The 60,948-nt window shown below is 45.3% G+C and overlaps 1 long non-coding RNA gene across 2 annotated transcripts; it reads left to right on the forward strand.

Annotated features, from left to right (window-relative positions):
• Positions 1–56,634: 56,634 nt before the first annotated feature.
• On the forward strand, positions 56,635–60,047 carry LOC129629966 (uncharacterized). 2 transcript variants are annotated; one of them, XR_008703438.1, is made up of 3 exons: positions 56,635–56,788; positions 58,994–59,522; positions 59,831–60,047. It is a non-coding gene; the product is annotated as an uncharacterized LOC129629966 (long non-coding RNA). The 2 variants fall into 2 exon arrangements; XR_008703437.1 differs by having other exon boundaries at positions 58,994–60,047.
• Positions 60,048–60,948: the final 901 nt, after the last annotated feature.

Raw genomic sequence — 60,948 nt, forward strand, 5'->3', positions numbered from 1 at the left:
CAGGATGTCCGAGTCCACTGTAAAACTGCCAGTGCTAAGTCACTGCTGTTTCTGGGTCCTCCCAGAGCCGCCAGCTCCCCCAAGGGCCAAGTGGTGCTGCCTCAGCTTTAGACCCTTTGCATCAGAGCTCTTCTGGGCAACCATGCCCTGACTCACTCTGATGCCTGATGTCAGCCCTTCCCTCCAAGTCCTTATGCAACCCCTTCCCTCATCCTCCCCTCCCCTCCCCTCTTCTCTCTCTCTCCTTCCTTCTCCCTCTTTCTCACTCTCTCTGTCTCAATCCCCCCACTTCCTCTCTCACCTCCCCTTTACACTTGACCTAGAGCACAGACACCCCTCTTCTGCCTGCCGCACACCCCTCTCCTCTCCATTTCTTTCTCTCAGAAGCCTGCGCACCACCCCCCGACCCCCGCCAAGGACAGCGCCACTTTCTAAGAGGAAGTTTTGATGGGGGACAGGAAAGAGCATAAAGTATGGGGGAAGGGGTACCCTGCCACCCAATAGAAATAACACCCCAGCTTGGAGCCAGACAGACCTGGAGTTGAATCCTGAACCTGCCACTTACTGGCTCTGAGAAACATCCTAGCTGCGCCACTACATACAGGGGGGACACAGCAGACAAGATGCCCATCCCAGTTACCTCCCCAGCCTTGACGGTGTGGCCAGAGAGCCCTGTCTGGGATCCTAGGAGACCCCTTCCCATCTGTTTGTACCTCCCCAACTCCACCCTGAAGCCCAGGGAGAGAATGGATGGACAGGCTCAGTGAAATGAAAGTCTGTCGCTGATCCGTGTCTGATTCTTTGCGACCCCATGGACTATAGACCACAAGGATCCTCTCGCTATCCATGGGATTCTCCAGGCAAGAATACTGGAGTGGGCTGCCATTTCCTTCTCCAGGGGATCTTCCTGACCCAGAGATAGAACACAGGTCTCCTGCACTGGCAGACGGATTCTTTACCATTGAGCCACCAGAGAAGCCTGGACGGGCTTAACAGAGAGGAACAGGACATCCAGTTGGGAGTGATAACCCGGGTCAGCTGATCCTTCCACCAGCACACACAGGCAACACAAAAAAATGTGTCAAGACTATTACTTGGGTGACCTTTATGGGAAAAAGCTATAGAACTCCTCTAAACACCTTCCTACATCTGGGAGCCTACGGATATGGTAGTTATGGCTTTGGAAAGCAGACCCAAAATGACCTTGCATTCTGGTTCTAGAACTTTCTATGCACGTCCCTTCAACCTCTCTGAACTTTCACTGCCCCTGGCTGGAAAATGGGTGTTGTTAGAATGTCTCTTGTCCAGGATGTCATCAGGGATTCTGCTCAGCACAGACTAGGCTCCGCTGTCCTTTTGATGGCATTGCTATCATTCTGATGAGCTCAAAGAAGGAGCGAAATGGTCTCCAAGGATGAGAGAGCGCAAGACAGGGGGGTGGGTGTTGTTCTAAGGACACACTGCATCTCCATCTCGGTTTTGCAGAGCGCTGGTCTTCACTCTGTGCCTGGGCTAATTTCCCCCATTCCCTCCCACCCCTCCTTCCTCCCCATCCTCCAAGGGTGAAGTTAGCATACCACTGGGGTTAGCAGAAGGTACAAACTGAATTAGATGTTAAATCAATTTGGCCTTCCTCCCCAGGGGCGGCGTGGGCAGGTTCCACATGAATAATGATTTGTCTGAGGCAGCAAAGTGGATTATTTGATCAAAAAGGGGAAAAAACAACTCATGTTCATTTTTTAATAATGGCTTTTGCATCCAGTCTCTGAGCTTGGCTAAGAGGGGTGGGGGAGGGATGGGGTGGCTGGCAGGGAGGATGAGCTGGAAGACAGACAATAACCCCAAAAGCTCTTTCTTCTGGGAGCTCCCGTCCCAACCTCAGACTGCAGCGGGGGCCTCCCCATTTCCTGCTCAGAAGGGTTTTAGGTTTTTCAATCTTTGACTAAACATCGGAATAATAAGAATATTTGTCTCAAGCGCTTGACAGTCTGGCATGCCCTTCTGTCTATCGTTGCGTGTATTACAGCTCATTTAGTCTTACTGTAGAGTAGCTAACACAGCTCAATTTCTAGGTGAGAAAACCGAAACTTCTAGAAGAGGGTTTCTGAAACCTGGTCCTGATGACATCTGGGGCTGTAGTCCTTGGTTGTGTGCGGGGGTGGGGGGTGGGGGTTCCTGTGTACTATAGGACACTGAGCACCATCCCTGGCCTTCACCCCCTGGATATACTGGTCATGTAACCAAGCAGAACCCTTCTGGGTCTTCCAGGCACAGGCCTCCCCCCATATCCTCTGCTGTAGCTCCTCTCTGAAGTACCTAGATAATAGTATTTGATGCAAATTTTCTGAGTTGTTTTGCAGATGTGAAACCCCACCCTCCACCCCCCAACCCCCCCACCAAATGGAAGATATTAACTACCTGATGACCATGAGCTCATAGCCCCAGGCCTCCTGGAGCCTAAGGACAGATGTCAACTCCTGTGACACCACCCTGTTACCTCACCATCAGCCAATCAGAGAACTGTGCTCTAGCTGATCACAAACCTCATGAGCCACCTCCCCCAACCCCCAACCTGGCTTTTAAACATGTTTTGAGGTAGAGAACAGACTTGTAGACACAGCAGGGGAAGAAGAAGGTGGGATTAATTGGGAAAATAGCATCGATGTATATATATATATATATATATATACACACACACACACATACACTGTACACGTGTGCATGCCCAGTTGCTAAGTCATGTCCAACTCTTTGTGACCCCATGGGCTGCAGCCCGCCAGGCTCCTCAGACCATGGGATTTCCTAGCCAAGAATACTTGAATGGGTGGCCATTTCCTTCTCCAGGGGATCTTTCTGACTCAGGGATTGAACCCCTGTCTCGTGTCTTCTGCATTGGCAGGCAGATTCTTTACCGACTGAGCCATCTGGGAAGCTATATATATATATATATATATATATATATATATATATATATATGTATATACTACCACGTGTAAAATAAATAGCTAGTGGGAAGCTACAGGGAGCTCAGCTCAGTGCTCTGTGATCCAAGAGGGAGGGGATATATGTCTACATATGACTGATGCACATTGTTGTACAGCAGAAACCAACACAACATTAGAGAGCACATATCCTCCAATTAAAACAAAAATATCCTGTGATAAATCCTAATGGAAAAAGTGTTACAGAAGAATGTGTGTAGATGTAAACTATAATATATATATATAGACTCTATGGGAGAAGGCAATGGCACCCCACTCCAATACTGTTGCCTGGAAAATCCCATGGATGGAGGAGCCTGGTGGGCTGCAGTCCATGGGGTCACTAAGAGTCAGACACAACTGAGCGACTTCGCTTTCACTTTCCACTTTCATGCATTGGAGAAGGAAATGGCAACCCACTCCAGTGTTCTTGCCTGGAGAATCCCATGGACAGAGAAGCCTGGTAGGCTGCAGTCCATGGGGTCGCACAGAGTTGGACACGACTGAAGCGATTTAGCAGCAGCAGCAGCATGGACTCTATGGACTCTAGCCCTTGCCAGGTTCCTCTGTTTATGGAATTTTCCAGGCAAGAATACTGGAGTGGGTTGTCATTCCCTACTCCATTTGATCTTCCCAACCCAGGGATCGAACCTACGTCTCTTGCATTGGCAGGCGGATTCTTTACCCCTGTGCCATTTCGGAAGCCTGAGTCAACTGGTTCAAGCTGCTTGTGTGAGCTCTGCTTGTGGTCCAGTTGTAATTTTCTCCAGCTTTGTGAAATTAGCCACTTTTCACTTTTTTTTTTTTCTCCAGCTTATGGTTTGGGGCTTTCTCCCTTCTGCAATTTTTATCACTGACCTCCTCAAGGCCTTTCTAGGTGGTCAGATCTAGGAGTGAGAAATGATAGATATATATATTTTTAGAAGGTTTCTTTCAGCTGCAGTTGGGTCTTCATTGCTGTACACAGGCTTTCTCTAGTTGCAGCAAGCAGGGACTACTCTCTAGTTTCAGCGCCCGGGTGTCTCATTGCAGTTGCTTCTCTTGTTGCAGAGCACAGGCTCTAGGCACACAGGCTTCAGTAGTTGCAGCATGTGGGTTCAGTAGTTGAGGCTCTTGGGCTCTAGAGCACTGACTCAGTAGTTGTGATGCCTGGGTTTAGCTGCTCTGTGGCATGTGAGGTCTTCCTGGACCAGGGATCAAACCCATGCCCCCTGCATTGGCAGGCAGATTCTCAGTCACTGGACCACCAGGGAAGTCACAGAAAAGTGGTAAATATTTGTATTTGGGAAACGAATGCCACTGAATTGGACCTTCTCTTAGCTCTCAATGCATGCATGAAGTCTCAGTTTATTTTTTAAATTATTTTATTTATATTAATTGGAAGCTTATTACTTTACAATAATGTGGTTTTTGCCATACATCGACATGAATCAGCCACAGGTCTGTTTAGAAGTTCGATGGCTCCTTGCAGCCATCAGAGAGTTGTGGAGATGCCCCCCGAAGCAAAGCGTTTTCCTAGGAAAAGTCTTGAGCTGATAACTCAGAGTAGATGGTTGTTTCTCTGAAATATCAGGAAAATAATACAAGCGACACACTTAATCATGTTTCTCATCCTCATCCGCATTTATTGAGCTGTTACCAGGCTGTTCTGAATGTCATGCTAACTTCTTGGTATGTATTTTCTATTTCAATTCTTGCTGCCCAATGGACAGGCTCATGATTAGCACAATCTTACCGAAGAGGAAATTGAAGATCAGAGGAGTTTAGGTGACATGCCCAGGAATACATAGCTGGAAACAGGCAGAAAGAAGCTTCCTGGTTTTAATATCTATAGATACATGAATGTACATTGAATTGATCTATGACATGTCATGGGTGAATCTGACCCAGTAAAGGGTACACAGAACTCTTTGTACTGGGTTGGTAACTTCTGTAATTGTTTCAATACATAACATTTTTTAAATTAATGAAAAAGCTATCAACTGAACACTTGCTGGGTGCCCAGCACCCTGTGCTACATCCTCAGGAATAGAATGAAAATAAAGTGAATATTGGGCTTTCAGGTGGCTCAATGGTAAAGAATCTGCCTGCAATGCAGGAGACGTGGCTTCAGTCCCTGGGTCAGGAAGATGCCCTGGAGAAGGAAATGGCAATCCTCTCCAGTATTCTTGCCTGGGAAATCCTGTGGACAGAGGAGCCTGCTGGACTACAGTCCATGGGGTCGCAGAAGAGTCAGACATAACTTAGTGACCAAACAACAACAAAAGCGAACATTAACCCTGGTCTGGGGACTTTCATCTCACACAAGGGTCAGCAAGCAGCTGCCTGGGGGCCAGAGTCAACCAACTGCCTGTTTTGTAAGAGGCTTCATTGGGATCCAGCCATGCCCACTGTGACTGTCTGGTCTCTGGCTGCCTTCACACGACAATGGCAGAGTTGAAGAGTAGAGCCGATACCCTGTGGCTGGCAAAGCTGAAAATATTTACCATCTGGACCTTGACAAAAAGAAGTTTGCTGAACCCCTTGAATCAGTATGTTCTCAGGCTGCCGAAGCACAGAAGTTTACTCTCTCATGATTCTGGAGTCTGGAAGGCCGAGATCCATGTGTCAGCAGGATTGGTTTCTTCTGAAGCCTCTCTCCTTGGCTTGTAGATGGCCGCCTTCTTTCCAAGCCTTCCCTCTGTGTGTGCATCTTCATTTCCTCTTCCTGTGAGGACACCAGTCAAACTGGAGTACAGTGAAAGTCACTCAGTCATGTCCGACTCTTTGCAGTCCCATGGACTGTGTAGTCCATGGAACTCTCCAGGCCAGAATACTGGAGGATGTAGCCTTTTCCTTCTCCAGTGGATCTTCCCAACCCAGGAATCAAACCCAGGTCTCCTGCATTGCAGGTGGATTTTTGACCAGATGAGCCACAAGGGAAGCCCAAGAACACTGGAGTGGGCAGCCTATCCCTTCTCCAGCGGATCTTCCTGACCCAGGAATTGAACCAGGGTCTCCTGCATTGCAGGTGGATTCTTTACCAACTGAGCTATCAGGGAAGCCCCAAATTGGGGGAAGGCCAACCCTAATGACCTCATTTCAACATAATTACCTCTTTAAAAAGCTATCTCCAAATATCATCATGTTCTGAAGGACTCGTGAGGATGTCAACATACGAATTTTGGGGGCAGACACAATTCAGCCCATAACACCCTGGTTTAGTGGGAATGGGGGCAACAGAAATGGGCTGTGTACAACTAAAGTATAAAGTGCTCTGGGGGTGGGGAAGGTAGAGATGTACCCAGCTTCTCGGGGGAGGTGACATTTAAACTGGTTCTTAGGATGCACTTACGTTTACCAAGCAGGAGATGTTCAGACATCCTAACAACAGCATAAGTCAAGCTTGGAAGCCTTGGAACATGTTGGAAACCAGCATAGCTAGACCTACTATGTCCCAGTGCTCAGAACTCTGGTGCAGCAGAAAAATTCAGTCTAGATGCTGAGAAGACATCACCATCTGTCCTGGGTCTAGACTCTACCTTGCCATCCTGACTTCTGTTAAAGAAGTGCCCACAGAAGACCAAGGGGAGGACTTCAAGGAATTATTTCTCTAGAGGTAAAGGTTTGCAGAAAAGCTGGTTTAAGGGTAGGGGATAAATAGAGGCAGGTCTGAAAGTCAGAATTTTTCCCCCACCCACTGCTCCATCAGACCAAGCCTTGAATCTCAGCCACCTCTCGCTTATGGGAATCCCATTATCCCTTCCTGGATGTTGAAGAGTCGGAATAGAGTCGGTTCTGCCAACAGAGCGGTTTCCATCATCACCAGGAGCCATTAGGTGGCTCAGCCACCACCCTCACATAAGACAAGAGGCAAATCGCAATTTCTCTCCCATTCTCCCAGCCTGATCTTGCAGAATCCTGGTCTCTAGCAAGCTGAGCACTTCAGAGCTCTGTCTGAGCCCCCTTTCACCAACCCCAATAGATGGGGAATTTTTTTTCTGAGGGGGGTTCTTCCTTCCCTTCCCCTTTCCCCTGGCCTCTTACCTGTCTGTGCTGGCGTTGATTCAATGACAGGACTGTAATATCCTGAGTCCAGACTCTTTTTTTTTTTTTTTTTTTGAGCAAAACCAGCCAAAGATTTTGTTGGCCAAGTGGGGAAATATTTCATCCCTACTTCAGAAAGGCCATCAGTGGCCTGAGAGCTGAGTGGATTCCTTGTGGGAAAATCATGCCCCACCTGATGTATTTGATCAAATACATCCCGGACCTCAGAGTATCTCTTTCTGCCATTTGGGGATTAAGGTTTTCTACAGCTCTTTCATTCACAGCGTCTACATCTCATCCAGGAGACGGCACTGCCCCATAAATCAGGCTGCGGAGGACAGTCAAGGTCAGGAGTCTCCTTAAACTTCACCCGGTACCTGCCCCCTTCCCAACCACCACCAGCTGGGGCTGAGTTTGCAGGGCTCACAGGCAGTGACCCTGGAGGAAGCATCCGGAGGCAGTGAACTTGTCCCTCCAGCTTGGTTAGCCCTGGCAGCTTTCTTCCTTCAAAAAAAAAAAAAATTATTTTTGGCTGCACTGGGTCTTCATGGCTCTGCTTGGGCTTTCTGTAGTCGGGGAGAGCTGAGGCTACCCTTCAGTTGCGGTGCTCGGGCTTCTCACTGTGGTGGCTTCTCTTGCTGCAGAGTGAGGCCCTGGGACACACGGGCTTCAGTAGCTGCGGCTCCCAGACTCTAGAGCGCAGGCGCAATAGCCGTAGCGCACGCTGTTAGTTGCTCCGCGGCATGTGGGATCTTCCCGGACCAGGGATGAAACCTGTGTCTCTTTCACTGGCAGGCAGCTTCTTTACCACTGAGCCACCAGGGAAGCCTCCCTGGCAGCTTTCTTAAGCAGCGCTAGAGAAGAATGGGGGACTGGTATTCATGGAGGACCTACTCTGTGCCAGGCCCAGAGTCAGGCATTTTGCTGATGTCATTCCCCTTTTACACATGAGGAGTCTCAATTCAGAAGGCTAGACTAAGAATGCTGTACCTGCCCTGGCATCCCAAAGGCCAGGATCGTGCAAATTCATTCAACCCTCCCTTCCTTCCCTGACTCCATCCCTTCATCCTATAGAGAGCCTTGATTGCTGAGTGTCTGCCAGGAGCCACACTCAGACAGGCAGCTACTTACTGAGAATGAGTCAGGCTGGACTTGCCCTTGCATGGAGCTGGCATCTTGGAGACACCTGTCCTTCCTGAGGTGGAAGGGGGTGCGGTTCTATGAGACTGTGATGCACGGTCTGGGTGTAAGAATAATACCGATGAGGGTTATAATACAGATGACTATACTAAAATTAATGAGGAACAGGAGGAAGCAACTCCTCATTAGCAAGATGGAAACAATACCTATTTTATTGGCTGTTTAAGCGCTCATTTAAAAATCTTTGGATGCAGGATGTTATAATCAACCTTGCCTTCTACTTGAAGTGATTAAATTCTTTGCAGGATTCTTCTGAAGATCTGACTAGTTCATGTCTGTACAATGCCCAGTATCCATTCTACACACATGAGCTGTGTGATATTTTGTGTGTTGACTTTTGGGAAACCGAGGTCTTCTCGGGTCCTGAACACTTGAATTTCTCATTCTTCTCTTCTGAGTTGGCTCAAAGTGAATACCGTGTCATCCTGGCATGACCCGTGAGATTCTCTCATTTCTCTCTCTAGTCTGGCTGATGTCAGAGACCCCCAACCTCCTTCCCCAGGAAAGAGAGGCAGTATCCGCTGGGGCTGGACAAAAGAGCCACTTGCCTATGATAGCAGAGGGATCAGAATTCTAGCTGGAGGTCTTCCTGTCAGCTTGGGCAAGTCACAAGACATCCGGCAGGGTCTTGGTAAAATGCAAAGAGCACACTCAAGTCAGGATAGTTTGGGAGAATCTAACGAAGAGCTTGTTTGTACAGATGTGGGCAGAATGTAGGGGACACAGCAGAGGACAGGGTGGACAGGCCCCCGGGGGGACAACCCCATGCTCAGGCCTGAAGGGTTAAAATAAGAGAGCAGGCACTCAACTGGGAGTCAGAGGGCTGTGCCAAGTCAAAGCCACACTGCTGGATCTGTAACCTTTGCTGGAGGGATCAGAGGTCTGCAGTGACCCCTCGAGAAAGGAACGGGGGACCAAATATACCCACTGTTCTCTCCTTTCTCCATCCAACTCTCTCTGACCTGCTAGAGCTCCCACTGGCCAAGTCCAGAGAGGAACTGACACAGACAGTCACTGATGTGGTTTCCAAAAAATTTTCCTCAGGACAGAAAGCTGAATAAAGAAGGGTGGACTGTGCGTCTCAAGGGAGAGACAGATGTCTTACACATCTCTCCTCTCTGACCCTCAGTCACAACCTCTTATCAATAAAGACGTGGTTTCAAACCCTTTATCCTAGCAGCGGAATTTGTCCTCTGTAAAGGATGCTATGAAAATCATCAACACAGAAGGCATATCAAAGTGGTCTGCTCTGCTTCAAATGAGGGTGTCAGAACAAGGTTCCCACATCCCAGCAGCTCCCTCATCTCTTGGGATTCAAAAATCCTACAAAAAAGGTTTACATGGACACAAACCAAATATTCTCAGGTCATTTTAGGATTCACAGTAGCCCCCCCTCCCAACCCCATAAGATTTCCTCCACTGAACTCGCTTCTGAAGTTCCCACATCACTCCCTGACTTTCAAGTCAAGTTCATAATACCCGAGAATCAGTCTGATCTTATTCTATTAGCCTCGATAAAGTTTAGGTCCAGAAATCAATGCCCAGGTTAGGCTGTATTCTACATAATTGACACCAAAGGAACGTCTGAAATGTCACACTGAGCTGGAAACACTCAGTTCTTCTTGCCTTTCGAGTCTCCCACGTGTATGTCTTTTCTTTCTTTAGCTTTGGCATTTAAACTTCCTCCCCACCTTCCCCCTCTCCCCTTCTTGCTCTGTCTCTCTCTGTATTTAGAAATGAGTGTAGAAATGCAGATATTAAAACTCACATCCTCTCTCTCTCTGGCTGCCACCGCATAACTTATTCTGATCTGACAGTCTTAGGGATTTTAGCTCCACAGTTAAGAGTATGGACTTTGACATCAGAATAGCTTTGTTGTAAGAATCGAATAAGATAATGCATGTAAAATACTCGACACAGTTCCTGGCAAGTAGTAAGGACTCCAAGCAATTTTATTATTATTACCTTCTAAAGGATAATGTACAGTCTATCCCCAAAGTCTCCTGTCCCAGTCACTATGGAATTCTAAAATCAAGTCATTTCCAATTCAATCTGAGCCTTTGCACTAAAATAAATAAATGCATTTGGTTAAAAAAAATCATCAAAAACTATATGCGAGATACCAGAATACAAAGATAAAAAAAAAAAACATTGCAAGGATGGTGTAAGTTGCAAGAGTAGCATTGACACATATACATTATCATGTGTAAAGTAGATAGTAGTTGTAAGCTGCTGTATGGCACAAGGAGCTCAGCTTGGTGCTCTGTGATGACATAGAGGGGTGGGGTGGTGATGGAAGGGAAGGGAGGCTCAAGAGGGAGGGATATATGTATACATATAGCTGATTCACTTCACTGTACAGCAGAAACTAACACAACATTGTCAAGCAGTTATCCTCATGTTAAAAGTTTTTAAATAAAAAAAGATGTTGCAATCTTCTTGGGGTGCTCTAGAGAAGACTGACACAGTTCAAGAATACAAAAAGTACTATAAGAAAGCAGGGAAGAGAGTCACTCTCATTCTTCCTTGGAGAATCGGAAAACTTCACAGAAGGGACATCAAAATGTCAGGTGTTAAGAAAGATGGAGGGTGAAAAATTTATGGGACAGGCAAGAGAATATTCCAGATGGGGAGCAGCATGCACACAATATGTACAAGATCAGCCTTTCAGAACCCATGCACGGGCAGAGAAAGGTGATGAATGATCAGGAAGCACTTGTGTGCATGCGTTCATTCAAAAAAGCAAGTATCTTTTGAGTGATCGCTATGTGTCGGCACCGTTGAGATGCTTGGGGTGGTGGGGGGAGTGTAAAGTGATGAACCAGTGGGACACAAATGCCCTGCCCTCCCATAGCTTACATTCTAGTTGGCAGAGACAGAAGGTCATTGCAATAAATAATCCATTTTGACAGTAAGATGGTATAGTAAGCCAAAGTCTGTCTGTTTAGTCACTTAGTCGTGTCCAACTCTTGCAACCCCATCCATGGGATTGCCCAGGCAAGAAAACTGGAGTGGGTTGCCATTTCCTCCTCCAGGGGGGCAAGAAAACTGGAGTGGGTTGCCATTTCCTCCTCCAGGGGATCTTCCCGACCCAGGGATCAAACCCAAGTCTCCCATGTCTTTTGCACTGCAGGTGGGTTCTTTACCCATTGAGCCATTGGGGAAGGCCCTAGTCAGCCAAGGAACAGCCCCCAAAGACATGCACATCCTAGCCCTTAGCATCTGTGAATATGTTAGAGTTCATGGTAAAGATGAGTTAAGTTTATAGGTGGAGTTACTTTTGTTCAGCAGTTGATCTTCAAACAGGGAGATGATTCTGTCTGGATTCTCTGGAATGGGTCCAATGTAGCCATAAAGGTGCTTAAAAGTCAAAGAGGCATACAGGGAAAGGGAATTTGAGGGGGAAATGTGACTACAGGAGAACGGTCAGAGATGCAGGATGGTTTTGAAGATGGAGGAAGGGGCCACAAGCCAAGGAAAATAAGCAGCATCTAGAACCTGGAAAAGGCAAGGGAATAGGTGTGAGCTTACAGCCTGCAGAAGGAAAGCAGCCTCACTAACACCTTGGCTTCACCCCCCAGAGGCCTGAGTCAGACTTTGGAATGACAGAACTGTAAGATAACACATTTGTGTTGATGGAGCTGCTAAGCTTATGGTAATTAGTTACATGACAACAGCAACAGAAAATAAATACAGATGGTGATAAGTGCTGATGGAAAAACAGTATCAGAAAGGGAGTAGACATAGAGAAGGGACTTGTGGACTCAGCCAGGGGAAAGAGGGTGAGACAAATCGAGAGAATAGGGTTGACATATATTCACTACCATGTGTGAAATAGCTAGCTAGTGGGAAGCTATGGTATAGCCCAGAGAACTCAGCTTGGCACTCTGTGATGACCTAGAGGGGTGGACTCGGGGGGATGGAGGGAGGCTCAAGAGGAGGGGAATAAACGTATACCTATGGCTGATTCACTTCGTTGTACAGCATAAACTAACATAACATTATAAAGCAATTATACTCAAATAATTAATTAATCAATTAATTAATTAAAAAGAAAGGGAACTGCCTAGGTCCTGCATGTCTGCGGGCAGATACGAATACAGTGGCCAGAAAAGTTCCCTTGGAAAAGGTGATATTGAAACAAAGAAAACACAAGTGATGTAGAAAGCCACATCGATATCTGGAGGAAGAGCCTTTCAGGAAGAAGGAACAGTAAGCACAGTGGCTCAGAGGCACGTGTCTGGTTTTGGCAAGGAACTGCAGGGAGACTGGCATGGTGGGAACAGAGCAGGTGATGGAGAGGGTATCAGGATTTGAGGTCAGAGCGCTAATAGGGCACCTGGATGAGGAAGGTCTTTGACTTTGACTCTGATGAAAACCATTGGAGGGCTTTGTGCAGACAAGAAATAGGGTGTGACTGACACATGAACAGACCTTCTCTGACTATTCTATTAAAATTGCACTATTCTATTAAAACAGGGCGTGAGCACTGTTTGAAGCTATTGAAATAAAACAGAGATGATGGTGGCTTGCTCCAGATCAGAGCAGCAGAGATTTTAAGAAGTGGTGGGAACCATATTGGCCGAACAGACTCATGGGGGCCAAGGAGGAAGAGATGGGATTGAGGCTTGATGACAAAAATGTAGCTTGAGTTCTTCATGATCTGGGCAATCGAATGAATCTCAAAATGTCCCTCAGTTCCTTTTCATGGATGACTCCATCCCTCTCTTCTCTCCCTAAACTCAATGGGGTTTTCAACCTGCAGCCTGTCTCAGCATCTCACAGGCTGGCTGCCTTTTGGGGATGACTGTGCATCACCCCACAGCAAGTGGGGTCCAAGTGGGTTGAACAGGGACAGCCCCACATCTGTGCTGAACTGCTGCCTGTTGTTACCCCGTTGTAAAAGTGGAGAGGCCCATATATTTATAACTCGCCGAGCTATGGGTCAGCATCTTCGGAAGGGCACGTTGCTGTCTGCACCCTATACTGCAGGGAGTTGCCTCAAGGAAATGCATTAAGGAGAATCAGCAAGAGGCAAGGGTACCATTGGTCAGACTCCCTCCCTCTCAATTATTCATCGCTCATAATTTCCAGCAAATCACTGGCTGTTCATTGGTGATCATCCATTATTGAAGCACTTCCTAGGGCCTGGGCCAGGTTTTCGGGAGCTTAGAGCTGGGGCGTACTTTTGAAAGCTGTTAGACAACCCCCAGGGAGACAGGGGTCTCTGGAGTGGCTGGTCATCCGCTGAGGATACACCTTTTAATTGTTGGCTTTTGTGGGAGCCTGGGATTGGTCAAGATCCAGAGTGTGGTTTACCATCAGTAATTGACAAAGCCCTGCTGTTTTAGGCATATGTGTGTGTGTTAAGTTGCTTTGTCTATGGGGACGACTGTGGACCCTGATGGTTGTCAGCCTTCTTGCTGTTCCCAAGAGCTCGGTGTACCATTATTGGCTTGTGTTCTTAAAGATTCAGCTATTACAAATATATAAATGCTGCTCCTCTCAACACTCTCTGGGCCAACAATTTGGCAATCGAGTCAAAAGGACTGGCAGTTATAGACCATTATAGACCCCAGAGAGTTTTCTTATACCCTAGTGAACAATACCCTCATCCAGCCAGAAGCCTGGAAGCTACCCTCTATCTCTTGCTTTTTTCCCTCCCCACAATCTATTCCAGATTCCCCCAGTCCATCACCAAGTCCTCTTGGATCTACATCCAGTATATAATAAACATATATGTCACTTAATTCCACATCTTTATCTTTCTTTGCTCTATGTCCCATTTGGGTGACAGCTACATCCTCCTTCCTGATCGTCTTGCCTCCTTCTAATAATCCATTCTCCATTCAGCATCCACAGATCTATTCTAAAAACCTAAATCAGATAACACTTCTCTCATTCTCGAAACCCTTCAAATGGTTCCCCACTGCAATTGGCATCAACTATTTTGTCTGGTGTACAAACTAGCTCTTTACTACCTCTTTGCCATTCCTCTTTCTTGATTCCGACCTCGCTGATCTTTGGTCAGCTGCTTGAGCAAGTTTTCCTGCACCAGTGTTCTTGCATAAGCTATTCCTCTTGGGATGTTTGCACATCCTTTAGGGATGGTCTTCTGGCAGATTTTTCTGTGTCAGTCCCCTTTGCATAACTCAGGCCTTAAATGCCACTTCTTTGAAGTATCTTACCCTGACCACCCTATCTCCAGTAGGTTGCCTTCCTCCTCACCCTGCTAGTCTCCATTACTGGATTCTGGTTTCTTCCTTTGTAGCTTGCATGCCATTTGCCAATGGCTGTTTATTTGTTTTGTTTTAAAATTTAGATTTCAGGAAGCTCTCCAGTGGTCCAGTGATTAGGATTCGATGCTTTCACTGCCATGGCCAAGGTTCAATCCCTGATGGGGGAACTGAGATCCTGCAAGCCATGTGAAATGGTCAAAATAAAATACAGATTCCATCACAGACTGTAAACTCTATAAGATCTTCAACAGTGCTTAGCACAAGGCTTGACACACAGTAGGCGCCCAGTAAACATTAGTTCTTACATGCATACATGAGTAAATAAATGAGGTAAACATTTTATGATTCCAAAATAGTGCCCGTGAATCTAAAAAATGTGTGCCATCTCTTACTATACCCCCAACCTTTGGTGACTGGAAACCTTAACATTCTTCATGCTCACAAAAATGCACCCACAGTTGTAGCATCTTCAGTTCAGTTCAGTTCAGTCACTCAGTCATGTCTGACTCTTTGCAACCCCATGGACTGTAGCACGCCAGGCTTCCTTGTCCATCACCAACTCCCAGAGCTTGCTCAAACTCATGTCCATTGAGTCGGTGATGCCATCCAACCACCTCATCCTCTGTCGTTCCCTTTTCCTCCTGCCTTCAATCTTTCGCAGCATCAGGGTCTTTTCCAATGAGTCAGTTCTTTGCATCAGGTAGCCAAAGTATTGGAGTTTCAGCTTCAGCATCAGTCCTTCCAATGAATATTTAGGACTGATTTCCTTTAGGATTGACTGGTTTGATCTCCTTGAAGTCCAAGGGACTCTCAAGAATCTTCTCCAACAACACAGTTCAAAAACATCAATTCTTTGGCACTCAGCTTTCTTTATAGTCCAACTCTCACATCCATACATGACTACTGGAAAAATCATGGCTTTGACTAGACTGGCCTTTGTTGGCAAAGTAATGTCTCTGCTTTTTAATATGCTGTTTAGATTGGTCACAGCTTTTCTTCCAAGGAGCAAGCATCTTTTAATTTCATGGCTGCAGTCACCATCTGCATTGATTTTGGAGCCCAAGAAAATAAAGTCTCTCACTGTTTCCATTGTTTCCCCATCTATTTGCCATGAAGTGACGGAACCAGATGTCATGATCTTCATTTTTTGAATGTTGAGCTTTAAGCCAGCTTTTTCACTCTCCTCTTTCACTTTCATCAAGAGGCTCTTCAGTTCCTCTTCGCTTTCTGCCATAAGGGTTGGTGTCATCTGCATATTTGAGGTTATTGATTTTTCTCCTGGCAATCTTGATTCCAGCTTGTGCTTCATCCAGCTGGGAATCCATGTGTTTTTCCCTCCAGTTCAACAAGCCTGGCAGACAATTGCCCCTCCTCTGCCTGAACACTGCCAAGCCATGGACAGCTCTCACCAGCATATAGCCTTCTGTGGCTGGAAAACTGTGACTATTTGAAAAGTCTTTCTTATAATGACTCAGGACCTGCTTTCCTGAAGATGTCCATCATTTTATTTTATTTACATAGTTCAGTGAAGAATGTGGACTCCAGAGTTTTCTAGACTTCAAGTTTTTCCTTTGTTGTTTTTTTTAAATTCATTTATTTATTTGGGTGCACCAGGTCTTAGCTGAGGCATGTGGGATCTTAGTTCCTTGACCAGGGATTGAACCTGGGCCCCCTGTGTTGGGAGCACAGAGTCTTAACCAGTGGACCAACAGGGAAATCCCTGCTACACTTGAGTTTGAATACTGGCTCCTCTGCTACGTAACTTTGGACAAGTGACTAAACCTCGCCCAAATTCAATGCCATTCTCTGTAAAATAGGGATAATGATATTATTATTACAGAGGCAAAATGGGAAGGAATTAAGAGTGGGGCCAGAGCCTCTGGTTTTGACTCCAGGCTTTCTGCTTACTTACTGAGGGACCTGAACAAGTAGCTTTCATTTCTTTGTGACTCAGTTTTCCCATCTCTAAAGCCGAGGTAATAATAATACCCATTCAGCTCATCAGTGTTTTTTTTGTTTGTTTTTTTTTTCCCAAGAATAAGAGGTTCAATACATGGGAAATATCTAGTGCCTGGCATGTAGTAAGTACTCACTAAATGCTATCGGTCATCACCCCCATGATGATGGATCTTCTCCTGTTACTTATCTTGGATTTTATTGTCCTAGATTTTTGCCCTTCTCTTCAAAAGAATCCAAAAGAATTAAGCGTAAGCTAGACAAAAGCCAACCATCCCATCCAGGGAGCAACATTCATGATGTTCCATAGCCAAGTCTTTGCTAAATTTTGAAGGCAAACACCCCACGGAGCATCAGTTGATGCAACAGAATCTGTATTTGGAAATTCCTGAATTGCTGTGTTTTTTGTTTAATCAGTTCACTGATTGCTGGTTTATTCAGCTGAGTCTCATACCTAACTGCATTCTCTGGCAGGAAAACAGGAAAAAACAAAAAAGGATTGCGTATGCAGTGTGGGGTGTGTATGTGCGTATCCACATACATTTGAGAGCTCTTAGGGGCTTTCATCTGGAGGAGGGCATGGCAACCCACTCCTGCATTCTTGCCTGGAGAATCCCTGTAGACGGAGGAGGCTGGTGGGCTACAGTCCATGGGGTCACAAAGAGTCGGTCACAACTGAATGACTAAGCGCAGCACACGGCACAGGCGCTTTCATTACCTAATGTTCCTTGAGCACGTCCAGAAAGGAGACACAGTGTAGAGGAATTCCAGACTGATTTGGCTGTAGGACATTTGTGTTTGGGGAACATCTCTTAAACTTCTATTAATGACTCATCAGATTAGATTTGTAGATCAAACCAACTGCTTAAAAACACGCAGGTGCTGGAAACACTTACAGAGTTATAGCCTGATTCAATTCAAGAATGCCTCACAGCTCATCTGAAGTTTTCCTGGTAAACAGGCTGCGTTCCTCCAGAACCCCAAACTATTTTGGTATCAGATGGCCCTGGTTTCATAGGCATGACAGCCCTCTCTCACTTCTGGGGGAAGCTCTGACTTGCAGGGTCCATGGAGCTCAGTGGGATCTCAAAGTATACCTTTAGAAGAAAGGAATGAAGAAATGATGGATGTCCACTGACACCTCCCTGATGTTTTCTTTCTGCCTGTATCATGTGGGCTCCTTCTTGTTGATAATAACATCTAATGACTTCGACATGTTGGTGTTTCAGACATATCTCTGAAATAAGGGTGTGAAGCAAGATAGTTCTCTTGAGAACCTTCTGAATAGAATGTTCCAAGAAGGTTTCAAAGGACCGCTCCCATAGTGATCAAAATGTTCATTTTTCTTATTTTTTCAAATATATATTTATTTGGCTGTGGTGGGTCTTATTTGCATCATGCGAGGTCATGCATTATTGTGTCACAAGATCTCTCTACTTGTGTCTAGACGTTCCGAACCATGTGGGTTTAGTTGCCCCAAGGCATATGGGATCTTAGTTCCGCAACCAGGGATTGAACCTGCCACGCCTGCACTGTAAGGCAGATTCTGAACCACTGGACCACCAGGGTAGTCCCTTCATTTGTCTTCTTCATCCCAGAGAGAATATACAGTGTTCTGCATAACAGTGTGAGGAAGGCTGAATAACTCCAACAGTAATTAACTCCCTGGCATATTTCTATTGCTTTAGAGATCTTTTAAATGCCTGTGTGATTTAATGAAGAGACACAAACTCCATTAGGCTAATTACATTCTATGATGAAGGCCAGGCTAGGAAGACAACAAATGAAATTTTTCCTTGATGGTCTTCTTTATGGTCACTCTCACATTTAAGTGAGGATGTACATGTTGATTGCAAAGGTTTGGGTCTTAGTGTTTTGTTGAGTCTTTAGTTATTCTCTGCACACACTGCAAAAATGACTGGAAATTCAAATACAGTTTTATTTATCACTGAGTAAGATGGCTTAATCCTGAAACAGAAAATATATCCCCCTAAAAAACTTAGCATGCATAACTGATAAGCAAAGAGAATACTAATTCAAGAATTAGCTAATTGCTTTTTTCCCCCAATTAGCTGATCTTTATTCATTGACTGGAATCCTACTAAGTTTCCACTTAATCATGTATTGATGGCAGATGACGGCAGATGAAGTGACCTCATTCATCGCTTAGAAATCTCTGACAGGAGCTCTGTCTAAACTCCCGGAAGTCCCAAGAAAAGTCCCTCATGCCGTGAGAAATCTGGGCCAACACAGAAGGAAATGAGCATTTTCCAAACACACGCAAAAAAAAAAACCAAACCTGGGGATACTGGTGAGGTTTGATCATGCGGCCAAACACAAAAGCCTAAGAACTCCACCCCCAAGGATTAACACTAGGTCCTCACATCTTTCACTGTGGTTTTCTCATATTTCTGGGATGAACATTCTCCGGTTTAGCACATTTTCTTCAACATGTTCAGGAAGTTCGTTATCCCTGACCTATGACTCAGAGCTCTGGTCACAAGCTCAGCTGTCTTCGAAGATTTATTCAGAAAGACCAGGTCTTGGGCCAGTGGGCTGATGGAAAAACTGGATCACTCACGTTGGAGTATCAGTTCTCTGGGGGCTGGGTTTCTTGCCATCTTGGTCCTGTTCAGGTGCCTGTGTGGATGCTTCAGTTTTTATTTCGGCTCCACTTTATAATCCATCCATCACCTCTGAGCTCAGTCCCCTACTGAAAATGTTTGGGTGGCTCTATCCAGAGGCTGTGTGATGGTGGCTGTGGGTACTGGGTCCAAAATCAGATCCCATGTTCAGAGTTGCTAACTAGCTGTGATATGCAATGATTTCATATGCAAAATCAAATCTATATTAAGAAGGTAGGAGCTGTAGTTATGGCTATGAAAGCTGAATGGGTTTAGAGGAACAGTCTACCAAATGTCTGCAACTTGCATTGAAGGGAATCAAAAAATAAGGTGGATGGGCAGAGCACAAGGAGCATGGCAGCATGGACAGATGTGTGATACAGCAAGGGAGCAGAATGTCAATGGTAGCATCTAGGCGGTGGGTATGCAGATGTTCTTTGTATGATTACTTCAACTTCTCTGTGTTTGAAAATCCTCACGATACAATTTTGAAGACGTAAAACGAAACGACTTGACCCTTTTCTCTTGGACGGTACAGGGTAAATATGTGAGGTCTAGAATTACTAACGCTATTTTACTCCCTACTCTATTCTAGGACAGCTATTCTACTTTTAGATCTGTAGATTAAGGGAGGTCGGAAAGACAGCAGGGACTGGCTTCCCAGGTGGCGCTAGGGGTAAAGAACCCACCTGCCAATGCAGGAGACCTAAGAGATGCGGGTTCAGTCCCTGGGTCAGGAATATCCCCTGGAGGAGAGCATGGCAGTCCACTGCAGTATTCTTGCCAGGAGAATCCCATGGACAGAGAGGAGCCTGGAGGGCTACAGTCCATGGGGTTGCAAAGAGTCAGATACGACTGAAGCAACTTAGCATGAACACATGCACAAGAGTCAGAAGCGGGTTGCCACGTGGTCTGACACACAGAGCAGAGGGAAGTTGGGCCACCATTTGAGCTGCTGGATCAAGCCTTACTTGAAGTCCATCTGTTTCTTGCATTCCCAGTTACGTGAGCCAATATATCTTCTTTACTGGTTACTGCTACTTACTATTAACATATTCTTAACCAATAAGTCAGACTGGAGCCTTCTGGGAATATAAAGGAGAGGTGAAGCAAGCATCATTCTAGACACAGAGAGCAAGCAGCAAGATGGACATGGAAGTCCACGGGCAATAAAAGAGAGATGAGGGTTTGGATGAAATCAAAGCTGTGGGTGAAAGAAAGATAAGCAGGAGAAAAATATTAGACTCGAGCCATGTTCTGAAAGGTGTCCTATTCCCTAGGTGGCAACTTGACATTTCTTCCCGGGGAAGTAGGGAGCCATAGAAGGTTTCACACAGGACAGTACATGAGTGGGGAGTTGTATTGCAGCCCAAATGAACACCTGCCCTCTGGCAGATGGTTTGGCAGACTTCTTCTTCCAACCGTGTTCTTCTCCTTTCTCTGAGCCACATAGCCACCTTACTCACAAGAAAAAGGCTATTAAAAATGCATTTTATCGATTATCCTTGGCCTACAAAACCTTGCTCCAAGGAGAAGCAGTTTCCCAGCCAAACCCTCACCATCCAGCGTGCCAAACCTCCCTTTTTTCCTCAGGAAGAGTTGGAGGTGACTCCAGGGTATCCAAAGGGAGGGTACCTTCTCATCTGTGAGGTCAGGAAGGAGATAGAAGGACCCCCTGAGCATCTCTCCTGAGATGGCTTTTCCCATCCAGCCGCACGTAAGGTGGTTTCCTATTCTAAATATTTAACGTGATGCCTTCGGTGTACCCTCTACAGAATGAGAACTAACAAGCTGATGTTTATGAAGCAGGAGGGTGATGATCACCGAAAGACACACACTCAAACACAACGAACCAAACAACCGTAATCCCACCCCCAATCCCAGAACCGAAGTAACGTTCATGATTTATGTCTCTGCTTGCAGAAGGAGGGGAAAAAAAAGGAAAAGCTCTCATTTCCCTAAGAGGGGCAGCAACGAAAGAGGCAGCTTTGCCTGGGCTCCCTTTGAAACCAGAAACCCCACTCCCTTTGCCCTGACGGCTTCTGAGCGGAGCCAGAAAGAATGCTCTGTGTACACTTTTAACCTTCCTCCCCTCCCCAAGAGAGGGCTCTGGAAATTCTCTCAATGGATTGGACTCCTGGAGAGATGGGAGACCCCCACTGCAATGGGGAAGGGGTGATGGGGGGAGAGCTGCTTGGGGGAGTCTGGGAGGTCTTTTTCTGTGTGTGTGTATGTGTATGCTTCTCCATGCTTGAATCTCAAGGTCAAATAGCAATTTTGGAACACCTGGCACTCTGCAGAGACTTGTGGCTTATCACCAACCCATCTTTTCAGCCACATTTTCTGGGGTCAGCAGGGAGGCACTGAAGTCACTGACCAGTGTGGGAAGTTGAAGCTGGGACAGGGTCTGAGCTCAGTAAAGGGTCCCCTAGAGAAGAGATGGGCTGAAGCTTCAGGAATCTGATTTTCGGCGCTGAGAGAAGGAAAGTGATAGGTTTCGAGAGGGCAGTCTTGAGGAATGAGTTGTTAGCAGAAGCAATATTCAAGGGGCTTCACTGGTGGTCCAGTGGTTAAGACTTTGCCTTCCAATGCAGAGGTGCAGGTTCAATTCCTGGTCAGGGAAGTAAGATCCTGCATACCTCAGGGCCAGAAAAAATCAAAACATAAAACAGAAGCAATATTGTAGCAAATTCAATAAAGACTTTAAAAAATCTAAACCCTAACCATATTCAAATTATTTAATGACCCGTATGGTATAGAAGCAAGCCAGTTGGAATAGATGTCAGCTGTAAACAATCAGTAAAATTGTACCTGAGCTTACAGAGGACAGCTGGCACTGTATATTGGATAACATCTATTTTTCTAAAGGGACGACAGTACTATCTGAACTCAAATGAATCTGAAAGGTCATAATGGTATGATTGCAAAAAATAATAATTCATGAACTACTAGCCAGATGAGAAAACTTTATACCATTGAAGAAGTCCCAAAGTGAACCACACGGGAAGAGACAAAAACTCAGCAAGATTGTCAATAGCACTTTTTGTTTGTTTGTTTGGTTGTAGTTGTTGTTTGTTTGTTTCAGTCAAATGAGTTTGGAGAGAGCCTTCGGTTCAACAAAGACCACTCCCTCCCCCGCTGCTTTTTTCCCAACTGCGGGGGTTTCTCAGCGCCTTGAGAAATGTCTCTAAAGAAGAGGGTAGATAGAGCTTATGACATTGCTCAACTCTTTTCTTGAGGAGCATCTTCTGGAAGCAGCTGGTACTTGGAAAACTGTTGGGAAACAGGGCTGTTTTTCTAGAAAGGACTAGGTTTTCTCAGGAGCTAGTGAGTTCATAGCCAGTGGAGGTAATAAACTGGGAGTAGATAGGATCATTGGGCTTTCTCACAGGAGATCTCTATTGAGGACTGGGTATTGAATTAGGTACATTTCAAAGGCCATTGCAACCCTGGGATTCTGGCATTCTGAGTTAGAGATGCCACTGAACACACAAGGAAAGCCAAACCTTTCGAACCTACGACTTTTGTCTTGTTATTCAACAAAAGGAATTAATTTTCCTTCTCAATGTGCACTGGTCTTCTCTTTTCAGATACTGCTTGTGTTTATCAATATTATTATTGATAGTAGCAAATATTTATAAAGTGCTTACCACATGCTGGGCACCATGCCAAAAGTATACATACTTTATCTCATGTAATCCTTTCAGCAAAGTGGCAAAGCAAGTTCCTTTGATCTTCATGTTATGCCTGAGGCTCTGAGAGGTCATATGACTTGATCACATGACTTGAACAGAAAGTAGGAGAGCTGAGGAGCAAACCCACCTCTGACTCTAGAACCCAAGGTTGGCTGTGGAATGGCAATTGCGGAATCATGATTGGTATCTGGAATCAGAGAAGACTGACTTACAGCTATGATTCTACCATTAACTTGCTGTGTAACCTTGAGCAAATTACTTGAATTCTCTGGGCCTCAGCTTTCTCTAACAAAGGAGGAACTGAGCAAAATAAATGTGATGCTCTTGAATTGCATCAAAAGGGGTACAAGGGACTAGAATAAGGGACATAAATTCATTGCTTATCTACTCACTACTTATCTATCCATGAGTAACCACCCCCTGTGTATACATGCATGCATGCTCACTCGTGTCCGACTGTTTGCGACCCCATGGACTGCAGCCCACCAGGCTCCTCTGTCCATGGGATTTCCCAGGCAAGAATACTGGAGTGGGTTGCAAATTCCTTCTCCAGGGGATCTTCCTGACCCTGGAATTGAACCTGCATCTCTTATGTCTTCTGCACTGGCAGGTGAATTCTTTTAAATATTGTTATTATTTATAGAAATCTCTGATGCATATGAAGCACTGAAAGTCTCATTAGGTGATGGGGATTTTTTTTTTTCTCAGTTGGAAGTTCAGGCCAATCACTGATTCGACACCAAAGTCACCGTGTGACAAATCTCTTCTCAGAGCTTCAGTTTCCCCATCCATGACATAAGGGGTTAAACTTACATGCCTCTCTGACCGTCTCTAAAGCAGTATTTCCCAAAGTGGGTGCCATGGATCATCCACATCAGACTCATCTGAGATATTTCATAACTATTTCACCAAAGACATCTGGAGTGGGAATTTGCATTTTTAGCAAGCTCTCTGCTTAATTCCTGCATGCATACTATGAAAGAATTGGTCTAAATTGGCAATTCAAGGATAACCTTACTTCCAAGCCATTTTTCTAGAAATAATTGCTTTGTTTTACCAAAGGGAGTCAGTCCCATGGCCAAAATGAATTGAGAAAGGCCAATAATCAAAATCCCTGTTGGAGATTTGTAGTGTGCATTGGTATACTATAGGCTCTAAATCCACCATAGTAGAAGAAAAAAGTAACTGAGTCTTTCCCCAGCGTCTCTTGTATTTTGCCAATGGAAAATCTGCAAAGAAATCTCCACCCCCAGCTGCCTACAAAGCTTGCTTTAAAATTAGAGTTCTGCAGAGCACTTTTTGAGAAAAATAAATCTAGGTGACTGATATAAAATGCACCAGAGTCAGAGCGCAGTACACAGTCATTGGTTGGTTGCCCAATAATGGAAATGAAACATAAATGGATTGTAGTTTGAAAGGTGTTTTAGGGAGTTAATGGGAACCCACACACCTCTGCTGGAAGCTCTCCGAGGGAGCACTTAGGAACTCCCCAAAATAGCTCACTTAATCCTTTACGCCTGACTCAGGCTGGAGGAAGGCGATGGTCTGAGTGACTCAGCCCTGTGCTTCCTTTTGCTCCTAATTGAAACTGTTGACTTTGCCATCTAACCTCTTTGATGGTGCTGAAGTCAGGACTTTGCTCATCTCCGAGGTACCCAGGTTGAAGGAGCTCAGATTAGCTCCATGACTCAGGGGTTTACCCTGCCACTTAGGCGTGCAGAACAGAACCCAGGTTGGCTCCACCACGTGTGAAATTCCTCTGTGCCTACCCAGTCCAAGCCCTCAGGCCCAGTTCTTCTCATACCCCCTCTGGAGCTTTCAGCTCAGTTCCAGTGTGGACACTGGCTGATCTGAGTCACTATGATGCAACCCCAGCTTCCTTGTCCTCCCTGAGGCTCCCCTTCTTTGTCCCACTGATCAAGTTCCTGGACTCAGAGTAGATGAGGGGCCTGAGTCAACCATACCAGTGCCAGGCAGCATCTAAGTTCTTAAACCCTACAGTGTTCTCAGCATCTCATGGCAAGTCGGAGACACGAAAGCTGCCTCTTGCAATTTCTTTGTTAATTCCTACAGAATTCATCTAATGTTGCCTTGAGGATGAAAGCAGATGATGAGTGATTTGGGAACTGACTCAGAAAGGATGACTCCAGCCTTGTGTCACAGCGAGATTATTTTAGGGGAGGATGCAGGCATCAGGTTGGAAGTTAGAAACTCGCCTTTTTCAATTTTCCTTTCCAGATCACCAAGCCATATCTTCAAGCTAAAACGCATAGTCTCACTGGCTTGTGGGTCCCATGGAAGCCAAAAGCTCTTCTGTTTGGTCCAACACTTTATTCCCAGTGCCCAGATTAGAGGCTTAGGTATAAGCCTTACCTTCATGGCGTCTGTAACTGGGGAGGGTGGGCAAAGCCACCCAGAGAGATGGACAGCATAATGTGACAAGTGGGTATCGTGAGCCAGATCATCATCCCACATATCCTGTGATGACATGTGCCAGTTCACGGCTGAATGCTTCATCCTCACCATGACACTGCAGGGGGAGATACCATGCTTATCCACACGGTCCAGATGGGGAAACTCTGGTCTTTAGTAGTGAAGCTGTTTTTGTTTTTTTTTTTTTTCCTTCTTGAAGGATATGTTTTAAGAGAGATTTCAGGTATATAAATAATTGTTGTAGACTCGTTTTTTGAGAGGAGAACAGAGTTTTTTGAATGCCAGACTCTGCTTTTGTTGTTAGAACAGTGGGCCTGCTCAAGGGACAGCTGACACATTTTATGGGCTAGTAGCCAATTTTTACAGCCTCAAGTCGAAGAAAATTTCTGTTGGAAGGTTGGCATTAGGTGATTGGTTAGGATGCTGTAGGGTGAGTACAAGGGTGGGTATTTTTTACCTAATATGGGGTCGGGGAGGTGGCCGGTTTAGATAGTATGGGAGTTGACTCATGGCAATGGTTGCTATGGGGCTCAGTCAGTTCCAGAGATGACCGTGGTACAGGGCTCCACATCTGTGGCCTCAGTGCAAGGCTTTACACCTGTGAGCTTGGTATAGGGCTCCACATCCCCTCTCTTTTCATTAATGGGCCAAATCCTTGGCCCCTTAACACCCTGCTCATGACTGAGATCCATCCTTGCCTTGAGCCATGAGGACTCAGGTCATTGGGGAAAAGACTGTAGACCATTCTTAGCTTCTTCTTGCTGAACAAAGACAATTGTAGACAATTTTTGAAAGTATTATTTCCTCCTATTTTAATTCTTTTATTGAATTATAACTGCTTTACAATGTTGTGTTAGCTTCTGCTGTATAATAAAGGTTCCTTAAAAAACTAAAAACAGAATTATCGCATGACCCAGCAATCCCATTCCTAGGCATGTACCCTGAGCGAACCATAACTCAAAAGGATGCGTGTACCTCAACGTTCACTGCTGCGCTCTATACAGGAGCCAGGACATGGAGACAACCTAAGCGTCCAGCAACAGAGGGATGGATCAAGAACACATGGTGCATACACATACAGTGGAGTGTTATTCATCCATAAGATAGAATGAAACTGGTTCATTTGTACCCATGTGGAAGGACCTAGAGTCTGTCACATAGAGTAAAGTAAGTGATGTCTCTGCTTTTTATTATGCTGTCTAGGTTTTTCATAGCTTTTCTCCCAAGGAGAAAGCATCTTTTAATTTCAAAGGCATGGAGACTTGAAATATCTAGATCCATCTGTGGGTGTAACAAGAGTTCAATGAGGCTAGAGTAGAAGATGTTTGATGGGGCAGAGGGACAGAGAAAGAAATGAGGCTTGAAATGAAAGACAGGGTCACCCTCTGGAGATGCTCTGAGTCATGGGAAGGAGTTTGGACTTTATCCCAAGAGTGAAAGGAGGTGTGACAGATGCTTGTCACGCCCTAGCCCACATCCCAGGAGTCTGGCGTCAGCACCCCATGCCTACCATGCATCGCCTCGTCTCTGCCTTGCATTTTCCAAAGCTGTAAAAGGCTTGCCCAGCCACGCATAGGCACAGCCCAGGACAGCATAGAAGGTGACTTGGAGGCGACTCTAAACAAATAGAGGATGGGATAAATATGTATGTGTGTGAGTCACTCAGTCGTGTCTGACTCTTTGTGAACCTATGGACTGTATAGCTCACCAGGCTCCTTTATCCATGGGATTCTCCAGGCAGGAAAACTGGAGTGGGTTTTCATGCCCTTCTCCAGAGGATCTTACTGGTGGATAAATGCTCCAGTCTTTGTCTCCTCCAGTGGGAAAATTCTATAGCATAAGGCATATTCTACGTAAATTTCCTAAGCACCCCAGCAGACTGAGCCCCAGTTGCCCTCAGGAGGAACCAGTTTTATAAAAAAATTTTGATTGGAGTGTAGTTGCTTTTTTTTTTTTTTAATGGACTTCCCAGGTGGCGCAGTGGTAAAGAATCTGCCCACCAATGCTGGAGATGCAGGTTCGATCCCTGGATCAGGAAGATCCCCTGCAGAAGAAAATGGCAACCCATGCCAGTACTCTTGCCTGAAATAATATCATGGACAGAGAAGCCTGGTGGGCTGCGGGTCCATGGGCTTGCAAAGAATCAGATACGATTGAGCGACTAAACAACAGCAGCAATGTCTTTGCTTTACAGTGTTGTATTATTTCTAGCTTTTAAACACACTCTCTATGACCTCTCCTACCTTCTCCAGCCTGACATGACTGAAGCGACTTAGCATGCACGCACGCCCTTCTCCAGCCCACTGTTCTAACTCCTTCACTTCACTTTCCTGCTAGCATCTCTCAAATAAACTGCCTGACTCTAAATCCCTCTCTCTTGCTTAGAGGAGGAAACCAAAGACAAGATGATGCTGGAATATTCCAGGGCTGCTGCTGCTAAGTCGCTTCAGTCGTGTCCGACTCTGTGCGACCCCATAGACGGCAGCCCGCCAGGCTCCCCCGTCCCTGGGATTCTCCAGGCAAGAACACTGGAGTGGGTTGCCATTTCCTTCTCCAATGCACGAAAGTGAAAGTGATGTCGCTCAGTCGTATCCGACTCTTAGCGACCCCATGGACTGCAGCCTACCAGGCTCCTCCATCCATGGGATTTTCCAGGCAAGAGTACTGGAATGGGGTGCCATTGCCTTCTCCAATTCCAGGGCAGGAACCAGAAATAATGATGAGAATTTGATGATGATCAGATCAGAGGCCCAGAAAGCTCATCCCAGGGGTGGCTGGCATGGAAGATGGATTAGAGGGAGGAGGGACATGAAGCAAGAGGAGAGGAAGCAGCCAGGAGGCTAGTAGGAGCATCTTGAGGAAGAATAACCCGGGCCAGACCCGGGGGAGTGGTGATGGGTGAACAAAGACTCTCAAGGGTGTCAAAATTTCTGTCCCCAAAACAAAGCAATGGAAGAACATTCCTCCGGTCCTGAACTGAGTTGGGTGTCTCTCAGCACCCTGGAGCCACGGTAAATCTCAGATCTACAGTGAGTGCCTTTCTGAGCCCCTGACTCCAGGGGCAGAGAGCGATAATCCGTTTCAAAAAGTGTTTAGAAGTAGAGGGTGGAGCAGAAGGTGTTTTTACAAGGCTCCAACCAAAATGGGATGAAGCATACACATGCACACACATACACCCTCAGCTCTGCCCATGGGGGAGAACAGAGCAATTACTATTTACTCCAAAAATCTGGAGTGATTTGTGGGAGGGGAGGAGGGGTGGTTATTTATGATGTACAGTGGGAGGAACTTTCGGCTTCTGACTCTCTCCAGTAAGTGACAACCAGCCTGAGGGGAGTTTTCTCTCCTGGTGATGAATTTGTTTTCACCAAACAGAGGTATTTGAAGAAAGCAAACCTCATGGATGCAAAAGAAAAGGAGATGATAGATAGATAGATAGATAGATAGACAAAGAGAAGAAGGGTGAAGGGAAGCAGTCACTGCTGGTTTTGTGCTGTGCTTTGAAGTCTTAGAACTGGAAACAGTTGTAAATTTACTGGTGTGAGAGACAGATAATAAATACCTCTCTTACTGTAGAGCGTTTCAGCTCATGTGGGCTCCAGTAGCACCAGGAAGCTCCCTCCTGGCCCCCACGTTTCTCCTCCAGGACGCCCCCTATTTCCACAGCAACACAGTCATGCCATACTAACCAGTGGCCCAGAAAGATTTCTTTCTCAATCGTGTTCTTCTAGCCTCTCTGGCCATACCCACCTGTTGGGTGTGCTGGGTGAGATGAGTCTCTGCTACGTGACTTGAAACTGTAACTCAACCTCTCTGAGTCTCAGTGGCCTCATTTAGGCAATAAGAATGAATATGGATGCTCAGATGTCAAGATTAAGTGAACTAACTGGCAGGTTGAAAAGAGGCTGGTATGCACTATGCCTAATATATGCTATTAACCTTCTTACCCAAAGAAAATATAGGGCAGCCTGACCTTTACCCCACTTACTTGTCCAAACATTGTACCTGCCTTCTAAAGTAATGGTTCCCAACCTTCTCTTCGAATCAGAATCAGCTGGGAACCTTTAATAATGCTGATGCCCAGGCCCCCTCCTGCTACTGATTCCGGTTCACTTGGTCTGGAGAAGGGCCCACCCTTTAGAATTTCCTCAAAGCTTTAGTGGTTCTAATGTGCAACCATGGTTGGAAAGACTCTGTTAAGACATCATCTAGCCTAGGGACTTTCCTGGTGTTCCAGCGGTTAAGATTTTGCCTGCCAATGCTAGTTCAATCCCTCGTTAGGGATCTAAGATTTCACATGCCTCATGGCCAAAAATCCAAAACATAAAAGAGAAGCAATACTGTAACAAATTCAATAAAAACTTTAAAAATGGTCCACATCCCCAAAACAATCTAAAAAAAGAAACAAGCAAATGAAAAAAAAAAAAAAAAAAAAAACACATACACACAAAAAAACCCCAAAACAAAACCTCATCTAGCCTAGAGATTGCCGAACCTGGCTCTCTGTGTCTGAGGACAGAGTAGTCATTCACCCCACCCTCATGTACTGAAATAGAATCTTTAGAAGAAGTGCCTGGGAGTCTGCATTTTAAGACATTCTTTGATTCATTTGAGTTCAGAGGAGACCTTCTTTGTTCTAGGAAAGTTTCCCTGGAACCCCAGGTCCAGGTTGGGAAGCCCTCCCCTATGTGTCCATATTCCTTCCCTCTGCATGGTCCTCAATCAGAGTTTGTTATTTACTCTGTGTCATAGCCAAATGTTTGTATCTCTCTTCATATCAGCAATGTTCAATATGATTTTCTTGGCCCATAGCCCAGTGCTTGACACATGGTACGGCCCCAATAAGTACTTCTTTTTTTGGCCACGGCTTGCAGGATCTTACGGTTCCCCAACCAGGGATTGAACTTGGGGCCGTGGCAGTGAAAGCACTGAGTTCTAAGCACTGAGCTGCCAGGGAATTCTCCGACAAGTACTCTGGGAATGAATCCTTCATCTCTCCACGCCCCCTTCCCACATGGCATCCTAGCATGCCCAGTTACTCTGAATCTACTTCTGAGGGTTTGCAAATGCCACATCGTGTATCTGAGCCCCCTTGGAGGAGATGCTCCCAGGGTTAGCTGACAACCAGCATCCCAGGGTGACAATGCCAGAAGGAGGGTAATGATGGCGGAGGAGACTTCACATCACCCACAGCCCCTGCACGCCAAGGGAGCTACCGTGTGCTTGATGCACAAGCTGTCTCACTCCCACCCCATCTCCTAGATTGGTAATTACACAGTGTACTCTCAGGAAAGGAGGATAGACTTGGGAGTCAGAGAGCCCCAAGTTCAAATCCTGTCACTTACTAGCTGTGTGACCTTGGGAAAATTACTTAACCTCTCTGAGCTTCAGTGTCTACTTCTTCAACATGGGGATGGTGGAAGGAAGTGTTAGTAGCTCAGCTGTGTCCGACTCTTTGTGAACCTATGGATTGCAGATCTCCAGGCTCCCTGTGTCCATGGGATTCTCTAGGCAAGAATGGTGGAGTGGGTTGCCATTCCCTTCTCCGGGGGATCTTCCCAACGCAGGGATCGAACCTGGGTCTCCCAGTTTGCAGGAAGATTCTTTACCATCTGAGCCACAGGGAAGCCACCAACAGGGGATGATGATGTTCAAATGGCGAGGTTGCTGTTAGGACTGATGGAGGTGGTAGGGAACATTTCATACCAGGTTCATACTCTGCTTTAGCTACCAGGCTTGAAAGCGGGAGATCATCTTCTAAGGCAGGTGCTATGATGCTCTGCATTTTACAGGAGGAAATGGAAGTTCAGGAAGGTTGAGTCACTTGCCTGTCACCAGCCATTTGGAAGTGGAGCCAACCCAACACTGCCTTTCAAGTGTTAGCTAAGGATCTACCAGACTCAGGGCATTGTAAGTGCTCAATAACTCACCCAGCTCCTTCTACTCCAAGGCTCCTCCACTCATCACTAACATCCCAGGGGGAAAAGAAACTTCTAAAGAAAAATCAGATTTCTCAGGTGCTGATAACTAAGTATGTAGGAGTCCCCCATTCCAGGACAAACAGTTTCTCCTCTACCCCAGCACTTATCCCAAATACCATTGCATCTGCCTTTGAGTCCCTCAGCACGGGCCAAGAATGACCCAGAAGAGTTTTGCTGGTCAAGCAGGGACCAGCTAATGGAGAAGGGGCCGTTTCTTCCCCTCTCTCATTGCCCTGGTCGATGGGCATTGATCCCCATTCAGCTGAACGAGAGCCGTCTTTCAAAGTTTATTCTGGTGTCAATTTTTATGGTTCCCCCACAGATCAATACCATGCAAAAACATTAAGGCAAACTTTGTGAAAGCTGATCGTTCAATATGAGTTTTATGAATGGCTCCCGGACCCAGCTCTAAGCGTTTGGAAGTAAGTGGTACCTTTAATCAGATGAGTGATAGGAGCCAGTCAATAAGGGCTGCTTTCTCAGCCCTTGGAGTAAGGAGGATGATGCCTCTGGCTCCCTTTATCAAGTGCATTTGTTTTTCTTGGTTGGAGAAGCTGCCTGGGTGTTGCGATGAGGAACTCAGACCTAACGACAAATAAACTGATTTTTAAATATGGAACAAGCAGAAGAACAGGCATTTCATAGCAAAAGGAAATCTGGATAGCCAATAAGTAGAAGCAACCATGTCCATCCTCACTAATAATCAAGATAGTGTCAATTACAACCAGAAGGAGAGATTTTTTTCCCATATTCGTCTGCTTGGCAAGGGTTGAAAACAAATGCGATTGTGTAATAGAGTCTCCATCTCTGCTACTGGGAGAGTAACTTCGTTTCAACTCAGTTTAGAATTATCACACAAAGCTCAAGTAGAATATTGTACTGAGTCGGCCAAAACATTTATCTGGGTTTTTCATGTTACAAAAAAACTTGAATGAATGTTTTGACCAACCCAATATGACTTACCCTTCATAGCCCTAAGTATATACACATAAGACTCTCATGAACTTGGCACTGGTAGACACAGACGAAGATGCCCTTTGCAGTGTTGTCTGTATCGGAAAATGTATGGATTACCTGGGTATCCATCATGAAGGGAATGATTAAATTCACTACCATGGCATCGTATAATTGAATATCATGCAACACTGAAACAAGGCTATGTGGATCAAATGGACACATGGAAGACAAAATAGTTTAAACATCTGTTGAAGGATTCTATCTACCTGCCATCTATATCTATCTACCTTCTGTATCTATCTACCTACCATCTATACCTTTTATATATATACATATATAAAATGACACTGTATGTATGCATGAAAAGTTCCAAAACTTACAAAGCAATGCTATACAATGTTGATGAATAAACAGAGATAAACATGTGAATAGTAATGGCAAAAATCAGTGCAATGTTTATGTCCTGACTAGGAGGGAGAGACTTGAGAAAAGCAAGAGCTACATAGAGACCATATATTTTGTAAGTAATGATGTCATTCTTAGGGGGAAAATTGTAAAGCAAATATGGCAAAAATAGAAGTTCCATGAAGCCAGCACTATCTGGTCCACTTGTGTTCAGTAGCTCAGTTGTATCCGACTCCTTGCAACCCCATGCACTGCAGCACACCAGGCTTCCCTGTCCTTTGCCATCTCCCGGAGCTTGCTCAAACTCATGTCCATTGAGTCGATAATACCATCCAACCATCTCATCCTCTGTCGTCCCCTTCTCCTCCTGCTCTTAATCTTTCCCAGCATCTGGGTCTTTTCCAATGAGTCGGCTTTTCACACCAGGTGGACAAAGTATTGGAGCTTCGGCTTCAGCATCAGTCCTTCCAATGAATATTCAAGGTTGATTTCCTTTAGGCTTTACTGGTTTGATCTCCTTGCAATCCAAGGGACTCTCAAGAGTCTTCTCCAGCACCACAGTTTGAAAGCATCAATCTTTGGCACTCAGCCTTTTTTATGGTTCAGCTCTCTGGTCCATGACTCTATCCTCAATGTGTACATAGAAGGTGCCTAATAAATCTTTGTTGACTGAATGAATGGTGAACTTTAAAAGTCTGGGTGTTGGATCCATGGTGCTCTTCTGTATTTATGCATCATTTCATTTGCTTGCAATATTTCACTGGGGAAGTGGGGAAGGGAAGGCAAAGAGATGAGAGAGCCAGACAGGCCTGCTTTCAAATCTTAGCTCTTCTAATTAACATGATCTTGTGCTAAATCTGTTTTTCACTAACTTATTATGGGTTCAGGAATTTGGTGGGGGTAGGGGGTGCTGGGGAATAAAGGGGTGGATATTGGTGAAGCAAAAGATAAGAATGACACTGTATTTAAGCATTTGTATGCACTCATCATGATCCTAAACCCTGATGCAGTGCAGGATCACCTGAGCCTTTAAAAAAAGTGTCCCTGAGTGGGTCCTACTGCCTGCCAGTTACTGAAGGCTGGGGGTCGTCCCTGTAGCAGCATTTTGCCTAATCTCCCCAGGAGATTCCGTTACCCACCAAGGTTGGGACCTTGCCCTTGTTGCTATCCTATGTTGGAACACACTCCATCTTTTTGTTCACCCCTGTATCCCTTGTCCCTGGCTTAAAAGGTGATAAGGAAATAAAAGCAAAGCTGACCATGCTGACCCTTATGACATGGCTGTGAAGTGAACATGAGTACATTCCTCCAACATACAAAGAAACTGAGATTCAGTAACCTGTCCCCAAGCAGACAGGTGCTTGAAAACGAGAGGAGCCTTTGAAGCTAAGCAGAATCTGGGTTGTTGTTGGTCAGTTCCTAAGTCGTATCTTGCTCTTTGTGACCGCATGGACTGCAGCACATCAGGTTCCTCTGTCTTCTGCAATCTCCCAGAGTTTGCTCAAATTCACAGTGATGCTATCTAACCATCTCATTCTCTGTCACCCACTTCTCCTTTTGCCTTCAATCTCTGACCACTATTCAAGGATACCTTTGTTTTCCTCTCCATCTGCTTTTTTGAGCCAAGCACTGGCCCAGAAGAGTCTGAAATGATGCCAGCTTCATTCTTGTACCCTTCACAGTCTTGTGGGTAAGAGAAGGTGCCCACCAGGCCAGGGAACCTCTCAGAATATCTGAGAGAGATCAAAAACATTCCACCTCATCCTTTACTTCGCCCTGGGCGTGCTTTCTGGTTTGAGTAGCTCCGATGTGCCAAAGACAGCAGGTAAGAAAGTCCCCATCCTGTCCATAGAGGTAGACCTGCCGGAAATGTGTCAAAGCTGAGTGACAGCATTGTTTCTCTTTGCTTAGCGGAAGATGAAATAATGGCACATCTATGGTCAGGGGTACCTTAGAGTCCATGAAACATGTGGTTTGCAGTCTTTTGGAAGATGCTTGATTCCAGTCTCCTGGAAGATGCTGATCCGCCTGCTTGATTACGGATTGATTGATATGTTGTCACCCACCTGGGCTCATTTATCGCAGCATCAAAACAGTGGTCCTGTCCATTTACTTTTATTGAAAACCTACAGGTATGGGATACAAGACAGCTTAGCCATGGGGAAAACAGAGCAATTTAGACATTTTTTCCTGCCCTCTGGGAGCTCGAAGTCTCCAGAAGACTCTGAAACAGGGCAAAGGAGCTGGATTTTAAAGCACAGTTACAAATAATGTGCAGTGTAAGGGCAGAGAGGGAGAGAGAATTTCTGACTCAGGGACAAATAATCCTGAAGAGAGGTGTGATTTTGCTTGCAAATCAATACGCGTTTATCTGTCTCATTGGAAGCTGCTGAATGGATGTTAGCAACCTCTAGATTTCACCTGGTTTGGGCCCCTTAGAATCACCAGCAGATATAACCGGGCCCTCCATGTATCTCCAAAGATTAACCAATGTCTTCAAAAACTGAAGTGTGTCATGAGGGGACATTTTGCTAGGATTTTCTAAGTAGGAAATAAAAGTTTAACAAGGACAGTGTGTCAGGAGAAAATTAGGTCCAGAAAGATGCTGGGTAGGGCAAACCAAACTGAAGAATTCCAGAATTCAAGGTCAAGTAGTAGAAAGGGGCACACATAACTTCTGTTTGGATGTTTGGATCAAATATGTGCACATTTCATATGAGTACATACGTGTGACATGTTTCTCACACGTCTAGATATGCCTGGGGATGCACATATGTAAGGCATGTTTCGATATGTATGTACATATGCCATGGGGTGCATACACGTGTGTGAGTTTCTATGTATCAGGGTCCAAGTTGGCAGAAATATGTGTTTTCTATACTTGACTCTGTACACAGAGCCTATGCATGTACATTTTCCTGCATATGACATATATGCATGCCTGCATGGGACCTGCGTGCATGTGTGTCTGAGTGTAGATGCATGTGAATGGCATGATGTGGATACATATGTGTATGTCTGCATGTCTAACTGGGGCATGTGAATGTTTACATATACATACTGTACAAGAGAGAACATGTGAGAATATTTTATACATGAGGACATATGAACTTATATGTATAAATGGGAAATATTGCACATACGTGCATGTTGAGTCGCTCAGTCATGTCTTACTCTTTGTGACCCCATGGACTGTCACCCGCCAGGCTTCTCTGTCCGTGGAATTTAACATGGACAGGAATACTGAAGTGGGTTGCCATTTCCTCCTCCAGGGGATCTTCCCGACCCAGGAATTGAATCTGCGGATCCTGCAGCTCCTGTGTGGGCAAGCGGATTCTTTACCACTGAGCTGCATGGGAAGCCTGGAAAAATATTGTGTTGGCCAAAAACTTTGTTCAGGTTTTTTCATACGATATAATGGAAAGTGAAGTGAAGTCGTTCAGTCATGTCCGACTCTTTGCGACCCCATGGGCTGTAGCCTACCAGGCTCCTCTGTCCATGGGATTTTCCAAGCAATAGTACTGGAGTGGATTGCCATTTCCTTCTCCGACCCAGGGATCGAACCCGGGTCTCCCGCATTAATGGAAAAAGCTAACCAAATATTTTGGTCAATCCAAAATGTGTATAAATGTATGTCATGAAAATGTGGACAATTGTGGGAATGTGTGTTTGGATAAATATCCAGGTAAACGACCTCTGTTTTCCTGCCACGCTCCATGACCTGTGGAGGTGGGTTTCTACATTAGTGTGTGCTCGGTAGGTGATGTGTCTGCTATGGAGGTGTGTTTGGGCACCCAAAGCTGAGTTGTGTGGGGATGTGGACTCAAGTGCCAGTGTACATAGAGGTATATCATGTGGGGTGTGTGAGGAGTCATCTCACATCTCAGTGCACTTAAAATAGGTGGATTGTCTTATCAGTCAAAACTCAATAAGCCAAAAGGAGGGAGCCAGTTGTGTGCTATGACACAGAGATTGGGGCCGTTTTAGATGGGATGGTCCATGAAAGCATCTCCAAGCAGGTGCCATTTGGTGCCAACTCCAAGAACTGGGGACTCAAGGCTCAGATTGGCCCCGCTCCTCTAGCCTGGAGCCCAGTATGGTTCTGGGCTCTAGGAGGTCCCTGTTTGTCGTTGTTTAGCTGCTAAGTTGTGTCTGACTCTTTTGCAACTCCATAGACTGTAGCCCGCCGGGCTTCTCTGTCCATGGGATTTCCCAGGCAAGAATACTGGAGTGGGTAGCCATTTCCTTCTCCAGGGGATCTTCCCAACTCAGGGATCAAACCCATGTTTCCTGCACTGGCAGGTGGATTCTTTACCACTGAGCCACCAGGAGAGCATATAGCTAGAAGATCCCTGGCCCCACCCTCCACCATCTTCTTCCTGGGATTTTCTCCTTCACCCCCTGAATCTCTCACCCATGGGTCACTTGTTCTCTTCCTCTAGCCAGGACCCTTCCAGGCTTGCCATTCCTAATAAATATTCTCTAATAAATATTTTAGTGCCCATGGAGATCAATGGTGCATCACAGATGGGAAACTGGGTGTAAATCATCTCGGCTTTGGCATCACCCCAAAAATCAATGTTCACACATTAGGGCTATTGGTTCATTAGGAAGCCTTTAATGGATAGCAGCAGGATCTGGGATGTCACACCTGGAGTCCTCTTTCCTCTTCTTCCTGCGCTGATGCAGCCACTGAGGGGCAGGTGCCTGGGGAGGGAACTCACCCTTAGAGACTGACTGACTCCTCCACATCAATAGAAAGTGGTCCTCAGCGGGGTATTCCATTCTCTGCCTCCTTGCCTAAGCCTCACAACTACATTTGAGATTTAAAAAAATTTTTTTACTTGAAGTATAGCTGACTTCCAATATTGTGTCTATTTATTTATTTTTAATTTTTGGCCACACCCTGTGGCATGTGGAATCTTAGTTCCCCAACCAGGGATTGAACCCACACTCCCTGCATTGGAAGGTGAAATCTTAACCACTGGACTGCCAGAGAAATCCCCTTCATTTGAGATTTCAACAGCTAAAAGGAGGTGATAGATTCTGAGTGTGAGGATGTCCACCGTTTTAGAGCTGGACTGATGCTCAATTACCAGTTCGTTCATTCACCAATCATTTATTGAGCACCTACTGTGTGCAAACAAAAAATGGCAGGTGAAAGCCAACAAAATGTGAATACCTTTTGAGCTATTTACTCCTCCTCTTCCTTTACACAGAGAAATGTGCATACGACTTTGATGAAAAGAATGCATATTACAACTTTGTCTGCAATGGACAGTGAAGATCTAAACATTCGCCAGTGGGTGATAGGTTAAATGACCCATGGTTTGTCCATACAGTGGAATATTACTTATGCAAACCTAGTGGATTAAATGTTTAAAGATAGTTAATATGATGAAAACGAACATGTAAATATACAAATCAGTAGATTCATGCCCATTTCGATGAAAACTCAAATCCACACATTTACAGCACACCCCTGTGAACACCCAAGCATGCACCACTGCATATACAAATCTTCATATATTCACGTGGACCCACAGACCCACAAACCCACATGCCTACGTACTTGTGGACAGACAGACACATGACCTAAGGCCGTTGGCCCCCGTGCTCCTCTGAGCATCTGAGCTGAGCTCCCTCCAGCTGCCACCTGCTAGTTCTTTCCAAGTGCAAAGAAACCAAGGATGTGGTGGGAATTTGGTGTCAGTTTTCATGGAAGCCCAGCTCAGTCTCTGCGGGCTTGCGGGGGAACGTGGCCCCAGCGGCCTCACCTTGGCCCTCACGGCAGCCAGCCAGGAAACAAGTTGATTTCAGCAATGATGCGGGTTGCCCCCCAGCTGCCCAAGTTTGCTGGAAAAGGGCATCCTGTTCTCCTGTCTGCACATGTCTGGGACACTGCAGCCTGGGACAGCCTCTTTGCCTCTCTCTCCTGCCCTCGGAGCAGGCTGGGAGGCCCAGGGGAACGAGCTTGCTGAGATTTCTAGAGCTTCCTATTTGCCGAAACCAGCCTGTTCCCACAAATCCCAAAATAGAGTCCCTGGCAGAGCCGTGAACTCTGAAATGCAGAGACAGCTGCAAAGAAAAATAGTGGAAAGGAACAGGCAGGAGAGCTGTCTGCCTTTGCCTCCAGTCTCAGAAGGATCCTGGCGTGGACAAGGGCATCGGGGGGTCAGCATTCTCCGTAACATCCACCCCCCTAGTCTCCAAATAGGCTTCAAATGATGCCTATTGAGAGTGTATAAAACTGCTCAGAGAGCTCTAGGGAAAAACAGGACATTTCCTTTGGAAATAAAACAAAAAAATTGCTGTTCCTTGACTTCCCTGGTGGCTCGGATGGTAAAGCATCTGTCTGCAATGCAGGAGAGCCGGGTTCAATGCCTGGTTTGGGAAGATCCCCTGGAGAAGGAAATGGCAGCCCACTCCAGTATTCTTGCCTGGAAAATCCCATGGACGACGGAGGCTCCACCGTCCATGGGGTCGCAAAGAGCTGGACACGACTGAGCGACTTCACTTTCACTTTCTTTCACTTTACCTTCCCTGAAAGTTCTTTTCTGAGTCTAACCTAAAGCCTTCAAGCCTTCAAACTACAGCTGTATCTCCTCCTCCGCCTCCATGTCCTCTGGGCCTCCTCTTTTTCTGAGAACACTAAGTTCATTTTCATTCTCCAGTAACATGAGTGACTCATTTCCCTGGGCACTCATTATGCCAAAGACACATGCCACGGCTCTTCCTAGGGGGGTGGCCATTGCCATGATTATTACCAATAGGTGCTCAGAAATGCCACAGAACCACAGAGGGGACAGAAACAAAGGAAGTTTCTTGAAAGAAAAATCATTTCACCAGGGCCTTGAAGGCCAAAAATGATTTTTAATTCGGGAGGGAGGGCAGCAATTAAAAAAGGGAGGCATTTCGGGTGGAAAGAACAACTTTGGCTCAGATAAGAAGATGGAGGAGACGTGGGTGGGGGGGTTGCTGTGCTGATGGCAGTGGGAAGGAGGAGAACACAGGAAGCACAGCAGCTCAAAAACAGGAGCGCAAGCACCAAAAGAGAGCTCACAGGTTGTCATGAGAGAAGGAAATGATTTTAAAAAGGAATGAGAAAGAGATGTATTAAGACCTGAAAAATGTCAGCATATGTGAGGATGAGGTGGTGTGGAGAATCCAGATTCAAGGAAAATAAGAATTGAAAGTAGCCTGGAGAGGCCAAAAAATGGAGCAAAACACTTAGTAGTGAATGGAAAGTGGTCAGCATGCCCATTTTACAGATGCAAAAACTGAGGCTTGGAGGACTGAAACAAGCCCAAAGTCTCCCAACTGAGTTCAGTAGCTGAGCTGCATGTAGTTCAACCAGCACACTCTCCAAATGGCCCTCAAGTTCACTGATTGTTCTTCTCTTGAAAAGAAGGGCCTGGAAGCACAAAGTCATAGTCTCAGATGGGAAAGAGCAGAACAAGGCTCACACGGGATGGGGAGGGGATGGAGAACCAGGGGCAGAGGGGTGGCAAGGGTGACATCACCATTGTGTCCTGAGGACCCTGATCCATCTACAGACCATCCTGGGTTTATAGCCATTGCCCTCAATTTGGCAGCCCCAAATGCTCTTCTCCCTCTCAGAGGTTTATTGGCAAAATCTGCCCTGAAAACAGTTCTACCACCCCCCACCCTGCACCCTCTATCTGGGGCTCAGTCCCCCTCCTCCTGCAGCCTCCTCCTTAGCTCCACGTCTATTGGATTTCTTTCTATGTAAGTCCAGGAGCCTTGCCTGGGTGGGGTCAGCCCTTTGAGCTGAAGACCCCAGAAGTCTGGCGGTGGGCCGGGAACAGTGTGGGTCTGAGCAAGACCTCTGTTGAGCAGCGGCTGCTCCTGCCACTAATTCGGCTGAGGACCCGGCTCTCAGCAGGGCCATGGCTCGCTGACAGGGTCACCAGTGACGGGTGGAACTCTGCCAGCACTTGCTTCGGCTTGGAGTTCTGGTCTAGGAAGCGCTTGGCCTGCCGATCACAGGGGTAGGGGCGAGGGGGTAACTGACAGCATGTCAATGACCTGCGCACGGGACAGGGTGAGAAGAAAACAGTAGGAACATGACATTAACGTGTGCACAGGCCCTGGTATGCAGCACACAGTGAATCGGTACGTGCTGCTTGCGTGAACAGAGGAGGAGAGGAAGAAAGGGAGAGAAGAAGGGCAGGAAGAAGGGAGGGAGGGAGATAGAAGAGCCCTCTGACTGTGAAGACAGGATGCCCAAGCTCTATCACATAGTAAGCACACTTGTGTGAACTCAGAGGCAGATGACTATATTTGGAATCTGAAAAATCAGGTTGGGAAAGCACATGCAGTTAGTTGCTCAGCCGTGTCCAACTCTTTTCAGCCCCATGGACTGTAGCCCGCCAGGCTCCTCTGTCCAGGGATTCTCCAAGCAAGAATACTGGAGTATGTTGCCATGTCCTCCTCCAGGGGATCTTCCCTTCCCAGGAATCGAACCCAGGTGTCCCGCATTACAGGTGTATTCTTTACCATCTGAGCCACAAGGGAAGCCTAACCTTTAAATACTTAAGTAGGCTATCAGGTATATGAGAGTCTTGAAAATAGTAAAATTGCCAAGACTAGCCAAGTATAGACTCTGGATCCAGACTATTTTGGATTTAATCCTGGCTCTGCCGTGTGTAAACTGTGTGAGTTTGGTCCAGTTACAGAACCTCTCTGTGCCTTTTCGCCTGGAAAATGGAGATAATAATCCTACCTGCCTGGCTTCTTGTGAAGGTTAAATTATTCAACATTTGTGAAGCAGTTAGAATAGAGCCTGCCACAAAGTCAGGATTTAATCAACATTAGCTGTAGTTATGATCAGAGAGGGGAAGTAACTTATCCAAAGCCACACAGCTGTCAGAGGCAGTATTCTAAGCTAAGCTTGTTTGGTCCCCCAAGCCACATTTTTCTAGTAGAGTAGAGATGGAAAGAGATCCTTTATGTCTGTGGAAATAAAGCAGCAGAGGTGGAAAGAGATCCTTTATTTCTGTGCCCTTTTCTCCCCACCCCCCTGCCCTGCCAGTTACTCCCAGGCAAAATTGCTCTTCCATGCCATCTCCCTGGCCAGGGCTGAGAAGCCTTGCATCGCCCTGTTCCCAGACAGGACATGTTCTCTCTACAACTTCTGTCCTTGAAAAGGGCCAGAGCCTCTGTGTGAAGGGGAAAGAGAGTCTGCAGGCAGCCTTGGCCACCCAGCCTCACAGGGCCCTGTGGGATTGCTTCCTTCTGCTTTTCTCTGCATGTCAGGGTGACAGAGACCAGCCCAAGCCTGGCGTGCCTGGAGACTGTCTGCCCAGCCTTGCCCAGAACACCCCTCAGGGAAGCCAGAGGCCGAGATCACAAGCAATGAGCGAATGGGCTGGCCACTGGCAGGGTAGCTAAGAATAATGATAACAACGGATGATACTGCTTACTATACGTTATGATCTGGGCTCCTTAAAAATAGTACCATCTTAAATCCTTACTTCATCTCTTGAGAGCTTTCTCCCTGGTTCTTTCTTACAGATAGGGAGACTAAGCTCAGAGAGGTCAAGGTATTTGACACAAGTCACACGATGTTAAGGGGCAGAGCCAAGATTCAAAGCCAAATGCTGATTGGTTCCAAAGTCAGGTTGTTAACCCATGCTACAAAGCCTTACCTGATTGGCTGCCTGGAACACTTTGTTCCTTCCGGTCCCAGTACCAAAGGCCAGCTGAGAGATAAGTGATCATTGACTGTAGCCCGCTGAAAGAACATGGAGGCCATCTTGCCCTGCCTCTCACTGGCCCTTGTGTGGGTCAATATAATGAATGCAAATATATGCAAACCACATGCAGAATTACCTGTCAGTTTTCTGAACCCCAAAGGGGCTCTTCAGAAAATTCTGAATTTTCCCAATTTTCAGATATTTAAATACCACTAGTCAATTCATGGAGACTCAGTGGTTAAGAATCTGCCTGTCAGTGCAGGAGACAGAAGAGATATGGGTTCGATCCCTGGGTCAGGAAGATACCCTTGAGAAGGAAATGGCAACCCACTCCAGTACTCTTGCCTGGGAAGTCACATGGACAGAGGAGCCTGGTGGGCTACAGTCCATGGGATCACAAAAGAGTCAGACATGACTGAGCGACTAAACAAGTCAATTCATAAAATCTGCATTGTTACTTACTAATTTTTTTAAAACTTGATTTATTTTTCTTAACTTAAACAAATTCACCCCAAAAGAGGAAAATTGAAATCAGTACCATAAATATAAAACCATTACCACAAACCAAAACGAAGTCTAGAAATGAAAACAATGAACACCTTACAATGGTACAAAATCCTGGCTGGGGGTCCTTAGCTGGCAGTCCAGTGGTTAAGACTCGGTGCTTGCGCTACAGGAGGCACAGGCTCAGTCTCTGGTTAGGGAACTAAGATCCCACACGCCGTGTGGCTCTGTTAAAAAAAATAAAATCCTAGCTGGGAATTACAATTTAAGGGTTCCTGAAGCTTTGAGTGGGAGGACCTTTCTCACTCATACTGGCTCTCACTCTCTTTTTTATTTGTGAAAAATGGATGCATGTTCATTAAAACAATGTTTATATTACAGATCTGCTGGTCAGAAGTCTCGCATGGGGCAGGACTCCGTTCTTTCCTGGAGTTTCTGGGGAGAATCACTTCCTTGCCCCTTCAGTTCCACCTGGCTATAGGACTGAGATCTATTTCTGTTTGCTGGTTGTCGGCTGGGGACCACTGTTACCTGCAGGAAGCCTGTTTGGTCCTCACACATGTCCTCCTAATTTTCATGACCCCTGGACCCTTATCATGCTTCCGTCTTTCTGGTTCTCAACAGCCAAGGCAAGTTTTTGGATTGTAATGACTCATGGAATTAGATTTGTCCCACCTGGAAAACCCAGAACAGTCTCCCCATGGGAAAGGACTTAACCTTTATCATACCTGCAAAGTTCCTCTTGCCAGGCAAAGTAACATAGTCACAGGCATGGACATCTTTGTTGTTGATGTTCAGTCACTCATTCGTGTCCCACTCTTTGTGACCGCATGGGCTGCAGCACTCCAGGTTCCCGTCCTCCACTGTCTCCCAGAGTTTTCTCAAATTCATGTCCATTGAGTCAGTGACGCTCCCTAACCATCTCATTCTCTGCCGCCATGGATTTCTTTGGGCGGGGGGAGGTCATTATTTTGCTTACCCCTGAATACTAGCACCAAAGAGAGTCTTTCTTCTTGATTGAATCAGAGAGGGAGGAAGGGAAGGAAGAAGGAACAGAGGGAGGCAGGGAGGTAGGGAAGAAGGGAGCTGTCTGCTGAGTCTATATAATTTATAATCCTGTCTATGGGCCACTTAAAATAATTCTGTGAATGAAGCCTTGCTCGATAAGTCTTGCCCTGCCATGATCACAGCTGATAAGCTTTGGAAGTGCTCACATAGCCTGTCTTGCCCTGACCATGTGAGTTTCCGTCTGAAATAGGAAAGAAGCAATGGAGTGTCTCAGAGAGAATCCTTAAGAACTTTTCACTCAAGGCTCACATCTTCCTTTCAGACTACCTAGAGATATCCACGGCCCCCCACAATGCTCTCCTGGCTCAGAGTTGATTCCTTCTGGGTTCAATTTCTATTTGGCTCCAAAGGAGTCCCTTCCAGCACCCAGAATGGCTGCAATGTGTCATTGCCCTGTACTTCATGGAGGCTTTAACAGCAGACCTGGGAAAGACAGAGCCGTGCTGCTGGGAGGCGCTGGGTGGCTGGCTTCTTTCTCTAACAGGCCTGGTCTCTCGCCCTTTGCTAATTACTTTGATCCTTTGCACTTTGTAAAAAAGCCCCACAACACCAATTGGTCCCCTCTGGCTTTAACCTTGCAACCCAGTTGGCCCTTGTAAAAGTGGGGGGTGGGGGCCGGAGGGAGGCCAGGCAGGGGCAGGCACAGGCTCCCCAGATCTGCGCAGACTGCCTTGGGTCTGTTCCTTTAATGATCGCTTCCCAGGGCTCTCACAAAAAAAAAAAAAAAAAAAAAAAAAAAAGACAAATAAAAGGCTTTTTACAAGATGGCAGGGCTGTGTGTGAGATTGACTCCATCAACCACCAGTTCATTCGGGAGTTTCTTTGCCTGTTCACATTAACTTTCCTTCCAGATCTCTCAGCAACTGGCTGCCTCTGTCTTATTCACTCCAGCTTCCCACAGCTCTGGACAGCCTCCTTTCCCACCCCTGGCTCCAGCCTCATGCCCTGCCCTTGGCAAATCCTCACTTTTATCCTCTTCTGCTCCTTTCCCCATTCTACGAAGCTACACTGGTGAAGCAGTGTGAATTTGCCATCTGGGGAGACAGAGAATTGACTTGCAGGAACTCATGAAGCTGAATGTAAAAAAAAAGACTGTTGCTTGAGATGAGGATTAGGAAGGGAGCCCTTTGGGCAGGCATACATAGGAAACAGGGGGTTTTTTCCTCCTTGGAAAAAGCATAAATGTGGCCCAAACCCCAGCTATGTGTCTTTAGGAGTAGATTCTCTATCACAGACTGGTTGACACACACGTGTGTATCAGAATTAGGTTCTGTTATAACGAAGTCCTAAAAATTGCATATTATTTACTTTCAGAAAAATCTACTTTCCTTAATGCAAGGTGATCCCCATTATAGAGTATGTACAGGTCAGCTTTTGCTACATGACAAACTACTCCCAGACTCAGTGACTACCCAAACCAGTGTTTATTTAGTCTATGATTCTTCTGGTCAATTTTTCTTTTTAATTAAAAAAAATATATTTTTAACTGGAGGATAATTGCTTTACAATGTTGTGTTGTTTTCTGCCATACAACAAGGTGAATCAGCCATAGGTATACATATATCCCCTCCTTCTTGAGCCTCTCTCCCACGCCCCCCACCCCACCCCATTCTACCCCTCTAGGTTGTCACAGAGCACCCGGTTGAGTTCCCTGTTCTATACAGCAACTTCCCATTAGCTATCTATTTTACACATTGCAAGGTCTATGTTTCAGTGCTGCTCTCTCAATTCCTCCCACCCTCAGCTTTTGAGCTGAGTTCAGCTAGGTAGTTCTTCCAGCCTGTGTGTGTGTGTGTGTGTGTGTGTGTACATGTGCACTCAGTCATGTCTGACTCTGGACTGTAGCCCACCAGCTCCTCTGTCCAGGAACTTTTCCAGGTAAGGATACCAGAGTGGGTAGCAACTTCTTCATTCCAGACGCATGGACCGAACCTGCGTCTCTTGTGTCTCCTGCATTGGCAGGCAGATTCTTCACCACTATGCCACCTCCCTCTGGTCTGTGGGGGACTCACAAATGTTTGAGTCAGCTTCTGGGTTGGCTGGATGATGGCTGGTCCAGGGGACTTTGCTGGGACTTCCTTGCCAGTCCTGCAAGTGGTCTTTTACCCTCCATTAGGTAGCTCAGGCTCACTCTCATGGTGGTGGTGGCCTTCCAAGGGAAGTGAAGGCATAGAAGGCCTCCTGAATCCTTGGTCAAGAATTGCCACCTTGTCAGCTTCTGTTATACTTCACTGTTCAAAGCAAATCACCAGGCCAGCTTAGATTCAAAGATGGGGAAATACTCTCCAGTGCTTGCTGGGAAATGCACAGTCACACTACAAAGAGCATGGATACTGGGAAAGGAAAAAGATTGTGATCGTTTTTGCAGTCTAACACAGTTTATTTCCCATTGTCATTCCCTGGAACTCTAGTCCCAGGAAAGGATCAATAAGGACGATAGGGTATGAAAGAATGTGTGATCAAAGAGTTTGTGAAAATTTGGTCTCAACAAAGTAAATAAGGGACTTCCCTGCTGATCCAGTGGCTAAGACTCCAAGTTCCCAATACAGGGAACCCAGGGTTCCATCCCTGGGCAGGGAACTAGATCCCACATGCCATAACTCAGAGTTTGAATGGTGCAACTAAAGATCCCGCAGTCTGCAGCTAAGATAGAAGATCCAGTGTGCTGTGACTAAGACTGGATGCAGCCACATAAATAAATAAATATTAAAATATTAAAATAAATATTTAAAAAACCCAAAACCAAAGTAAATAAGCTTTAATGCAGGACTTCTCAGAGCCTTAATCACCACGGTGCCTGATGAGTGAGCCTTCAAGACTGGAAAACAGCAGACAGTCCAGTGATTGACAAATTCCCAATTGGATTGTTCTTTTGGAGGGAACATCTCCCAGAATTCATAGCTGTAAATTGTATTTTGGGAAATACAATTGCAATATCATAACTCATGCGAATTTGCGTCAGATATGTCTTTCCGGGTAAAGATGAAAGGGGAGCCTTCACAGGAAGTTCTTTCTCACCTGGACCACTCCCAGAGGTCAGCTATCATTACTGAGATGCTGTTAAGAATTGGAATGATTCTATGATTGTAGGGATTTACTCCCAGCATATTTTTGCTGGGAGACGAGCCGGGCAGTGAAGTTCATCAAATTGATGATAAATAATGCCATCACCAAGACTCATCCCACCCAAAGACAAATGTTCTGGAGGGCTGATTCAGAATAATTCCTTCTGGTCGCTTTTCCCCATCTGTATTTATTTTCTTTATGTGGTTGACCTCACCCAAGTTTCTGCCATTTTTTATTTACAACTTCACATTACACCAGAAGCATTTTTTAAAGATCAGTTCAGGAGGAGCTCAATATTCTACCATATGGATGTAATATTTTGCCTAATAGCAGCCCCTATCCTAAGCTGGGTATTTATTCGTGCCCCTCCTATTTCATTATTTGGAATCAGAGCTTCTGTAAGAAGGGTTTCATTGGGTTTCGTTATTTTGTTCTGTTGGAGAGCTGAAAGGGTCATCGGGGAACTGAAGGCATCGGACTTTTTATTTTCCTGTTTGTTTGCTTTTCGTGGCAAGGTGAGCATGCTTGGAAGTGCAGTTAAGATCAGGTCAGTGCTCAACATTTCCATTGCTGGGGTCCCAGTTGGCAGGAGGAAGAGGAGGATTCTTGCCGTGTTTTCAGATAAATTGCACTTGCGGTCTCGCCAAACTGCAAGCAGGATTCAGGTTTGGCTGGAGTCTGCGGTCTCTCTCACAGCTGTTAAATCCTCTGCAGACCACAGGCCAAAAATGACTGTGTTCAGGGACTCTGAATCACTTATTTCTCTCCTATTTCCTACCTACCTTGTATCCAGAAATCATAGAAGAAAATCTATTATTAGTAAATGGGTTTTCTGGTTTTTCAAAGTTAAGAGAGCTCAGGAGAAGGAGGGGAGAAGAAAAAGAAAACATAGCTGGTGTTGAAATTAGCTTGTGTTTAGTTACTTTTTCCCCTTTGGACTAAATTTGACTTTTTCCACAGTCCCTGAAGCGTGAGTTCTGTAGTAGTTTTCCACAAGTCTGATCTGAGGAAATTAGATCTTGGGACACAAATTGTGAGTCCAAAGAATCCCCTCAGGCTTGAATCATGTAAAGGCGGGTCATGGAAATCTCCCAGATTGCTCCTGTGTTCTCAGATGCCCTCGGGACTCAAGGCCAACAGTTTGAGTGCTCTGAGCCTCAGTTTCTGCATCTGTGAAATGGGACTGTGTTGTCAGTAAATTAGGTGAGCTAGCTGCACTAATGTGCCAGGCTCTATTCTAAGTGCTTTACAGTGAAAACTCTTTCATTTCTTGGAACAACTTTATGACATAAGCCTCATGGGGACCCTCATTTGACAAATGAGAAAACTTAAGTCAGAGAAACTGTAAAACATACTGTTCATTATAAATCAACTACATACATACAGACAGACATACACAAAGTACTGAATACAATTCCTGGTGCCCAGTGGGCACTCAGTATATTAGGAGATTTCTAAGATCCTGAGCCATCCCATTCATCATGATATATTACCATAACTTCTTTCTTTTTTTCCCTAAATTTAGTTATTTGGCTGTGCCAGGTCTCAGCTGCAGCATGTAAACTCTTGGTTGCAGCATGTGGAATCCAGTTCCCTGACCAGGGATCGAACCTAGGCCCCCTGCATTGGGAGCACAAAATCTTAGCCACTGGACCACCCGGGAAGTCCATCTCATTGCTTGTTTAACTCTCTGACGTCTTCCATAGACAGTAAGCTCTTGGAGGGCAGGGATTGTAAGCAGTTCCCTCATACATTGTCCCCAGAGTGCAGTCCAGGTCCTGGCTGGGAGTGGATGTTCCATAAATGTTCATTGAATGAACAAATTCTAAAGTAGTAGCAGCTTGGTTCCCCACTCACAGCCTGGCCAAAATTCCACCTCATCCTGCCAGATCCTTACCTGGTCAGGTGTTCAGGGCTTTGCTGGAAAGGAACTCACCCAAAGTACCAAAAAAGGAACGTGGGAACGTGGATCCTACTGAGATCTGGGCAACAGAAAAAAAAAAAAAAAAAAAAAAAACACAACTCACAAACTGTTTAAACAGGGCCTTCCATTACTCTCTCTATTCTTGTTCCTGAGAGGAGAAAAATGAGATGCAAAGCCCCCATCAACTATAAACTCATGGAACAAGTCAGATCAAATATCAAATAATGAAGGTGCCCTAACTCATGAAATTCTTTGCAGAACCAGAAAGATAGTTGTAAGAGCAAGCAGAAGTTTTTGAAGACATGGCAGAAAACATATGCTGAGAAGCATCATTCCCTTTTAAGCCAGCAGATGCTAGACTTGAGATGCAGTAGGTAAGGAGAGCTGATTTGGAAGAGCTGGTACAACAAAGGTAGCATACAGGAGAAGACCCGAGTTTTAAAGTGGAGATCTCCAACATAAGTTGGTGGCATAATGAGTTGAATGTTGAATTCAGCAAATATTGAGTTGAATTATACACATGACAGTCACCATGTGACAGGCTGAGTTCACAAAAGTGAACAGGACATACTTTCTCCCTCGCTCTCGGGGGCTTATATCAGATGGGGAAGTTTAAATGGAACTCAGACAAACTTACAGGAAACCTAGGAGTGCAGGTTGACATAATCAAAGGGAAAAAAAAAAAGTCTAACCACCAGGTTGGAAGCTGATCTGAAAATACAGACCTAAGTTTGAAAGCAATCGGTTATTCATTCAACAAACAGATGAGTTACATTTTCACCATATTGTGAAATGGGAAAATTTGTTCTTAAGGCTTTCCTACCTCGTGTTTCAGCACATTTTTATAGCCTCCTGATTTCTCTCCCTCTCACCTCACCAACTTCTCAATTCTCTATTGCCCTCCCTCCCCCTTCCCCACATTCCACAGTTTAAAAAGTTGAACCTCAGCTCCTTCTAAGCAGAAATGGAGAAACTAACGAGGGTGCAAATGACAAAAGACAGCTTAACACACTTTGCAACTTTAGGAATTGAGTGTAAACCAGCATTTGTGTTTAATCCTGTATTTGCTCCTCCCAAAGAAACGAATCTTTAACTGCAGAATTTCCCAAAATCGAGTTTTATGCTGCGGGAAGACACAGGAAATGCAACCTTTTATAGCTACAGATTTCTTTTAAGGCATTTAATTCAGAGGCAGAAGTTTCAGCAAACTATTTATTAAGCTCCTAATACACGCCAGGTGCTTGAACAAGTGCCATGTTGCTTATTCCTCACTGCAGGCTCAGACCTGGGCTTTGAGACATCAGGAAGGGTTTACAGAATAAGGAGAGGCACTCTGGGGGGAGATTTCGGCTCTTGTGTAGGAATGGAGTCATCGCGGATAAAGGCACATGGGATGGGCGTGGGGGTCTCGGGCAGGAAGGGAAGAAAATAGTAGCAGAGCATGGAAATAAGAAACAGTGGAAAATAGCAATTATAAGGGCTGATATGTGTTAATCAGGGGCCAGGTCCCAATGCCCAGCAACTGCCCTAATTCTCACAGCAGACGTTGGGATGCAGGCGCAGTTATCATCATCATGCTTGCGGGTAGTTGAAGAAACAGACTCTGAGACATAAGGAACCGGTTGTGGGTCAGTAAGCAGCGCAACCAGAATTCAACCCAGGGCTGCCTACTTTCACCCACTTATGAGTCACAGGACCCTAGCATGAGCCATGTTGGCCTTCTTCTGTAGAAGAGGAAATGGGGAACTCCCAAATGGTATTTGAAAGGTATCCTCATTCTGTGATGACCTGGAAGGGTGGGCAGGGAGAGTAGAAGGGAGGTTCAAGAGAAAGGGGATATATGTATACATCCAGCTGATTCACGTTGCTGTTCAGCAGAAACTAACACAACATTGTAAAGCAATTATACTCCAATTAAAAAATAAATTAAGAAAAGAGATACCCCCAGGTCTGTATTCTGGCATGAGAACAAGTCTAGGTGTCTGATTAGAATGATACCTCAGCTCTAAAGGTAAAATAAGAATTGGCATCTTGGTTAAGCTTGCAGAGAAACACTACAGAGTTTCTCCCATAGACCTTCCAAAGTGAAAGTTACTCAGTCGTGTCCAAGTCTTTGCAACCCCATGGACTATCCAGTCCATGGAATGCTCCAGGCCAGAATACTGGAGTGGGTAGCCTTTCCCTTCTCCAGGGGATCTTTCCAACCCAGGGATCAAACCCAAGTCTCTCGCATTGCGGGTGGATTCTTTACCAGCTGAGCCACAAGGAAAGCCCAAGAATACTGGAGTGGGTAGCCTATGCCTTTTCCAGCGGCATCTTCCTGACCCAGGAATCGAACCGGGGTCTTCTGCATTGCAGGTGGATTCTTTACCAACTGAGCTATCAGGGAAGCCCATAGACTTTCCAAAGCACTTCACAAATGGTGCCAGGTGGGAGGTCAGGAGAAGATAAAAGTCTTAACCAAAGTCTTTAAGAAGGCCTGAGTGAGACTTGGGTTCCCAGTAGCCATTTGCCTCCTTACACACTAAACCAGAGTGTTTGAGGGTGTATGTTTGTTTTTTAATATTTATTTATTTGGTTGCATTGGGTCTTAGTTGCAGCATGTGAGATCTAGTTCCCTGACCAGGGATTGAACCTGGGCCCCCTGCATTGGGAGCTCAGAGTCTTTAGCCAGTGGACCACCAGGGAAGTCCCTGTATGTTTGTTCTTTCCCACTGAAATACAGACAGGGCAGGAAAACAGTGGTGGGGGACCCAGGCCCAACATCAAAGCCTTTCATCCAGAGTCCTATGTTCTACCCCTCACAAACTAGCTTTGCTCATAAGTGTTTGTGAGCCTTCAGCCTACCAGTCTAGGTGACTCCATACTGAAATATTGTTAAACGTGAACAGAGTTTATTTCCAGCCATTCATGTATATCAGTGCTTATCATTCGATGCCTTTAATTCCTAACAATGACATCATCCTCTTTCCCAAAGCAGAATGAAGCTCTGAGTTGGAAAGTGACTCCCAGGGAAGCCTCCATGGATTTGGGTAATATTCAAGCTGTTTCCTTGGGCCCCAAGTCTGAGGCAGAGTAATCAGGGAGGGTGGATAATCTCTGGTATTGTCAGAGATTCCGATCTCTTAACTGAGATGAAAAGACCAGACCAAGAGACCCATTTCCCTGGCTCAGTGGTCAGTAAGAATGCATCTCATCTCACACGAACCATGGGAGCCCCAGGCCTTGGGCAGACTCCAGTGTACTGTGTCCTCCCTAACTAGGCCCCCGATGGTATCACAGACTTGCAGTAGAATGTCAGAGGCCCTTTAAAATCAAATGACACTCATTCTATATGTGGGATCCTATAGCTCAGGGAGGTTAAGAGCAGTATCACAGGCCATAGAGTCACCTGTTCAGTTAACAAGTGTTTATTGAGTTCCAGCTGGGCTCCAGGTCCGTGATGGGCAGTGGTGAGGAGGTGATAAACAGGTCTGACCCTGGACCTGCCCCCTTGGAGCTTACTGGCCAGTAGGAAATGCAGAGATTAAATCAACTATAATAAAGAATGAAGTAAATTTGTATCAGGGTGCACAGGGCAGCAAAGAAGAAGTTGAAGGGGCCAGGGGTGCCCTGTCTGGGGTATAGTGGGGATCCTTTCAGGAAGGCCTTCCTGAGGGGGGAGATGCATGAACAGAAGTGTGCAAGGGAGGGAGCCAGGTGATGGAGTGGAGGCATTCAAGGTCAAGGGAATGGTCTATGTAAAGATTGAGGGGCAGGAAGGGGCAGAATGTATGAGGGCCCAGAACAGGACCTGCATGGGCTGAACAAGGGAAGCTGACAGATGAGGCCAGGAGAAATCAACAGCCACTCTAGAACTGAAATCCAGGGCTCCTGGCTCCTCCATGGAATATAATAAATGACAGAGGGGAAAAATGCAAACAGATCTAAAATGTGGACCCTGCCAATGTAAGAGATGGGAAAGTATATTTTGAAGGTCTTCCCACCTCCCCCTTCAGGATTGAAGGTATTGATGAGTACACAGTGTTAAAAGGGAAAATTAGGGCAGTTGACATTGAAGGCCTCTGGGTATTCCTGACTGGCCCTCTCTGGCCTGAGCAGGTGAAGTCTACAGGGAAGACTTGCTCCAACTTAGTGCCACTGCTCAAAGCAGCAGTGACTACACTAGAGAGAAACTGTAACATCCTGGCCACAACACCTAATCACCTTGAAAGTTACCTGGATGAACAGACTGCCACACTGGGATCAGTGCTTCTCACTGTGTAACAGGGCTGGGACTAGAGTAAGGACAGCAAGGCACTCACCTTGGGTGTGAAATTTAAGGTAGTGTCAAAAAAGCCATCATGGAGATAAATAATATTTTAGTGCAGTATTTCAAAAATCAAAATGAATGCCAAGGACCCACAATGAAAAATATTTCAAAAGTTTAAGTCAAGACCAGATCCAACCTTACTCATGTACAACTCAGCCTCATTTGACTCACCATAATCCTGGCCCTGGTTCCAATAAAACTTTATTTACAAAATCTAGCAGGCAGTCTACAGCACATAGTTTGTCAGTTTCATTTTGTTAAAATATCACACTAAACTCTTATTTGCTTACTGAGGTTTTTGGTGCCCCTTAAATTTTGTGTCTAAGATCAGTGCCTCCCTCTTCAATGGACATGAAATTGAACAAACTCCAGGAGATAGTGGAAGACAGAGGAACCTGGTGTGCTATAGCCCATGGGGACACAAAGAGTCAGACATGACTTAGAGACTGTACAAGAATGGCAATTTCCCATTGCCTGTGGTGTGAGCTCAGGCAAATAACTTCCATCTCTGATCCTCGATGTCTTCTCATGTAGTACATGCAGTAATGGTGGTCCCAACCTCCAGAGCTGGAGTGAGGGTTACCCTCGTAAAAGACATTAGTGCAGTTACTGGCACTCGATTAATAGTGATTGCTTGTGTGGCTATAGTAAATATTCTGTTTATTGATGTTGCTTTTATAAGAGTTCTCTCCAACGAGAACCAATTCTGGGCCCTCAGGGGACTTCAGAGGACCTGGCATTCTCTACGGAGGGGGCAACTTTCTCACTTAAGAACAAGCCTCCTTTGGGTAACTGGGGCAACTTGGAGCTGCCTGCAAAGAAACTGTTCAGCCAAGGCCAGAACCAGGTGCCTCGTGGGCTCCCAGAGTTCAAAACCCCATCATAGGGTGGCCCAGACTCTTGCTATGAATTTGAACTTGTCTTGCAAAACTGAAGTGTTTCAGGACCCAGGCACGCAGTGTTGTAAAAAGGGGCAATTAAACCTATAAAACCAAGGTTTACAGGGGAATTTATAGTGTCGGAGGCTTTTTATAGCTTTTTAGATTAGTTTAAATAGAGGAAAAACGAACAGAGGAAAGAAAAAGAGAGGACTTGAAATTTGAGGAGACTTAAAAGTTCAGAAAGAAGCTTTTAGGAAGCACAGAGGGGTCATAATCAGAGGCACATTTTTCCATCTTTCTGTCTCTTGCAAATTGGAGCAAAAAAAAAAAAAAACAATCAAGAATAGCTGTCTCCTATCCCTCCTTTTTTGCCTTGTCTTGGCTGTTTGAGAAGACCTGCAGGGGCTGGGGAAAGTCCTGAAGAGGGACTGGAGAATGAATGTAGGATTTTGAGAACATCAGTAGGTCCCATGGTGACTTCTCTAGACCTTGGGAGGAAACTAGCCTTGCTCCATCAGGCAGGTCCATGCAGTAAGGAGTCAATGTGCAGCCATGGGAGTTTGTCATAGGAGATGGGAAACATCCTCATTAGCCATAAGGTGACTTTGGTCCTCAGAATACAGACCACATGGACAAAGTACACAGTAGGTCAAAGTTCTTCAGACCATGGTCTGAGAATCAGAGTTCCATCTGGCCACCACCCTCCCTCTTCTCTTTCCTCCACCTACAGTGGCCTCCTTCCTCTTTCTTGAAGCATCTGTGTCCTTTTATCCTTGGCTAAAGGCTGTTCCTCTACCAGGAAAGTCTTTTTCACACTCTTTAGATTCCTCAAATTCTAGAAGGTCCACTTCTTTTTTTTTCTGTTAATATTTGTCTATGTTGGCTCTTAGTTATGGCTAGCATGATCTTTCTTGATGGCACCTGGGCTATCTAGTTGTGCCACAGGGGCTTAGTTGCCCCGCAGCTATGGGGTTTTAGTTCCCTGACCAAGGATCGAACGCATATCCCCTGCATTGCAAGGTGAATTCTTAGCCACTGGCCAACTGGGGAAGTCGCTGAGGTTCATTTCTTAATGAAAGAGTTCACCAAGATATTACACAAAACAAGCATGGTGCACAAAATGTAGATATAGTACACTGTACAATGGAAAAATATACACATGGGCAAGATTATAATGTTTTCAAATTTATCAAATTTTTGAGAAAGGACATGCAAGCCACCGTGAAATATCTGACTGCAGGAAGAAATATGTGTGTGAAGACACAGAGGAAAGAAGACTCGCTTTTCCCCTGTTTTGTAAACTCTAACTTCCATTCTGTGATCATGCAGAACTTACTCAAAATTCAGGTTAATGTTTTAAAAAATATTTAAACTCCCTGGTGGTGATCTGTACTGTAGTTTTGAAAGATGTCACCATTGAGGAAAACCAGATGATGTGTACACAGGCTTTTTCTGTCTTATTTCTTCCAACCATATGTGACTCTACAATTAGGTCAAAATAAAAGGCTTCCCTGGTGCCTCAGGGGTAAAGAAGCCACCTGCAGTGCAGGAATCACCAGCAAGAGACACAGGTTTGATCCCTGGGTTGGGAAGATCCCCTGGAGAAGGAAATGGTACCCCACTCCAGTATTCTTGCCTGGGAAATCCCATGGACAGACGAACCTGGTAGGCTATAGTCTGTGGGGTTATGAAGAGTCAGACACAACTTTGGGACTAAACAAACAAAAATTAAACTCACTTCCTCAAGAGATTTCTCTGCTTCCTCTGCTGCCCAGCGTAGTCCTACCTAAAAGGGACCCACTCTGACCCGGCATATGAGTTATTTAAGCCCTATATCAGTCAGAACCGTTGGTAGGCTATGTTGTTGTTGTTTAGTTGCTAAGTTGTGTGCTAAGTGGTGTCTGACTCTTTTGAGACACCCCCCACCCCCCCGCCCCGCCATGGACTGTAGCCCTCCAGGCTCCTCTGTTAAGTCCATAGGATTTCCCAGGCAAGAACACTGGAATGGGTTGTCATTTCCTTCTCCAGGGGATCGTCCTGACCCAGGGATCTGAAACCATGTCTCCTGCATTAGCAGGCAGATTCCTTACCACTGAGCTACCAGGGAAGCTGTTGGTAGCCTATACTGGTTGTTAAATATTTTGAATATCACATCCAGATATTTACACTCTTATGGTAATCTAGACTTCTCTTTCAAACGCACTTGTCAAAATTCAATTACATAGTTGAAAAAGTTTTCAAATTACAAACTCCATGAGCTTTTTCCGGGAAAGAATATTGGAGCAGGTTGCCATTTCCTTTTACAGGGGATCTTCCTCACCCAAGGATTGAAGCACCTGCCCCCCTCCCTCCTCCCGCCCCACTCACACTGCAGGCAGATTCTTTCCCACTGAGCCAGGGAGGCCATTTTAACAACAGATGCTAATGCTAAGTCGCTTCGGTCATGTCCGACTCTGTGCGACCCCATGGACAGCAGCCCACCAGGCTCCTCTGGCCACGGAATTCTCCAGGCAAGAATACTGGAGTGGGTTGCCATTTCCTTCTCCATAACAACAGATATTTGAGCTCAAATAAGCAGACTTCTTTTCCGTCACTAAGGATTTTTTCAAACAAAGTTCTACAAGAGATCATTCAATTGGTTTGATTTGACCCAGGTAGTATGCAGCACTCCTATTGGACTTTTTTAGATTACCATTCAGTATGGAGCATTCCTATTGGACCTTTTGACCACCATTCAGTATGCAGCATTCCTGTTGGCCACTCTGACAGATGCTTACGCCGGTGCTTCCAACTAGCGTTTGCGCAGTGGCTTCCCAGGTAAATTGTCATCTCTTTTTCTTCCTTTCAGTTACTTAGAATGCCGATTTACCGTATTTGCATCTTTTATCTTTAGATAGAGGGCTTTCTTTGGCTGGAATCTGTCATAGAGAAGATATGTGAGAGGAAGTAAAGGTCAGTCTCCTGGGCCCATTCTAGCACAGTTGCTAAGTGTGGTCTCAGAAAAGTAACTGTTTTGTGTTTTCTGGCATCCTCACCAGTAAAATTGGCTAATAACAGTACCTGCGTCATAGGGCTTTTGTGAGCATTAACTGAGTTAATACCAATCAAGAGCTTGGAAACCACAGCCAGATATACGTTAAGCATTTAACAAATGTTAGCTAAAAGCGTTTGGAGAGTCTTTATGACATGGTAACTGGTTGATTTTCTTCCCAAAGCTGATTTAACTCAGTTTGAATTTTTGGTTCTGCCACAAAAGTCAAATTCAGTTCTTTGGTGAAGAAGCTTAAAGACTGCTATTTCCTGTCCTAATTATAGGCTTCAGCTGATGTCACCTTTGTTTTCCATTAAACATACTCAAGAATGTCTGGGTTGATTATTTCTTTGGCCAGGTCCTTAAAAATTATTGAGTATTTGTTGAGTTCCAGGAATTCTACTAAATGCTTCAATACATTATTTAATAATGTTTAATCATAATTCTGATGCTGAAATAATCATTTTTAAAAATGTATCAAGCAGCAGTTATTGTGTTAAGTATTTTAGCTCATTTCACCCTTGGAAAAGCCCATAAAGTAAATGTTATTATCTGTATGAGATTGATTAACCTTTTGAAGATTATAGAGGTAGTCATTGATACAACAGTGATTTGAACACAGATTTGGCTGATGCCAGAGCTTGTAGTGTATGTCCAGACTTCCCCCTTCCACTGTGCTTATATAATCTTAATAAAAAATGTAAATATTGTAAATAATGTAAATTATTGTGTGCTACAGTAATACATAAATATCATACTCAAAAGTTATCCGTGATTTTTTGGGTAGTGGGAAGTTTGACAAGCACGGTTTTGGCAGATTATACCTAAAATGTGTATGTGTGCCTGTGTGTGTGTGCGTCTCTTTTTCTCACATGTATGATATTTCTGTGTCTTTTGTTGTTTTTTTTTTAATCAAAAGTTAGTTGCTGAGAGTTACAGGTACATGTCCACTTTAGGTGAATTTCTTTAAAAACTATGCATATTTTTGGAAAATTAAAATTTTAAGTAGAGGCTTTTTGAAAATCGCTCAGTCCTGTCTGACTCTTTGGGACCCCATGGACTATAGAGTCCATGGAATTCTTCAGGCCAGAATACCGGAGCGGGTAGCTGTTCCCTTCTTAAGGGGATCTTCCCAACCCAGGGATTGAACCCAGGTCTCCCGCATTGCAGGCAGATTCTTTACCAGCTGAACCACTTACATTAAAAGAGTATGTGTCACTCATTTTTTGGAAATTTTAAAAAAATATTTATGTATTTTAGGGCTGTGCTGGGTCTTATTGCTGCTCAGGCTTTTGTCTAGTTGTGGCAAGCAGCAGTTGCTGTCTGGTTGCTGTGCGCAGGCTTCTCATCGCTGTGGCTTGTTTTGTTGCAGAGCACGGTCTGTCCAGCACAAGCTCAATAGTTGTGGCACACAGGCTTAGTTGCTGCCTGGTATGTGGGATCTTCTCAACCCAGGGATAGAACCCATGTTTCTTGCATTGGCAGGCAGCTTCTTTACCACTGAGACACCTGGGAAGCCCCATTTCTTTGGAAATTTAAATGAAAATTTAAGTAGAGGATGTAGGTATTAGAAACTATAAGGAAAAAATACATAGCACTCATTCTTTGTAAATTAGATAAAAATTTAAGTAGAGGGTTTAGCTAACTTTTTAAATTACAGTTATTCTCGTGGGGGAAAATGATTTTTTTATTATGTTAAATCATCATCTTGGTATGTCATTTCACATCCCCCACATGCATCTGATTTTCACACTTGGATTCTCTCATATTGGGTGCATCCTCTATATGTCTTAGTAAAGAGATGCATTAGGGGGTGGGGCTTATTGCTCATTTTTGATATCCAGATATCCTCTAGGGTTCTGCAGTTACTATGGAATAAAGTTCGGAATATATACCCTGGTAATTCAGGCTAGCCAACACACAAGTTGATTTTTCTTCTTTGTGGTTTCTAATAGCCTTCCCTTCATCCTGCACCACTTTTTTCTGGGCAGGAAACCCAAAGGGACAGCAATCAGGAAGAGGATTCCATCCTTGCCTTCTCCCTTTCAATGGAAGTGGATAATTCAATCAGTCCACAGACGTAAGGCCTCATCAGCCAGCAAGGAAAGGCAGTCCTTAAGCCAAGTCGATTCAGTGTTCATTGTTCTCTCTCTCTCCTTCTCTTCTTTCTTTCCTTCTAAGCTAAATCTAATGGAAGACAAATCAATCCACACCAAAAGGAAAAAAAAAAATCAGGCTTATTTTCACCAAAAGAAAATTTTGTTTTGTTTTTTTGGATCAGAAACACAGGTCTTCCCAAATCAAGTTAAGTGAGTCCCAGATGTGGACTCATTTCAAATGAAAAACACACCCCCATCATCTCAGGCAGAACTCTGCTTGAGGAAACCGGTGATTGCAATGCCTGACACAAGAGAATTTCTCCAGAGAGTTTGTCCCAGCCTGTGGAGAGGAAGAGGAATGGGGAAGATGAAGGGCTGGCGTGCTTCTCCTCCCCCTGGGGAGAAGAGAGACAGGATTCAGGTTAATGAGGTTGGAGGGTCGATGTGAACCAATCAGAGGAGTGGAAAGCATCTTTGAATAGTGCCGAGGATGGCAAGAATGGAAGCTGCCACATGCTGAAGGCTGGGTTTATTAATGAGAAGGCACTGAAGCCATATTACACAGCCTGGACATGTACGGCCTGAAACAAACAAAACCCAACGAGAAATGACAGTGACGCTCACACTTGTGGGCATTCTGGAGAATTCTTTTTCCATGGGAGAATGGTAGATGGCAGCTGGAATGCTGGGGAACGACGTGATGTGCAAATTAATATATTTCTTTTAAAGGCCAAGAGGAGAAGAGGGCCTTCTGACAGCCTTTGATTCGACCATTAATTTTCAAAGACTGATCGAGACACTGACATGTCACATGGACCTGCTTCTAATGTTAGACCAAAAGAAGAATGTTGAACCATGTAACCGAAGACATCTCTTGGTGAAAGATCCTCCTTTTAACAACTGTAATTCGCATTTTCATCAATGTCATGCTGTGCGTAGATGAAAAGTCATTTAAATGTGTTTCTTCTGTCTTCTCCTAATAAGCTTGATTTTACATTTCTTGCCATCTGGTTTGTTGAACAGAAATATGGAAGTACTTTTACTCTCTATATGCTTCTTACAGGGTTTAATCTAAGATAGGGTCTTTTCCTTTTTACTAAACTGGACTCTAACCCAGATATGTCCCCCCAGACAGGCTCTTTGGCTATTTTGGCAGGGCTCTTGCCCTTCCTTAAGCCGAACCATTTAACCCAGTGTAATTACTTTATGATGAGCACCTCAGCCATTTCTTCCAGAGCACATGCAGCATCCTACCTCACTGTGCATCCCCACAGCATCTCAGCAGAGTTTATTAAACTCAATTGAGCTGGATGAGTTCACATAGCTCTCCAATAATTATATTTCTCAAATTGGTCCCATAATAGCAATAATTGCAAGCATGCATTGAATGCCAGCACTCTGCTTAGCACTTTAAATACACTTGCCCACTGAAGCCTAATCTCAACTCCATGAAGTTAAGATTGAGTCCATTTTACAGAAAAGGAAACCAAGACTCAGTGAACAGCAGAGCCGGGATTTAAAACAGTCACCATATTCTAAGTTCTCTGCACTGTGCTTCTATCTTATACTGTGAGTACGGTGCTGGACTCCAACAGAGCACAGATACCTGGGAGGGAGTAATGCGAACTGCCAGGGAAGGTTACAGAGGGCTTTGTCATAGTACCAGGTCTGTTATGAGGTTGCCGGACCACGGTCTTGGATGGAGGCACGGGACATCGAAACATGAGTGAGCGTGGGGCAAGGGGCACCTGAGGACATGGGCAAAGGGCTGGAGCACTGATGTTTCTAATGAATACAAGCCAGTGTCCAAATTATACAGCTTTATCGTGTCTGAGATATGAACCTGT

The sequence above is a fragment of the Bubalus kerabau genome, chromosome 16 (assembly GCF_029407905.1).
Source record: "Bubalus kerabau isolate K-KA32 ecotype Philippines breed swamp buffalo chromosome 16, PCC_UOA_SB_1v2, whole genome shotgun sequence".
NCBI lineage: Eukaryota > Metazoa > Chordata > Mammalia > Artiodactyla > Bovidae > Bubalus > Bubalus kerabau.